Below are 72089 nucleotides of genomic sequence, written 5' to 3'. Positions count from 1 at the left end.
CTGAATTAACACAGCAGGGACGAACTGGCACTGAAAAGCAGCTGTGGATGTCCCAAAAGCAGGACTGAGGGTGAATGACTGCATGTCGCTGCCGTGTTGAGATACCACTCTGCCCTTGTGATGATCGCTTTATTTATTTATTTATTTACTTATTAATTTATTAACGCCAGCGACCGCATCAGGCAGCCGTAATGAAAAACAAAACACAAATCTTCATCTCTCTTAGTCCACCACCACTGCCTCGGTATCAGATAGTCAGTATATAGCCTACTACAGTATACTCTCTATCACAGAAAAAAAGAGAAAAAAAGAGACGGACAGAGAGAGAGAGAGAGAGAGAGAGAGGGAGAGAGAGAGCGTCCTTTACGCGGATTTCATCCGTTACGCATGTTTGTTTATCTTTGTCTCATCATCTTGCACAGGGTTTGAATAAATGTGAGTTTCTTTATTAGTTTATTAGTTGTTGTTTCTTATACTATTGGGCAGGGGTTCTCAGTGTATCAGATCAAACCTGATTAAGGATATTTGTATTATTATTAGTAAACTCATTGTTGGTCACTCTGAGCTCGGACCTCCGGGGAAACAGCTGTTTCCTCCGGGGAGAGGTTCGGCCTCTGGCGTCGCTGTTTCCTCCGTCCATGTCAAAGTATAAAATGACAAACTTGCAGCGCGCATCACCCTCCGCCAGTTAAAGGTGAGGAGAGGAGCTCCTTTGATTGGTGAAGATCTGACTCGGCTGTGTCAAACCCACTCCACGCCTTTCTCTCCTCCTCCTGTCTCCCTTCCGCCCTCTCTCCTCCCTCTTTGCCGTTTGTGCCGGTGGGAGGGACGAGGGGAGGGATTGCGCTGGCGTAAGTCTGACTGCGCGGCCCACCAAACTTGCGAAATGGACCTGGGCCACACCCCGTTGGCGTGGCGAAGCTGCGCTGACGTTAGACTTCACCTGGTCGACGAAACTAGGGCCCAATGTCTCCAGCCTCCCTCGGGATCTGGTCAAAGCTCTCCCAGCCTACTGGCCCACCCGGCCTACTGGCCCATGTGGCTCTGTTCCCCCGTGGCCAGAGACCCGGCCACCAGGCACTTGTAATGTGTTTCTTCAAGGAGATCTTAAACTCTGGCTCCTCAGAGTCAAATTTGGACCTGAATACTTGAGATTTGCCTCTTGGTGATTCAGTCTATGACTTGATTCAACTACAACAGGGTGCACACAGCACAAAAACACACACAGGGACAGAATATAACTCACTTTAATTCCTTCTCCAGCTGTCAATAGCATAATAAACCCTCAAACAGTGTGCGCTTGGTTTTTTCTTTTTCTTCTCTGTGGTGGAAAATCAGAGCAGTTCATTAGCCTTATCTCTGTTAACTTTGCCCACCATGAAACAGCACAGGGAAATCAAGGCTGGAATCCGTCAGAGTTGGGCTTGGCAGGATTTGGTTGTTCATTAATTACATTTCGTAATGAGTATTTCTGTTGAACATGATTATTACACTGGTGGGATAATGGCTGTTTATTTTATGGCAACACAAAAATATCCATCTCAGGCCATTCCTAATGTCATTGGATGGAACACTTGATCGAGGTTTCAGTGTTTGGAAAATAAGTTTTCTTTCTCCTTGAAACCTAGAGGCCGAGGGAATATCTATTAGGCTCTTAATTGATTGCATACTCACGGTCTGAGCCACATCTCAATCTTTCCAGCTTTCTTTGGCACTGCTCTCTTCAACCCTGGCTCACTGGTGTGTACAGTGGATCATAACATGCATGGCGATGGCTGGTTTCATGAAGGGTGAAGAGCAATAATTTAATCATTAGACCAAGAAGGTTTGAAGTAAGACCAATGAGTTCACAAGGGCACAAGCAAAATGAGAAGGAAGGCTGATGTTGGATTGGCATTCACAGAAAAGAAAGATGTGGATATTCAAAAGCACTGAAAAACAGTGTATATTCTTTTAAGTAGCTGAAAAAAAGGCTGTAGAATATTTTATATCTGCAAAAAATTGTTTGGATCTTGTTTGCATTTTTAGTCAACAAGACGTTGCCCAATGAGCATTTTTGTTATCAGCCAGTGAAAAGTGATTTGGGCAAGGGATGAAAGAGAAAAAGGAAGAAGAGATGAGGGAGAGAAATCTGGATGCAGATAAGAGATGATCAAGGAGAAAGACGTAAAGGGCAAGAAAGACAGAAAAAATAGAGAAATTGATAAGAGCTGACAGCAATAATTCCTTATATTAGTCACTCCAGACCTGTGAGAAGTGTGACACTCCTGTTAGAGCCTGTGAACTTTTTCCTTCCAAACTAAATGTAAGTTAATCATGCTTTTGCATCTAATGTATATTCCTGTTAGTAATGAATCCACATTGCAAACAGACACACAGCTATGAAAATTTTTATAAAATAAAATTGTGTGTTCATATTGGACTACATTACTCACCACATCAGAAGCTGTTTCAAAACAGATGTTCAGCATCACTCAAGTTTTACTACCCAAGACGAAATATGAAGGAAGGAAGTGTCTGGCCAAGCTGGGAAACAAACAAATTAAAGAATTTAAGAAATAACGCTGTCATGCAGACAGGAAATGTCAGCAATATAATAGAACTGCAAAAATGAAATCTTTCATTTCCAGTCTGGGAAGGCAGGCTGCTGATCTGTAGGTGGATTTCAGTGGCAAAATCAGCTTGAAATTTGTCATCGTGTCTCACAGCTTTGTTGTGTGTCACAGTCAATATTGTCGGTTCGGTGAAGTCTTTATTTTCAGAACACCAGTCCCAGGGCCCCCTATTTCATTCCTTTATTTGTTTAAGTGTAAAAACACAACCTAAACATAGCTAACACTGGGACACGTTATGTTGTTGTACGGTGAAGTGATGTTTGTGAGTGTGTGCGCTGTGAGTAACATTTGGTAATTATAATGAATCATAATTAAATATTAATGGCTTATGAATCTTGCTTAGTTTTTAGGCATTTGGCTGTCATGAATATTGCAGTGCTGTCACAGGTTTGTACATGCTGTTGTTGCTGATATCTCTGAATTTTTGCACTTTTTTTTCAATAATATATTTCTAAACCGGAGTTGTTGGTCGGAAAACATCTATTTCATCTTAATCTTAATGTTTTCCAGGGTCGTGGGGGTTTCAACCCACTCCAGTATATGATCAGAAAGAGACACTGTCTAGACTGGTGCTCACATGAACAATTTACTCTATATATCTCCACCCCATCTGACCTCTATGTGTTTTCAAAGGAAAAAAATATATCACATGAACTCAGGAGAACACTGCAGTTTCCACACTGTTCACCTGCCGCAGCTCAGTTTCATTAAAGTTTCATCTGATCTGGTCCATCAAGGTGATTTGGCTCGTACATTACATCTCTCTGCGGGGAATAAGATCTCTTGCACTGAAAGATTGGGTCCTCGCAGGGATAGTACAGCGTTGATGTGTACGCTGTGAAAGAAGTGTGCGTCTCACAGGTCCGTGACCCAGCTCCAGGCAACGGCAGCAAGTCCGGTCAGTGATGCAGGGGCAGCATGAGGTCTGATGCAAAGTGTTAGAGCTGCTTGTGCTCTATGGGCATGTCTCACTAGGAGTCTGAGCCATGAGCCAAGCCCCCCCCTCTCTAGGCCTTGGTGGGGAAATCCAAGGCCAGACAGAGTCAGGCACTCCTCTAAAACGGACAGACAGATGGATGGTGGAAAAGGGGGGAACATTTTACAGCCCAGTCTCAGGTTTCACATTGAATTCTGATTTGGTGATGTGTCATCTTTATTTAGATTCCTGGACAAACAAAGCTCTGTTTACCTTTATAAATAATTAGCTAGAGATCATTTACAGTCATGAAATGTGATCAAATCTATCAGAGATAATAAATCCAAAGCAGCTTTTTAAAAAGCAGCATATTATGTAGCCTGTATATTTTATCGTTAACCACATTTTTATTTTTCACACATAGTCCAATTATGGCAATTTATTCTTCAATATATATAAGGCTACATTATTGACCCTTACATTATATAAAATATGTAATAAGTGTGTGAGGACCTTGAATGTAGTTTTCACTTTGGCTGAAGTGCAGGTCTGAATACAATGAAACTCTGAATATCATAATTCACACATTTTCATAACTCTCAGCCACATATTACACCAGTGCCACTGACAGGAACTCTCTAGTGACCTCAAGCAGTTTTCACCCGAGGCTTATCATACAGTGTGCCTCGCAGTCAGCCTAAAGAACTTGTTCCTCGGGGCCCTAATTTCTTGGCGCAACTCACGGGGGCGCAGCGAAGCGAGCCCTGACGCAGCTGGCGCAGTGGCATTTTCCTCCAGTGCAACAAGGTGCGCAGCGGATTCGGTAAATTGGTGGACTGCTGTGCGCTGAGATGGGAGTGGTCGCGCAGCAGGGGGAGGTGTCGACAGATTCGCCGTGGCGCAGTGACAATTTGTTGCCGATAGACCGCGCGGAGAGTGCGCCGAAAGCTCGCCAGCTCCAACCTGGTCTAATGTCAGCGCAAGGCGAAGCGCAGCCAGCGCAGTGGCAATTTGACTGCCCAGCGCGCAGTGCAGACACGTCACCAAGACCTCACAGGCAGATTTCCACACTTCCAGGCACATTTAAATGCAATTAATAATAATAATAATAATAATAATCATCACAATAACCCCTATTTATTGTATCTGAATCAGCACATACACCTATATCTATATAGATTGTCCCGTCACACTGATGACCATCAAAGGCTTGCGTAATGGAAACTCAGCCTGACTGAATTAACACAGATGAAACCAGGGAGGGACTGAGACAGCCGTGGATGTCCCAAGAGCAGGTGTTGACACTACACACTGTGCCGTTGCAGATGATCAGCTATTTATTTATTTATTTATTTACTAATTGATTTATTAGGGGCCAGCGCCGCATCGTCACGCGACCATAACAAATACAACTGAAAACAAATAAACTATCATCTCTCACAGCAAACCACAATCAGCCTCGGCACCATAGTGAGCAGATATTAACATCTCCATCTCAGGTAAATTCTAAAGAAAAAAGAAAAAGAGAGACGCTCCGCGATGCCTCGTTACGCCCAGCTGTTTGTTATGTTGTGATCTGTGCACACTTGTTTAAATATAGGTTACTAAATATGAGTGTCTTTATTAATGGAAAAGGGCTGTGTGTGTTTTGTTTTTTGTTTTTTTTTACTGGGCAACAGCAATCTGTCAGAGCAAACATCATAACCTCCTCCCTCCCAGACTACTTTTGCACCATCAGCCCGTGAGGTCTGTTCGCGTGACCTGACACTGCCAGCTTGGACCGGACCAGAACATCAGTTTCCTCCCGTCTCACTTGCTCTGACAGATTGAGAGCTGTTGCCCAGTAAAAAAAAAACAAAAAACAAAACACACACACCCCTTTTCCATTAATAAAGACACTCATATTTAGTAACCTATATTTAAACACGTGTGCACAAACAGCTGTGCGTAATGGATGCATCGCTGAGCGTCTCTCTTTTTCTTTTTTCTTTAGAATTTACCTGAGAGGGGAGATGTTAATATCTGCTCACTATGAGCACTATGCCAGGCTGATTGTGGTTTGCTGTGAGAAATGATAGTTTATTTGTTTTCAGTTTTATTTGTTATGGTCGCGTGACGATGCGGCTCAATAAATCAATAAGTAAATACATAAATATAGCAGATAATCGTGTAGTGTCAACACAGCAGTAATCCATCCTCATCTTTCATCTGTGCAGCCTTTGATCTGTCATCAGTGTGACGGGACAATCGATATACTGTAGATGTGCTGAATGTGTATGCTGTAATCTGTATGTGCTGATTCAAATCTTCTCTTCCACGGTGAAATCAAACGTCCGCCTTGCGCGCGCGGCGGATTTAAAGGTGAGGAGAGGAGCTCATTTGATTGGTGAAGATCTGACTCGGCTGTGTCAAACCCACTCCACGCCTTCTCTCCTCCCTCTATGCCATTTGCGCCGGTGGGAGGGAAGTAGGCGGGATGCGCTCCGCTGCGTCTCGAAGCAAAATCGCAATCTGCTCCTGGCCACTCCCCGTTGGCGAAGCGAAGGCGAGGCGCAGGGCAGATGCGCCTCGCCTGCACCTAGTCTACCAAAGTAGAGCCCTCGGTTGCAAACATTTTGAGACCAGGGGCTCTAGTTTCGTCGACCAGGTGAAGTCTGTGATCAGCGCAGCTTCGCCACGCCAACGGGGCTGGACCAGGTCCATTTCGCAAGATTCGTGGGCCGCGCAGTCAGACTTAGACCAGCGTAAACCCTCCCCTCGTCCCTCCCACCGGCGCAAACGGCGAAGAGGGAGGAGAGAGGGCGGGAGGAAGACAGGAGGAGGAGAGAAAGGCGTGGAGTGGGTTTGACACAGCTGAGTCAGATCTTCACCAATCAAATGAGCTCCTCTCCTCACCTTTAACTGCGCGGAGGGCGATGCGCGCTGCAAGTTTGTCATTTTATACTTGGACTGGACGGAGGAGACAGCGACGCCAGAGGCCGAACCTCTCCCCGGAGGAAACAGCTGTTTCCCCGGAGGTCCGAGCTCAGAGTGACCAATAATGAGTTTACTAATATACTTAACCAGGATTGATCTGATACACTGAGAACCCCTACGCAATCTAAGAAACAACAACTATAAACTAATAAAGAAACTCACATTTATTCAAACCCTGTGTATAAGATGAGAGGTGTAGGCTACACTAATCACAACATAAACACACACCATGTGGATGAAATCAGCAAGGACGCGCTCTCTCTCTCTCCCTCTCCCTCTCTCTCTCTCTCTCTCTCTCTCTGTCCGTCTCTTTTTTTCTCTTTTTTTTCTGTGATAGAGATGCTGAGTAGGCCTACTGTAGTAGGCTATATACTGACTATCTGATAGCGAGGCTGTTGTGGTGGACTAAGAGAGATAATGATTTGTGTTTTGTTTTTCATTACGGCTGCGTGATGCGGTCGCACGTGCTTATGAATTAATAAGTAAATAAATAAATAAAGCGATCATCACAAGGGCAGAGTGGTATCTCAACAAGGCAGTGACATGCAGTCATCCACCCTCAGTCCTGCTTGGGACATCCACAGCTGCTTTTCAGTGCCAGTTCGTCCCTGCTGTGTTAATTCAGGTGGAGTTTCCATTACGCACCGACAGCCTTTGATCTCTGCTTTGATCTGACGTCAGATGTGACGGGACAATCTATATAGATATAAATTCACGTGTTGATTCCGTTAGTTGCATTAAATAGTGGTTATTGTGGATATTTATTGCATTGAAATGTGTCTGGAACTGTGGAGATCTGCCTGTGAGGTCTTGGTGACGTGTGTGCACTGCAGGTCAGTCAGCCAAACTTCCACTGCACCTGCTGCGCTCCGCGCTGCGCTGAGACTAGACCTGGTTGGAGGTGGCGAGCTTTCAGCGCAACTTCGGCGGGACATTTTCGGACGAAACTTCCACTGCACCAAGCAGAATCTGTGACGCCTCCCCCTGCTGCGCCGCCACGCCTATCTCAGCGCAGCGCGATCTACAAATCTCCCAATCTGACTTTGCGCTAGGCTGCGCTGGTCGAAACTTGCATTAGACCGGCTGCGCTACCTTGCGCCACCTGCGCTGCGCCAGCAAACTAGGGCCCCAGGGGCCCTAATTTCTTGGCGCAACTCAGGGTGGCGCAGCGAGGCGAGCCCTGACGCAGCTGGCGAAGTGGTATTATCGTCCAGTGCAACAAGGTGCGCAGCGGATTCGGTAAATTGGCAGACTGCTGTGCGCTGAGATGGGAGTGGTCGCGCAGCAGGGGGAGGTGTCGACAGATTCGCCGTGGCGCAGTGACAATTTGTTGCCGATAGACCGCGCGGAGAGTGCGCCGAAAGCTCGCCAGCTCCAACCTGGTCTAATCTCAGCGCAAGGCGAAGCACAGCCAGCGCAGTGGCAATTTGACTGCCCAGCGCGCAGTGCAGACACGTCACCAAGACCTCACAGGCAGATTTCCACAGTTCCAGGCACATTTAAATGCAATTAATAATAATAATAATAATCATCACAATAACCCCTATTTATTGTATCTGAATCAGCACATACACCTATATCTATATAGATTGTCCCGTCACACTGATGGCAGATCAAAGGCTGTCGGCATGCGTAATGGAAACTCAGCCTGACTGAATTAACACAGATGAAACCACGGAGGGACTGAGACAGCCGTGGATGTCCCAAGAGCAGGTGTTGACACTACACACTGTGCCGTTGCAGATTATCAGCTATTTATTTATTTATTTACTTATCGTCACGCGACCATAACAAATGAAACTGAAAACAAATAAACTATCATCTCTCACAGCAAACCACAATGCCTCCGTTACGCACAGCTGTTTGTTTTTGTTGTGATCTGTGCACACGTGTTTAAATATAGGTTAGATAGATAGATAGATAGACCTGGATAACATCATAACCTCCTCCCTCCCAGACTACTTTTGCATCATCAGCCCGTGCGGTCTGTTCGCGCGACCGGACACTGCCAGCTTGGACCGGACCAGAACATCAGTTTCCTCCCGTCTCACTTGCTCTGACAGATTGAGAGCTGTTGCCCAGTAAAAAAAACAAAAAAAAACAACACACACACCCCTTTTCCATCATATTTAGTAACCTATATTTAAACACGTGTGCACAGATCACAACATAAACAAACAGCTGTGCGTAACGGAGGCATCACAGAGCGTCTCTCTTTTTATTTTTTCTTTAGAATTTACCTGAGAGGGGAGATGTGAATATCTGCTCACTATGATGTGGTTTGCTGTGAGAGATGATAGTTTATTTGTTTTCAGTTTTATTTGTTATGGTCGCGTGACGATGCGGCTCAATAAATCAATAAGTAAATACATAAATATAGCAGATAATCGTGTAGTGTCAACACAGCAGTAATCCATCCTCATCTTTCATCTGTGCAGCCTTTGATCTGTCATCAGTGTGACGGGACAATCGATATAGATGTTCTGAATGTGTATGCTGCAATCTGTAGGTGCTGATTCAAATCTTCTCTTCCATGGTGAAATCAAACGTCCGCCTTGCGCGCGCGGCGGATTTAAAGGCGAGGAGAGGAGCTCATTTGATTGGTGAAGATCTGACTCGGCTGTGTCAAACCCACTCCACGCCTTCTCTCCTCCCTCTATGCCATTTGCGCCGGTGGGAGGGAAGTAGGCGGGATGCGCTCCGCTGCGTTTAGAAGGAAAATCGCAATCTGCTCCTGACCACTCCCCGTTGGCGAAGCGAAGGCGAGGCGCAGGCCTGATCCGCTCCGCCTGCACCTAGTTCACGAAAGTAGAGCCCCAGGTCAGAAGAACCTGAAAACAGGTTTTCCAACAAGGGTTGGTACAATGGAGCGATTAACTAAGATAGTAATCTGTCTTGTCTGTAACAACATCTATGTCACGTCTGTCCGTCCTGGGTGAGGGATCCCTCCTCTGTTGCTCACCCTGAGGTTTCTCCGATTTTTCCCTGTTAAAAGGGTTTTCTATGGAGTTTTTCCTCAGTCGATGTGAGGGTCTAAGGACAGAGGATGTTGTTATGATGCCATGTAAAGCCCTTTGAGACAAACTGTTTGTAAAAAACGGCCTATACAAATAAAATTGCCTTGCCTTGCCTTGCCTAGTGAGAAGTATGGAGATTAGAATATATGCAGCCAGTGACTAAGTCTAATAAAAATGATTCATGAGTATTTACTTAGCTATCACCTTTGTCAGGTCAAATCACATCTATAAATTAAATAATGAAATGCTGATATTTTGCCCTCAGATGAAAGCAAGGAAAGAATATATCGCTTTGCATTCAAACAAAACACTAAAGGGCTTTTGAGATTTCCCAGATTTGCAATGATTTCATATGCTTGAAAAGACCCAGAGAAAATAATATTTGCAACATAAAGCAATTGAAGAACTGCATTCAGGACTTGCATCAATCTATTTATCTACATATATATGCATATTTCACTTTAGATTACTGTTTTGGGATAAATAAATAAAAAAGTAATTTTCCTGACTGACTTGTTTTTGATTAATGTGCATCAGTTTGATGCAATAACTTGACAGAATTTAAAAGAGACAGCAAAGGCATGCCATTGATTTATTGGACATGTTTTGCTGGCTATTACTGGAAGAGTTAATTAGGATGTGTATTAAACAGACTGCAAGGAAACCAGTATGTTAAAATGTAAAGTATAATGTAGTGGCAAATAAGTGGAACGCCTGATTATTCACTGTTGTAATAACAGTATGCTGACTTTGACTCATTACACTGTTTGCCTCGATGAAGCCATTCACTGAAACTGCTGCTTGGATCAAGGTCTATAATGGTGTTCAGTTCACTTTTCCAGTAGTGTAAACATGTATTCCGGAGAATTAATAAAAAAAGACATGATGGACCATGCTATTACACACTGCAAATCATACTGTAGCAACTCGACTTACTGAATACAACACCTTGTTAAAACAATAACAAGACTATTTTTGAAGTTATGAAGGTCATGTTATCAGTTTATTTACAAGTTTATGTCTGTTCAGCATTCCTCACACAAAGATGAGTTTGGGAGGGAATATTCGGTATCTTTCAACTGCAAGAAATAATGAAATTCCCAAGCCTGAACTCCGATTCTGTATTCAGCATTATTCAAATGCATGCTCAGCATGACTGATGCACTGTATTTGCACCTTAAAATTCATCATAATTATCCTACCAAATTAAAGGGGAAAAGGGACACCACAGCCTCACTTCTCCTCCTCTCATCCCCACAGAGTGTATTCACCCCTGCTTTTACTCTTGGAAGAAAGCCTATGATTAATGTAAGGTGCACACACTACAAACAGCAGGTATCTGTTGGTGGTTTATTCTTCATGCTTGGTACAAAGGTTATCGTCATTTAAATGTATGCCTAATATGCATTTTCCAGTTTCAGACATAAATATTTACATTGGCTCCAAGGTAGCAAATGTTTTGCTGCACTCCTCCCTGCAGTTTGTTATGATGCCTCCTGATAGTGACTTCCCGTATTTCCTTTAATGCAAAAGCTACCACAACAGTTTTGGAATGTTTTATAATATCTCTGCAAAGGCTGCATAGGAAGACTATGGTTCAAAACCTTTTAGGACCAAACTCAGGACAAACCGGTTTGGGTTCTATCGCTCTGCTTGCCATGCCCAGCTCGTTCGTTTCATTCATTGCAGGGGGCAGCCGGGGGTAACACATGAACGTCGTTGTAGACCGGAAAAAGCTCAATATGAATAATTCTTTGACTGTGGAATCTATGTCAAGTAACATAAAACATTATTTAATACTTATATTTTAAATTACCACCGAGAAACTTTAGGGAATCGCTGTATTTCATTCACTGCACCGCCCTACATGTCATGTTTTGAGACACGCAGTGCAACGTAAATGCACGCACCCGTCATTACGTTTCGGACGTGACGTCAGCGCGCTGCAATTCAAACTTCAGGAAACGAAAGCGTCCGGAGTGTAAACGGTCCTGTTGTCACAAACAGACTAGAAAGCATCAGAGGATTTCTCCAGTTTGCTTATTCGGTGAGTTTTAAACATTGAATGATAAGTTGTGCTAGGTATTAGTATTTTTATGGTCTTATTTAAAATGGGAGAGAAGTATATTTAAATGAACGTTACGTTTGTTTTTGTTAGTCAGCGACAGGAGACAGGTGGACGGAAATTCCCAGTGTTAAGTTACGTTAGTAAACGGTCATGATTTAACGTTATTACTGAAATATCTGTATTTGATTTTAAAAAGTCTTTCAACTGTGATAAAGTGTGGTTTATGTTGTGAAATTAGTATGTAAATACCGTAGGTTCGGTTACTTTACACGGACTGAAAGTGTGACGTACATGCAAATATGTTCACTGCAACCTTATTACACAATTTGATATTAATATTCAATTCTTCTTCTTTTATAGTCTGGTTATTTTCCTTTAATGTGTCAATTCAAATTACAACTTAATATCCTCTGGTCAACTTTTAGCACAGAGTCTCTCCAGGTTAACACCAACAAAGGGCAGCCATGACATCTAAAGGTGCAAAAGAGACCATTGTCAGCAGGCTGGGTTTCAAGTCCAGCAACTCTGGCTCCAAAGCTGAGGCGGAGCTGGAGAGAGTGAGGAAGGAGAACGCTCACCTGAGGAGAAAGATTGATGAACTGGCCAAACGACACATCAAACCACCAGACGCAGACAAAACCAAGCTGTTGGAGGTATTACTTTGTGTGTTACATTCAGAATTTCCTGCAGCGTATTTATGTGTTTTGTCCTTTTTTTTTCTAACCCTAATGTTCATGTTCATCATGTCAGAGGATTCTTTCTCTTGAGACTCTTCGGGAGAGGAACAATCAGCAGTTGCTGGTTAAAGAGCAGGAACTAGACACCGTGAGACAGCAGCTGTCAGCTAGAGGAGGAGAGGTATGTACACATGGCACATCTTTGCAGAAACTCTGTATATGGTTGAGAAAATATCCCATTTACAACTGACCTGTGTGGGCAAGAACTCTTCTGTAAACATGGACACACGTGGATAAACATGCTGACACCCCGAGGCAGCAGTTACCTGCCCGGGGTGAGGAGATACACCTACTGCTTTGTCTTTGAGGGCTCTCCTCAACTTGTGAAGATTTGTTGCACTCTTGGCATTGTATTGGTGGCATATGTATTGCTGGCAGCAGACAACTGTCAGAAGGAAGAAATCACGCTAGAATTCCACTGAGCTGCCACAAAAACAGTTGGGGGGGAAATAGCTTGTATCCCATTTTGACAGCAGCTCAGCTAAGTGAAGTTTAGACAGCCAGCAAAAGCTGCATATCAACACATGTTGTGTATGCTGCTCACTTGATATTTATAAACCACATATCTCTCTCTGTAGTGTCTGTGCATGAATTAGCATTCATGACTTGTTAGTCTTGATGACACTGCTAGAGAAATTGACGCTATTTATTTGAGGTTGTTGCTTATCCTTGTGAAATCTCTTTTCTATTATGGCAGAAATCGTTTTCTAATTTAAGCAAGTAAGAATGGCACTATGCTAAAACTTTGAGATGGCATTCTGGTAAATGGAATATCAGCTATTTGTTTTCCTAGACATTTTGAATGTGTAATGTGATTTAATCGCACTTGCCTCTTCCTCATTAACAGGCATAAACAAAAGCGCTACCATAGCTGCTCAACCTGCAAAAGGCCAGCAGATTGTCAGCCATGTAATGTCATTTGTATGAGGCAGATTTGCTTGGCAAAGAGCAAATATCCTCAGTGTATTGTCTCTACTTCAAGAAAATCGTATTGACATGGTTGCTGAAGAGGCTAGTTGAGCTGTCGCCGATTTCATATCGCTTTGTATTTCAGGTGGTAGCATCACTGCAGGCGCAGCTAGAGCAACGGAGGAAGGATGCAGAGCAGAGAGACATGTTGTTCCAGAGCCTGTCGCAGGAGACGGAGAACCTGAAAAACAAGCTGACAACTGTTTCTGCCCGGTGCCAGTCCCTGGAAACACAAATGACAGTAAGTTGACCAACTCTATACCTGTCGGAAAAGTTTCCCCCTCCAAATAACCAATTCTCTGCACTGGGAATGTGTATTTTTCTAATGATGTATATAGTTGGCTTTAAAAAGTAGTCTACTGTAAGTCTGACTACCTCCATTTGCTGGTACAGTTTGAAAAGAAAAGTGTTAATAATTATTTTAGTCTGAGTTTTCACAAAAATGTGAAAGAATGGGGGGAAATCCAGACATTATCAGAAACCTCAAGGAGACTTTTTTCATCTGTTACTTTTTGACATAGTTGTTGTCAGAAATCACTGAAGAGAGTTGGCTGAGTGGTTATATCCCTCATTCTGACAGCACACTCCCCCCTAGCCTGGGATTAAATCCACTTCAGATTTCCGTCCTGAGTCTGCATCCCCTTCTAATATCCTCCATCTCTAGGATTTTTTATCTATTCTCTCTATTGTGCTGATGCAGTACACAGTATATTCTTGTTGAATTGTGACATTTCTCACAAAACCAAATCCCATTTTAATGATTAATTGAGCTAAATCCCAGCAATGCTAAAAGATGACTAATAGAAATGTGCTTTAAAGGAACAAGTAAGAGTATGATGTAATCAAAATTGCTGTGATATTTGCCTCTGGCCAGGTTTTTGAATTGCTGTGGCTCCTGTTACGATCAGTAACAACTCCACCTAAGATTTACGTCATGTTTATTTTTAAACCTTTTTGTACATTTCACCAATTTTTTTTGTTAGTGACGTAGGGCAGGAGAGTGGAACTGTTTGAAATGCAAATGCACTTGTTCCTTTGTCCACTAGGTGGCAGTGTGTGACCTTTGATTGTTTTCCTCACCTGCAGACATTATCCTTTTCCTGGAGCAGCCTTACTAATTTGTCATCATGAAACCAAGAAATATACAGTTGAGAATAAAAACACTATAAATGTAAATATTTTTGGTACCAATCTTCAACTGTCAGTACCTTGACTAATAATACTTCACTCACAGTAATTTAGAGATGGGTGGAAAAAAAACAACCTGGCCCAAGTGACACTTGATAGCATTATTAATATCATCAAAACTGTCCGTGCAGGAGCAGTGAATGTCTAGTTGCCGCTCAGCTGCCTCGCGATTGTAGGCTTTTATTCAGTATCAAAGGGCAGCACTGATTCTTGGTCAACCTTTTGATGCTTGGAGCACAGCAGGCGCTCACTACACTCTTAGAAAGAGGTCATCAAGATTCCCCTCGACTCCTGGAGAGCCTTAGATGGCAAAATCACATGTAAGAAGTTGAGAAATTTGGATTTCTGAGGATTCCGACATCATATGCCTCTTCTCCATGGACAAAAAGAGATCTTTCATGGCCATGTGTAAGATCGATTCAGCATGCCTTAAAAATGCCCCCTTTTAACAGTTCTCCTTCAAATCCTAGGACCAGTATTATTTTTGCTCAAATGTTCAAGCTAGTATCCATACATTAGCTATACTGTTTATCCTTATAGGGTTGCACAGGGACTGTGAGCTGACATTTGGTGATGGCAGGGTACATGACAGTACATCTTCTTTCATGACACAGAGGCACACAACCATGGATGCTGGTTGGGCTTTTCAGAGTTGCTAATTAGCCTGACATTTATGACCCACACAGACAAAGGGAGAATGTGCAAACCCCATACAGAAAAGCCCAAGGCCTGGGTTTGAACACAGAACCTTCTCACTGTCAGGAAACAGTGTTAATCATCTTCCCCTGTAGTTCCACTGCATTTCAGTGGAGGCTAGAAGCTAATGAACAGGAGAGTCTGAAGAAAGCGAAGTGGAGACTTTAACAAGAAAGGTACAGATGCGGCGTTTTAAAGATTCATGTTTTTTTCCTCATAAAGATCATCCTGCATGCTGGATATCTTTTTAGACACTACTTTTGGACTCAAGTTTTTAAGTTCTGGGCTCATCGTTTTGAAGCATTAAAATGGGGAGAAATACTTGGTTACAGTAGATTTAGTTCTTTGTAATCTAAGTGTCTTTCAGTTCCCACTCCAAGTGGATATGCTTACTTGTCTTAGTGTCTTCATGATAATGTTCCAGGAATTTTCCCCACTTTCCAAACCCTTGTCTTAGCTCCTTTCACATTACCAGAAATAATCCCAACCAACAGACCCCAGACTCAACCTCTCTCCCTCATTCTTCCTGGATTCACAAAAGCTATTTGTAGGCTCAGCTTATGGGACGTACGTTTTAAATCCATCTGGAAAAAGTTGACAAGCTCATGAAGGCTGGCTGGTGTGTGCATGAGCTCACGGGGGTGATCATGGAGATGTCTATGGTTGTTGCAATGCTGCTGAGAAGGGTTTTCTGGGGCTTAGTCTTTGAGTGGGATCAGACATGAAGACCTCGGGGTCAGAATGACAGCATTATGAGATGACTGTCTTCTAGGGATGGATGTCGAAGAACTGGTGACCTGGGTAATATGGCCAACTCACAGAAAAAACAGCCCATAGATTGACCACTTGCTTTCTCTCTTTTTGTGCATTATTAAAAATTAAGAGGATGAATAATTTAAGGCAAGCCCCATGGCAAACCAACTGTTCTAGCTTCTGTTGAGATTTTACATTGAGAACTGACAAACAGCATGCACATGAGTTTTAAAGGCCACTGCGTATAGACGGTGTGTGTACAAGTTGTGTGCATGTGTAGCAAAAAAAGATCTGCACCTTTTCTTATCTTGTAGAAGTATTTGCAATTGAAAGAATATATTATGACAGGTAGATATGAAGTGCTGCCAATACATATCAGACTTTGGGGTTTATCTCAAAAATGTGTTTTTCCTCGCAGCAGAATGGACAGGTACCTCCTGCAGACTTGGCACTGGTACAAGATCAACTGAGAGATGTGAGTCCAGTCAATGATTTACTCTGTGTGTGTTTCTATGTGTCTGTTTGTGATTTAAGTACATACATTCTGACTATTGGAAAAAGGTTTGTTGACCACCATAGTTTTAGAGCTGGAATATCTCACCCATCTTGACACATATTTGAAGCTTTTGATTGTTCTGCAGTCTATTCATTGCCGGGGGAAATGGGTAATTCTCTGAAGTTTATCATTCAATATTTCCAAAATATTTTGGACCTATTTTATGTCAATATCAACAAAGGACACAAGGCTGGGTATTGCTTTTTCGGACAGAACAAAACTCTGAAAATAAGTAGTAGTTCTGGTGAAATACCACTTGTCTCAAAAGAAGACTTCTCTCTCTGTTATCTACAATAACAAAAAAATATAGAATCCAGTTCTGTAGTGTACATTGTTTTTCTACCAAGTGTCCTTGAATTTAACGGCTCTAAATACCAAGCATCAAGTGCAGTATGTCAGAGCAGAGGTTGTGCTTCTCACCACCAGGCCCTTGAGAAGAATCAGCAGTGGCTGGTGTATGACCAGCAGAGAGAGGCCTTCGTCCAGTCTGTCCTCGCCCGCTCACTGGAGCTGGAGCAGCAGCTCGCCCAGGCAAAGCAGACACAAACCAAACAAGAGGCTGGCTCAGATGGTGAGAGAATGAATTATATGAATTAAAATAAACTTAATCTAACCTTTTATTATGTAACATTATCTTATTATGTCAGTCTCTTCTGGTGCAGCTTTATTTATACAGCAGTATTTTAGCCACAGCTTTAAACATGAAAATCAAAAGATGAAAGTAGATATCCACACTTTTATAAGGCTGTGGCATTTAAATGTAAACTCTTGTTTTTTTAAATCCTACATGAACAATGCTGCTTTGAGTCAAAAATTGTATTATTGAACAAAGTCTTTGCTTTTACCCACTTAATTTGTCCGTCACGATCTATTGCTGCCTCTGCTCACTCAGCAGGTCCGGAAAAGGAAGCTAAACTGAAGGGTCAATATGACCAGTTGCTGGTGGGGGTGCAGAAAAACCTGGAGAGCCAGAAAGATCAGGTAACCAGAAGCCAACAGGAGCTCAATGCACAGAAGGAATGGGTAGATCCTACAAGATTTCACCTGTCGATTGAATGATTCCTGTGTCTTATACTATATACAGACTCCCCAATTAAATCTGATACTCTACTTTTTGTGGATATGCTGCTCACTTTCTTGAGAAACTATGTTCCAGTTCATTTACATTCCCTTCACTCAGAAGATTGGTTTAGTGCTGAATCTGCATGCAGCTGGAACAACCCCATTAAATATCCACGTTCCTTGAATTCAGACGTCTTTATAATTGATCTTGGGAACTCTGCGGGAGAAATGGATAGACAAAAAAGTATACACCATTTCTGAAATTGAATTTTTCCTTCAACTGTGCAGACCCTCAGAGCTCAGGCTGAGCTGCAGACTCAGAGGGAGCAGATCTCAAGGCTCCAGGAGGAGACGTCAGGGCTGCAGAGGAGGCTCGAGGACAAGTGCAGCGAGCTGTCGTCCTTCCTGATGAAGTATGAAAAGAAAAGCAAAGAGTTGGAGGAGACAAAGATGCAGCTGCAGGCAGAGCGGCTTGGCAACAGGTAGGTAGAGCAGCAAAGTCTGCTCTGGTTGTATATACTAAAAAGAGGTGGCTATCCCATCATCTCAGTTTCACGGTTTAGCTTTAAATAATACAGCTGACCGACACAAAGAAATACACAAACCTACAGTATGAAATGAAACTCCAAACATTAGATTAGTTGGTGTATATACTTTAAAAATCCCATTTTACTCTCTTAAATATTTATTTGGATTACCCAAACACTGCATCCAGACATGCAGCGTCCGAGGAGAGAAAGGTGTCTTCTGAGCGAGCAGACAGGATGAGAGTGGAACTGGAGAATATGGACGTCAGATTGGAAGAGGAGAGGAAGCGATCTGCTGAACTTCTGCTGCAGGTAATGTTCATAATAACCACTGTCAAGTCACCTGTAGTCACGCTTCACTATGTTTATTTATTCATCAAAGTTATCCACTCACTATATCAAAGTGGTACATGAAAGGAAGGATTTAAAAGAATTGGGAATGTAAGACTCAAGCCATGCAGGATTTTACTTAAAATAGAAAATCTCAGTGGATATCTCAGAATATCTGAAAGATTAACAATTATTTGAATAGAGTATTAATTAAATATAGCATTATATTTTACTATAATTTTGTTTTCACAGGTAAATATGCTGCAGAAGTCTCTTCTGAGCCAAAACGAAGAGCAGAGGAGAATTGCTGCTCTGGAGCAACAGGTAACACTCCATGCTTCTGTCAGTTCAAAGCGCAGCATGCGATTAGCAGTAATAGATCATACATTTAGAACCTTCATTGGTCAGTTTTGATGTGAAGCACCATCACACAGGCCCTGATATGTTGTTTTTATCAAGCACATATAGTTGTAACTATCTGAAGTGGCTGCAATCTCTTGAAAGAAGGAAATCCACATGGATTCCCACTTGTGCAATTTAAGTACAATGAGTTCTTGGCTCTCTCCATCTCATATATTTCTGCCCCTCCTCAGATCCAACTCTCTGCCAAGGACTTTGAGAATGAAAAGATTGATCGCCAGAGCATGCAGCACCAGTTACATAAGGTGCTGAAGGAGCTTCGCAAGGCTCGTGATCAGATTGCTAAACTGGAGTCTGCTGTAAGTGTTGCTGAACGCGGCAACCATATGTTCAATTCCTAATTTTGTGAGAGGTATAAACTGTGATTATATGGTTTTGATAAATAAATACAATGTCATGATTTCCGTTTCAGAAACAGCCGAATGCCCGTTTCTCAGAGCCCAGCTCCTATAACAGGCTTGAGTTTGAGCGTCTTACCATTGATGACACTCTTGGCCCCACATCTCCATCTAAAGTCACCAACCTCCTGGATGAGAGTTTCTTGGAGTGCCCAAAGTGTCGGGCCACCTATCCCACTAGTCGTCACAGGGAGCTCCTGGCACACATTGATTTCTGCCTCGCCTAATTCACACACAGAGTCCTGATCAGTGGTTCCCAGCCTGAGTGTCAGCTATAAAAAACACTTTGCTACATAGGTGTAAAGGGAATTAAGATTTTTTTTTAAAGAGAGTTAACCTAAGTTTTTGACGACAGTGGTTAACAAGCAGACATTACTCCCTTTTTAATGGATCATGAAACCATAATGTTGGGAACCACTGGATAAGATCAGAACATCAGCTCAGGATCAGACAGTTTTAGACTATTCAGTATGTTCCAATTTGAAAAACAAAAACAAAGTTAAGTGACAAACATTTTAAAACTCTGATGTGAGGCTACATACTTGGTTTGCCATCTCTTTCCTTTGCTATGATGAACTGCAAAGTTGCTCAGATTATTTGTTCGAAATACAACTCCTGCTGTCATAATGATCACTGGACCTTTGTAGATAAACAAACATTACACACTTAGACCTTTTTGATAGATACAAATAAGATATATTTAAATAAAAGGGAATTGAGGGACATTCTTAACCTCCTACATCACCTTAGAAGTATTCAAGATTTCAACATGAGTGTGATAGTTTTCAACAAATGGCACAATTCACATGTTTACACCTTCATGGTTCATTTGTATTCCAGTTCTTTTTGCCCCGTATCATGTCATCAGGCCAAAGATTGATCTGATCTTTAATTTAAAAAGACCTATCGTATTCCTTCCACATGTAATATGTAATATGTTTGGGCTCTGCCTGCTTCATTTTTTATTTTATTTTTTGAGTGCAGTTGTGTTTTTCAGTTTATGTTTTTATGAAGCTCTTAGTTTCTTGTGTTTCTTGTGTATTTGATCAAATTATTTATTCTTGGGTTGTTTTATGCGTGAGCTACTGTCTATTTAGGTAATGAAAGCTTTTATTTTACCCTGGTAAATATAAGTGATGATAACTTTACTGTAAAATGGTGGCCTTTATGATGGTCTTTTGTGTATCATCGTGGGATATGCCTTATTGTATTTAGTATAAAAGTTTAGAAACCTGCCTAATATGCTCCATTGACAAACCAGCTATAAACACACTTTTCCTCCACTCCTAGTTTCAGTAATCAATGCAGTCTGTGCAACCTTTTTTCTCAGTGTGGTATTGATAGCATACAGTACAGTATATGCATTGTTCCCAACAAAGAGAAATTACCCATAATCTGCAGTGTTAATTTGCCATTTTACAGTAATAAGGTTATAAACACAATAATAGGGATGGTTGTTCTGTGTTTTGGATTTTTTTTAATGTTATAATTGTGGATACAACTTCATTCTATGTGTTGCCTATTATATTTTGTGCTCTATGACTAAGTGTAGCAGTGTCCCTGTCTGGGTGTTGCAAACACAAAGCTTGCTGACTGTAACCACAGTTAAGACCATTGCCTGACTTTTAACCACATAGCTTTGATTTGCCTAAACATAACAAACCTTTAACATCCTGCACAAGGGAGCTTAATTTGCTGATACGCTGCCAGGTTCTTCCTGTATTATTTCCTGTTTGAGTGGAGCTCACTTCCATCTCCACCCTGACTTCATAAGCCTGCAGCGCTGTAAGGCTGGAATGAGATTGCATGAGTTAATTCCTTGTACTAAACTATTTAAGGTAGGGGATTAGTGAAGGTCCTCTTTGTAGGGGAAAAGGGTTAAGGTGCCTTTATTCCTGCTGTCTTGGCAATGTGACCAGATGGACTTAAGACAGACCAACACTGCTGTACTGTTATCTTTTGGAGAGTTGTATTGTTTTAGCTTAGGCCACGTCTCTTGATCCTTGTGTTATTCTAATCATGTGCTCCAAAGCTGTTTTTATGATGCACTGTACTGTACAAAATGTGCAATAAAGATGTGAATCTCCTTCCAATTCAGCAGTCCTTTGTATATTTATCACATCAGGTTGTTATTTAAAGACCAGTGGTGTCTGGAACTTTTAATTCATTACATCAATCTTATCCACAAAATGCATGATCTTTGCTTGTTGCCCTTGTGTATTTTATACCAGTTTAAAGGAATGGTTTTCAAAGCACTTATTGTAAGTGATCCACAGTGAAGTGAAGCGATAGCTGAGATGAAGATTGATGATGTTGAGCTTACTGTGTCTTGACTTTGTTTTGTTCACTTAACTGTGAAAGATTAGGCATCAAGAGTTGACTCTATTTACCATCCAGCCAATGTAACACTTTCCCATGCTTCAAGCTCAAATTAATTAGGGTTTAATCAACAAAGTAACAAGGTATTCATGTAGAAAATGTTTTGATGGACTCTTAATCTCTTGGTGGCCATTAGATCAGCACTAAATGATCACATGATGATAACATGCTTGGCAGGTATAGAGTAATGTTTACCTCATTTACTCTCAGACCGGTGTGTTAGCATCTCGTTTGCTAATTATATTCAGGATGAGGCTGATGAGGAAGTTGTTTGGTTTATAATGCCAGTCAAACAAAGTATTGATGGAAAGTTAAGGAATCAAGTCACTGCACTCTCCCTGAGGCAGCCATGAATATATGTATCGCATTTCGTGGCAGTCTATTCAGTAGTTGTTCAGACATGTCACTCAATAAGACAAATGTGGGAACCAGGAATATCTGTAGAAAATGTGTTAATCCACCCAGCAGATGCAGAGATATTTCACTGGATAAATGAAAAGTCAGACCCGCGGGTAGCTCTACCAACGTTTGTGGTCATCCATCAAGCCGTTGTCATGACGTTTCAGCGCAAAAGCCAAAGATTTCAACCTGTGAAAAAGTCACCCTGGGCAATTGTAATATCTTAGTATTTATGAGAAAACAGCTTGTGGATTTCCCAAACAAATAGGAGGTCAAATCATTAGGAAATAACTGTCAAAATCATAGTAAAACAAGAAATAGAGAAATTTGATGTGTCTGAAATTTTGGTGCAGCATCTGGCTGAGAGGAAAGGCCTGCTGTGGGACATATGTTTACCACAGTCTTTGAACACACCTATAAAAAGACTCAAAAGTAGACTTAACCGATGGTTTTTTTTGTACATACTGTACATGTTCATTATATATGCTATGCTAAATTATATAGATATGTCTATGCAGTACTGACTTTACATCGTTGTCCCTTAGAACCTTGATTTATTTGTGGAAATATAACATTATTTTATTGGTTACAGTAACAGGATGTGTTGCTTGAAGCTCATTCCACATTCTTGTTAATTTTTGTAGTTTATTTGCACACATGGATGGAAAAAAAAAAAAGTAAAGCCTAAAATTCATCATATATTTGCATGGGCTTTGGTGTATTTTGACTGACTGAATCCAAAGCCAACTACATGAATTCATTATTTGCAATCCAGGAATACATATTAATATTTAAAGCCAATCAAAAATTAAATGAGCCAACATGGTATGAATGTTTTATTTCAAAAACTGGATCAAGAAGTATACATCATACAATCAAGAAACACCCAAACCACTATGTCTAAATAGCACACGATGTAATATGTATGTATTGAGATTTATGAACAGTATCTACTTTTGTGCTACAAGATACTATGCATCCTTCAGTGTAAAAGTAAAGCCAGTGACTTGTGAACCTGTTTTCTTTTTAGTAAACATGGTGAATATGGTCCAGAGCTGCAGTGATGCTGAGAGTTCAGCTTCTCTCAAAAATACATTTCACAACTGATTGTTCGTCACATTGGCCTGAAAAGTTTAAAAAAGCTGTTTCTCAGTGATCTGGTTTTCTCACTGGAACCAGAGAGCAAGTTCCGCTGGTTTCCCTGAGGAGGGGTATGACTCGCAGTACAGTTAAGTTAAAAAAAAAAAACAGACTTAGTGCGACTAAGATGTTAAAAGTCTATAATCTCTTTTCCTTTGGGTAAATTTCAGAAAGACCAACATGAACAGTCATCTTTCCTTTTCATTTAAAGTTTTTTAAATACAAATACAGCTTTTTGAAAAAGAAGAATGGGCTTCTTCCTCCCTTAAAATACACAGAGATAGTAGATGAGACTATGAAGAGAAACTCTGGTGTGAACCAGCAGAGGGGCACCAAGTCCCAGAGGTGGCTGCTTCAAGAAAAAGTATCACTGTGGATCAAGAGGTGTGCTGGCCTCGCAGAATCCTGCAGTGGATGAAAAAACAAAAACATTTAGCTTTCTCTGATTTCTAAACAGGAGCCATCTTATCAAGCAAGGTAGATAGCGATAACAAGGACTTACACAACTTAGTTTAGTCAATCATTCCACTGAGTGACACTGACTCACAGAATGCATGGATCAATAAGTCCTTACATAAACAAATCAACTCACCCGTGTGTGCAACGCGTCTGTATTTGCCCAGCATACACAGGTCCATCTTCCTCTGGGTGACGATTGGCTGGTCCTCTGGCCTCAGGCCGGTGGGGTGACGGGAGAATATGAAGGAGTAGCTGTCTAAGCATGTGCCGTCAGTATCGAGTAGTCTGCAGGAGTAGTGGATGGCGTAGTTGTCGTAGTCGGTGTCGATCACCCAGTGGTCATCATCTGAGAGTGAGGAAGGTTTAAGGGAGGGCAGAGTTTAACAACCCATGTGAGAACCTTTTTTTTTTTAAAGAAAAACATGCATAGGCAACAAAAATAGTAACTTCAGGCACATTTCTATTTAAAACTAAAAGATGTCATAGCCCCTGTGCCTGCTAAACATTGACTTTCAATCAGAGTCACAGATAACCAAGTGTTGATGTTGATGATTACATCAAATCTAAAGGTCAACAACCTCTTTTGTAATGTTACATCAAGCCCTCCAACTATCTGTGACTAAAGGTTATGCTAATAAAGTGCCTGGTCATACTTGGTTTCCTTGAATTAACTGTGAATCACAGAAATCATCAAATTCAACTCAAACAAGATTTTTCAAGACCTGCTAGTGCACAGATTCACGTGTTCCACAACTTACTCCCAGTCTGCAGGTAGGATGCCACTCCCCAGTACTTCATCCTGAGCTTGGCAGGGTTAGGTGTTTCCTCGAAGGTGGCCAACATGTCGGCACACATTTCCCAATTGCTGGAGGTCAAAGAGAGGGACGGACATTATGAAACAGTAGAGAAAATGAAGGAGACAAATAGTGGAGGGAGCTCACTGATTTAGTCTTTACAGTAAAAATCAGAACTCACTTGAGGATAATGACTCTGCCTCTGGCAGTAGCTGTCATTTTGCCATCTTCTGCGACAATAAACTGGGCCACGATGTTGTCAAGTAAGAACAAACCCTCTGGGTCCTTCTTTCCTACGGCATACCATGTCCCTGAATACTGTAAAAAAGAAGTCCATACATCACTCAGTGTTGAGACATAACATATTCAGATTGAAACATTGAAAGTAACCATATATGACCAGCTCACCCTGTTCCTGTCAAAGTTCTGCATGACCTGGAAGTTGGCCACCTGGCAGTCCTGTGCCCAGGACAAAGCCACCAGACTCAGGGCCACGACGTACAGCAACATGCTGCATCAGAGGACAAAAAAACACAGAAATAGAGGGACCAGCCACATTACAACTTCATTGTCACAAAGTCAAAAAAGGTTCTTTAAATTGAACATTTGTGTTACACAAAATTAGACAAAAATGTACTAAACTTAGTAAAAAAAAAAAAAAAAACTAGAAAAAAAAAAGATCTAAATAGTAGTATACTATACTGCTATTACTATATTACAACTGTAATACTCAGTAAAAGAAAAAAAAAAGCTTAAAGAAAAAACACAAGTCCATGTAAATACATACCTTGTTAGGGAGAGAGCAGCTCACAGAGGTCCTCTGCGTTTCTTTCTGCTTTGGGCCTTTTATACAGTTGGCTAGTATTGTGTAATAACTTCTGGAGACCTGGACCTCCCCTGCTCTTCCCGCAGCTAGCTTGCCTTCTATTGGCCAAACATTTACATAACTGTGGGTCCCAGTCCTATTGATTTGTGTGTTTTGCACATTTGGCCGACCACCCCCCTGTGCCCCCACCCCCATGCCCCCCTCCAAAAAATGTGTTTTCCTGTCAGAACTGCTGAGGCTTTCTTGGTCTTATGAAAGCAGCCACTAGCAAAGCCAAGAGGAACATCTGGAATAAGCTATACAATGCATGAGTATATAAGCACACATTTGTCAAACACACACATAGGCCTACTCTTTTTGGATGAAGAGTGTTGTTTCCTAAGAGCCGGTGCTCACATGCAGAGGAAAAACCTACACTTGAAAGTTAAAAAAAAATTGAGTGAATCGCTTTTGTTTGCATGGAGCGATCCTCCCCCTCTTTTTGTGTGGAAACACTGAGAAACTGAAACACAGTGAAAGACAAGTAATCACATGTTTTCTAAGCACAGACACTGAGTCTCAAAGAGCAGTCAATGATGAGGAGATAATGTGAGTGAAACCAGGTAGTACTCAGACAAACATTCCTTCTATATGGTGCTAATCCACATTTGTGAAATCTATCCTAGTGTCTCTATTTTCAAAGCTTTGCTGCCATTTAAAGGGTCGGTCAGGGATCAATTGTGTTTTCTTAAATGTTTATAGCACTAGAGAGAAGTTAATTAGTAGATTCAACTCTAGGATAAAAGAAATAGCAAAATAATTGAGTTTTGTTTAACCAAGAAGCTGTTTATTTCCTAATTAAAGAGCACAGTTTTCCAAAGTGCAGGGTCAGTCTGTTCCTGACTTGTTTTAATTTTGTTGTTCAAGGTTTATTCAGTTTAGACACAGATTTGTATTTCGTTTGCCTTAAATCTACTGCGGCATCATTTTTACAAAGTGCTGTTGTTTTGCACAGAGATCATGTAACCAGTCCTTCGAGGGCTTGGTTGAATAAAAGAGCACAGCAGAGCCAAACATCTGCAGCTTGCATAACCAAAGCCCTGGCCAGTCAGAAAAACAGTGCAATCACTCATTTTGAGAAGGAATAATAGTGGCTGGAATTTGGCCAGAGGCTATATACAACATTTCATAATCATGGAGATCAGCCAAGAAACCATATATGCTAGACAATATGCTGCCAAGATTGTGTTTGCATTTAACATCTTGGGCAGCGTATAGTGGTAAGTGGTAAGGCAGGCAGTCAGTCAGTCTCTTGTTTTGATAGGCCGTGAAACTTAAGTAACATGAGGATCCAAATGATCCCTTATAAAACTGGGGATTGAGCAAAAGACCTCTAGGCTGAATACACTGCTTCCATCTGAGCTTTGGAGCTTTGAACAGGGTGGTAGCGCAACAGGGAGGTCGTATATTTAGCAGAGTTTTTGTCCACCCACATAAATATAATGTAGTCCAACTCGACACCACCACTACCTATGGCCTAAAGCACCGGTTGACACTTCACAAAGACAGTGTTTTGTACACAGAAATGATATTGGATAGAAATCGATTGTAGAGTTGTACCTTATAAACTGGCAAGTACTTGATTTTAAGATTAGGGTCTGCATGAAGTAAACAACATCACCTCTTTACAATGAATTTAGTGGAACTTTTCATTTTATTATATTTTTCATAATAGCATACTTTTTAAGATTTGTCAAACCATTTTTGAGTTAAATCTTGGGAAATGTGTCTCAGTTTGAAGTTTAGATGATGTTTGGTTCCTGTTCAGTAAACATTATCATCAATGTAATGTGCACCCCATAGAAAACAGCATTCAGTTAAGAAAACAAAATTCTTGTATCAACATGTCATGTCTATCAGTACATTTTGCTGCCTTGCCTTTCTATCATTTGTCTGCCAACCCGATCTTCCTCTTTCTTCTCATTACATGTAAATGACCTAACCTGTTTCTATCACTGGGAAGTTATCAGCTCTCATTTATTTCCACAGCGTCTCACATCCGCACCTCCCCCCACACACCTTGTGTAGTTTTCTTGTTGATAAGCTTGCCTTAATCCCTACAGCAAAAAATAGTGGGGAACCCTTGTGTTGCCAGCCTGTAGCTAACCAGACAGTGTGCTCAGTTAATAATAGCCAGCCATCTTTGTTTAGGGCCTTGTTCCCAGACATTCAAGTCTCACTAATTGGCTAATTCCCTGTTCAAGGACTGATACCATGATGATGGTGATTTCATTAGCACACACAGGTAGATTGCTCAAACAGTGTTTTAGATACCACTGTGGCTCTGAGCCTGATCATTTCAGCGGTAGACACTATTTAGGTACTACCTCCAGTGTACACTGAACAAGGATAGAACAGCAGTAATACCTAATGGGTTTAGCTCACTTCTAGTTAAGTATGACAGCTACTCCTGTGGGTACCACTTTATAACACAACTCTCCTCATTTTGTTTATGTAGGCTGTGGTTTATAACTACTTTATTCATTTGTGTTTTAATACTTTACAAGATGTTATAACATATTAGATAAAAATGGTAACAATAACCTATTGCTTACAGTGAGCCCATATGCACCTGTACTGTTGTGTTAAGCCTCATATCTCATTGGTTACTGGGATTTGTTTTGTTCTTGTTCACTCACCACTCAAGGACATAAACATACACATTTGAACATACACATACATAACATATGGACTTGTTTTTGCTGCTCTGCACTTTGCACTTTTCACATTGCACTTTATTATCTCCCCACAACATCATAGGCCTCTGTCAGTATATCTGTGCTTTTATGTCATATATGTGTGGTAAATGTATGTTGAATTTTTTAGATTTTTTTTAAATTGCACATTTGGAGTTTGGGGAAACATAATTTCGATCCCCTGTGTAACTGTCAGTTGCATTGTGTGATTGACAATAAAGTTTACTGAACTGAACAGAATTTGTGCATGTCTTCATCAGAATTGTCAAGTTATAGCAGTTATCAGCATATCGGATAGTGATAGTAACTCATTTGGAAGATTAGTGAGTAACAAGCATTAACTTGCAAAAAAGTGAATCTGCATCAAGACATGAAAATTGTGTTATAACTTGTTTATAGGCTCTTTATTATTTAGAGAGTAATTACGACTGTATTCATTTATTTATGATAAATGGAGTCATATTGTAAAGGTGTAAGTGGTATCCTCCTGTGATTGTTGAATAAGTGTTAGAAACAGGGATGACACATTAAATATTGGATTGGAACAGAAGGTAACGGTGTGAATACATGATCTGATATCACCAAGTAATTAACAGCCCAGGAGGCTGTTATAACCAACTGGTTAGGTTTAGGGTTAGGGTTAGTCCTGGGCTGTTGTTTACTTGGTGATATCAGATCATGCCGGTGTGAATACATTAACTGGCTTGAAAACCACCTGTGTTTGGAGCATCCCCATTCACCCCATTAGCAAGGCACACACAACACCATGGAGCGGTAGGATTTTAGTAATACATTAAAGTTAGGCCTATATATTCTCATTGTGTGCCATGTAAAAATAAAAAATAAAACACCTGAACCCATTATGTTTCCCATTTTTCTCCCCCTCCTCTCTTCCTGTTGAGTCCCAGGCATCGAACCTGGCGTTTGACTTGTCAACAGCTTCACTCTCACCTGCGTCTTCCGTCAGATGGGCAGGAGCGCCCGATATAAAATGATCAGCGTTGGGATTTGCGGGTTAAGGATGCTTAGAGCAGGGGTTTTAATGTCATGACGTCACATTAATTAGCGGCCACTTTGATCCCTTCAGCCTAAGCCGCACTCTGTCCTGCTCTGTCTGTCGGCGGACACGGGATGCATTAGTGAGTCCCTCAGGAACCGTGCTGGAGGATGCTCGTCCGTGCAGACGGATGCTGAGGCCGCAGCACAGCACAGTCTTGCCTCCTCTTTCTTTCCTACGTTTCTTCCCACAGGTGATGCTTCTGTAAGAGGGACATACACTGAAAAGAGAACCCACTAAATAATTCCAACATGGCAGACAAGGATAGCGTGGAGAAATACCTGGAGAACAACCCACAGTTCGCCAAAGAGTACTTTGATAAGAAGTTGCGCGCGGAAGCTCTGACCGCCGCTTTTTCAGCACCTGTCGAAGTCAAAGACACCGCGTCTTTCAAGGATGTTAACTCTGTGCAAGAGGCCGCCATCATCTTCGAGCTCATACAGGAGATGCAGAAAACGGTGGAGATGGAGAAGTCCCTCCACAAGTGTCTGCAGAGGATTGCCCTGATCATACAGGCCGACAGGCTCAGTTACTATGCATGCCGGTCCAGAAACGGAATACCTGAGCTCTCCACGTGCCTCTTTGACGTGACCCCGACGTCCAAATACGAGGCGAACCTGGTCAATCCGCAGGCTGAGATTGTGTTCCCCATCGATATGGGTATTGTTGGTTTCACCGCACACTCCAAAAAGTCCCAAAACGTACCTGACGTCACCAAGGTGAGGAGCCGAGACTGTGCCGCGCTGTCACTCTGGTGCAATGGAAAATGTGGAAATGATGCTGTTCTTTTTCTGTAAAGTTATTTATCTAAAAATGATCCATGTAGATGAAATCACTCTAATTTATTGTTTTATTAATATAAATTTGTGAGCTGATCGTCTTTGGCTATACTCTCACAAATCAGTGTCTATGTCATTATCCATTTTTTTCCCTGTGCATAAATGAAGATGCACAGATTTAAAGAGAAATTAATTCATGACCATCAAACTGTCAGAAGTGGCATCAAGTTATTTGATCCTATCCAGAGGGATTCAAAAAGTTGCACATAATGATACAGGATAGTCTGACACTAACTGATAATGTGTCAGAGAATGGGTTTTATTTTGAAATCCATTCGATTGCATCAGTTGGATTGTCATAATTGTCAAATGATCCATCTAGTCAATTGACAAATGTGTCTGTAACTTGAATGTCTTTTGATGCTAATAATAGAGAATAATAGAATATTTATTACTGAACAAACAGAATATCATAGATTTTTTTTAAAGTAAAGATCAAACAGTGAGGTGCCCTGTATCTGTCAGTGTTAGATGTATTGTGACGTGCAGCTCAAAGCACACAGGAAACGAGCCGCTTTAACTGTGTTGGTGTATGTAAAACCATGTTGTATGTAAGCACACCTGATGTGAAGTTTTCTTTGTTTCTTGATCCAGAATCAAAAGTTCTGTGACTTTGTGGACAAACAGACTGGATACAAGACCAAATGCGTGCTCACTTTCCCCGTGGTGGCTGACAAAGAATGCCTTGGAGTCGTAATGGCACTAAACAAAATAGGAGCCGATGCATTCACTCCAGAGGATGAGGCTGTAAGAACACACACTTAAACATTTATATTCCCTTTTATCAGCAGTGGCTCACTGAGTCAGCTTGAACTGGGTTTAGACAGTTTGTGTTAATAAATTAAACTTGAATTTGGCCGTTATAGTATCAGACAGAGGTACTTGAACAGTATTTATTGTAGCTCTTTGTAGAATATGAGGTATTAGCTAGATCATACACCCTATTTTACCCTAAATTTTCTGTTCATATTTATTAATATGTCTGCTACTTTAAAAAGCCTGCACTCTGCCATCTGAAATTTGCAACTAAACGAGGATTATTGCTGTAATTACATCTCACCAGTGGGGTGCAAAAACAACCATTATGTTCAGTGGGAGTCAATCAGAACTGACTGACGTGATGCAGGTTGCTTTTGAGCGATGAACTTAAAAAAAAAAAGGCAAAGTGATTTAACCAGGAACATGTTGTTTCTGTGTTACTCAAAAGCCATGAATTCACACTGAAGCACAGCTCCATAAAGAATGAACTGGGTCACACGAAAATGATGTTTTCACAGACTGTTGAGCTCGGTTTTCAGTTGCGAGAACACAAACTCAAACAGAGACTAAAGAGATTTAAGTGAAGCACTGGCAGAAATGATGCACAGGATAAAGGCTTTTAAAGACATCTTACAGTGTCGGATATCTCTGTGTTCTTTGTGTAAGGTAATTTTCTCTGCACATTATCTCTGATGTGTTAACTTAAGAAAAACACTCACATTTACTTGATCCATCATCAAAGGCCTCAGTAATTTTATCAGGCTGCAAACACTAGTGTGTGTGAATAATGTATTACATGTTTATGTAAACTCATGTCCAAGTTATGTGCAATATGTATGAATATTAACCAAACATGGACTTAAAAGACCTTGTGAAGTTTGAGATTTCTAAATTGTATCATATATTAGCAGCATTTTATGCAGAGACTATGTTATTCCTATAAAGTTCATACGACAAATCACATTTTCCTATACTGCTTATAAGAGGTTTAATATGCCACTGTTTTAAATCTGCTGCTGTGTATTGATGAAACCTCTAATCCAATTTTGTTCTTAGCTCTTCCACAAGTACATGAACTTCACTCAAGTCATCGCTCTGCAGCATTACACAGCCTACATGTTTAATGTGGAGTCCAGGAGGAGTCAGGTACGCCGCACTGTTGCTGTTTGATAAATAAATGGGAAGTGGAGTGTGAGACTGGACGCATCATAATGTGATGTTATCCAGTGGGGGATTCCCAAATATTCCTCTGTTCTTTGCCTGTTGAAATTTCTTCTATTCACACCTGTTGCTTTGCTCACAGGTGCTGCTGTGGTCAGCCAGCAAGGTGTTTGAGGAGTTGACAGACATTGAAAGACAGTTCCACAAAGCGCTCTACACTGTAAGGATCTACCTAAATTGCGAACGATACTCAGTGGGCCTGTTGGACATGACCAAAGAGAAGGTTGGTCTAGCAGAATACAGTGACTTTTCCAGACCAGGTTAAGTAGATGGCTTTATTGGCCATAAATAGCTATTAACTAATAACATTAAAAAAAATATATTGTCTACATTTTTTCCCCTATAGGAATTCTATGATGAATGGCCGGTGAAACTGGGAGATGTGGAACCCTATAAAGGACCAAAGACGCCAGATGGCAGGGTAACAAACTCATTATCCTCCTCATTTAACTTTTCTGCTGTCAAACGTCATTTGAAGATGATCAGTCATTTCTAACGGGCATCTGCTTCTCATGCAGGAAGTCATCTTCTATAAGATCATTGACTACCTCCTGGAAGCCAAAGAGGAAATCAAAGTCATACCGTAAGCAGCATTAACCACGTGCTATGCACCCAAACTAAGTCAGTGGATTTCAGACTCCACTTATTATAGTTCCTCAAATGTAGGCATCAAAGAAACAGTGACTTTTCCCACTTATTAATTCTGCATCAGTACTCTATTTGTACCTCAGACTCTTCTGAGGGTATCTGGTGAATGTTATTTGTATTGCAGTAACCAAGTAAATTTGAACTGAAGGTGGAGCATCAGCACTGTTTAACATGCTTCTCAGGGATTCATTTGCTCTCTCCAGCTCACACAACTCTGTGTGTTTGTCTCTTGCAGCGGTCCACCTGCAGATCACTGGGCTTTGGTCAGCGGGCTACCAACCTACGTCGCAGAGAATGGCTTTGTAAGTGCTGCGGAACGATTCATTACCCAAATCACTAGAATCATACATGTAAATGGATGAAAACAAAGGTGTACAGACAACATACACCGTGACATAAAGATGAAGAGAAACACGGAGTGGAGACACATTCAGTGCAGTGTGATGAAGCTGAACATATACTAAGAGTGTCGCTCTATATTGAAGAATTTTGCCCCCCAAAAAATAAGCTTGAGTTATGTAGGTCAGTGGTTGGCGGAGCGTTTTGGGACTTGAGTTCAGTTAAGGGTCAGTTTAAGGCAGTGAATATAAAACAGGATACCTACAAAATTTCAAAAGCCTGTGTAAAAGAATATTATGAACATTTCTATTCTGTAAATTTCGATGTAAGTCAGGCTGTAACAAGCAACGATAGATAAATATTTGCATGACAATAATGAAACCTATGATTGAAATTGACAAGATAACAAATGCTGATGACATAACTGTTTTTCATGTGCATGCAGATTTGCAACATGATGAACGTGGCTGCTGACGACTTCTTCACTTTCCAGGTACGGACACTTTAACTATCCATTACGTACAATTCTAGCTTGCCACTTTGGTGATATATAGGTGATTCCACATATACACACCATGTTGCGTCACTGATTATGTAATACACATTCAGATTGCACAATATGCTGGTTTTTAAAATGCTAAAATGTTTTGATGCTTGTGTTCAGAAAAAATAGAAAAACTTTATTTTTCAACAACTTTCAGAAAGAGGCTGTGGACGATTCGGGCTTTGTCATCAAGAATGTTTTGTCACTGCCCATTGTCAACAAGAAGGAAGAAATTGTGGGCATCGCCACTTTCTTCAACAGGAAAGATGGCAAACCATTTGATGAACACGACGAACAGATCACTGAGGTTAGCACCGCACGGTCTTTCCCTCTCTCACATTTCATGTCCCGTCGCCTTCATACAGAAATGAAGTCTCATTTTTCAATATAATGTTGTTGTCTGTGTATGTGTAGATTGCACTCTTGTCAATATTCTCCACCACAGGTTTCCACCTACAGAAGGAGAGATTTGTTTTATTTTGTTGTGTTTTTTTTAGGTGGGGGGTGGGTTTATGCAGCATAAATTTGCATGTTAATGAAGCAACGCTCCTAAAACAGCAGCAACTTCATAATACTTTGACAAATGGAGCTTGCTGTGGTACCATTTATGTGTCAAGTGAATACCAGTGCATTTATCAACTTAATTAATGTGATAAAAATAATTATTACAAAGAGACAGTCATGTTCTCTTCTGTTTTGTTTGTCTATGTTCTCTTTGCTCATCTTTCCCACTCTAATTGTTGGTTCCAGGCCCTGACTCAGTTCTTGGGCTGGTCAGTGCTGGTCTGCGACACCTATGACAGACTGAACCGTGTGGAGTGGAGGAAAGAAATCGCCACAGAGATGCTCCTGTACCAGACAAGATGCACCAACGATGAGATGCAGTCCATTCTGGTCAGTGTCAACCCCCCGCGTTTTCTCTCCAGAGACCTACCTTTGATCGCTTAACATTTGCTCAAGAGGCCTCTCGAGCAGGAATTAAAAGCAGTCAAAGGTTAATCCAGCATGAATAGCTTTTTGAGTTGCAGTCCTTCAGTGGCAGCTATTAGAGGGCTAATAGAAACTCTGAAGGATGGTTTATCCACTTGGCAGCTAACGTTGAGACGATGACATGATGGTTTACAAGGTTACAGCTCGGAGAACTTTGTCCGAGGTGTCTGAAATCATGATATTTGGATGTATTTTCTGCTTTCTGTAGCCAGTGTTGGAAGTCAAGCTGTGAATTGTTGTAGACAATGACAGTGTGTTCATGGGTGGAATGAAAAAAAAAAATCATTTCAAACGATTGTTCTCTCTTTTATAACCAGAACACCAAGGAAAAGTTTGATGCCGATCCTGAAGACTGCGACGCCAAAGAGATGTACAAACTATTGGTACGTTCCGTTTACATACTGTAGGATTATTGCAGCCACGGCCCTGATATTTATGGGATATTTAAGTTCCACGGACACACAATGTAGTCTTCTGAGTGTCAGTGGAATATTGAAGTCATGCTTGTCTCCGTCATGGTGTTTGTTACGCAGAGAGCAACCTGCCCAGTAGCTGACAACGTGAATGGAGAGAGCCTGTACCTGTTCTCCTTCAGCGACTTCCCTGTGACAGAGCACGGCCTCATCAAGGCCGGCATCCGCATGTTCTTTGAGCTGGGAGTTGTTGAAAAGTTTAAAGTTCCCCCAGAGGTGAGTGAGATCATGATGCTTGTAGTGATTTTTTAATGACTTTTTTTTTTTTGCTATCCTTGCAATTAAATGAACCTCTGCAATGAGTGCAAACATAGAATACGATCCAGGAGAGAGTCATTCGAAACCCATTTACTTCTTTTATGAAACGTGTCTATTTTGAAATATGTAAAGAAGAAAGACAGTGAGCCCGAGAGAAAGCCTCTCAGTGTTCACCGTCATCTGTGAATCTTCAGGATGGCTCTGTTTTGCAGGGGAAAGAGAAGTAGATGTGATCCTTAATTAGCCTCTTGAAGCACATCATGCTGTAGCTACAAATCTGAGTGATACCCAGCGGTGCGGCTGTGAAAGCAGAGCAAGTTTCCTTAAGCATAAGGAAGACATGAGTACATCTCGCTGGGATACAGCTCATCTGAAAGCCCATTGGGGAAAATTACATATTCATCCTTATCACTTTGTCTTTTCCTTGACCTTCCTTGCTCTCTGACTAATCCCCATCCTCTGGTTTCTGAAGACACTGACTAGGTGGATGTACACAGTGAGGAAGGGCTACCGTGCCATCACCTACCACAACTGGAGGCACGGCTTCAACGTCGGCCACACCATGTTCTGCCTGCTCCAGGTAACAACACATGTGCAACATCTGCCTAACGAGCTCACAAATGATTCTTCTGTTTCATATAGACACCCACTGATTGGGATAACTTTGACTCTGCAGCTTATAGCACAATATATAACATCTGGCAACAGTTAAACAGACATCTATACTAAAATAAACCACTTACATAGGCCCATAACATGTTTATTCCTTCATAAAGCTAACTGAGTATTGCACTAATACAGGTGAAATCCTGTTAATTGTGGTAATATAACCACGTTATTGTGCTAAAACTGTCCCATATTCAGCTGTTTCATTGTTTTAAAGGTCAGAATAAAATTGTTATCATGGACAGGAGAGATCATTTTATAGGTGGCTACAAATACCACACTCACACAAATGCCTGTGTTCTTCCTACAGACAGGGAGGCTGAGGAAGTACTACTCTGATCTAGATGCCTTTGCCATGGTGGCTGCTGCTTTCTGCCATGATATTGACCACAGAGGAACCAACAACCTCTACCAGACAAAGCAAGTCCAATTCATTAGTTCTGTGCGTGTTGTTGAAAGTGAAATTGAAGGTATGTGTGCGTAATGCGTGTCTTTTTCCTTCCGTGTGCATGTGTGTAGGAGCGGATCTCCTCTGGCCAAACTTCACGGCTCATCCATTATGGAGAGGCACCACTTGGAGTTCAGCAAGATCCTGATGGGAGAGGAGGTACAACACAGGACTGGTCAACTGGTCACATTACAGACTGGCTCATATGAAACCAGGCACATTTTGACTTCTCCTCATTGTCTCTGTGCAGAACCTCAACATCTTCTGCAACCTCCAGAAGCGTCAGTTTGAGACGGTGCAGCACTTGTTCGACGTCTGCATCATCGCCACTGACCTGGCCCTTTACTTCAAGTAGGTTTTCTCTGCAGCTAGTAGCCTGTCAGTGTTTATCTCTCTCCCTTTGTCCTCTGTTTGACTGACTCAGTAGGTTTTTGTTATTATTGGAAACAGCTTGTGTATTTGTTTAGTTTATTTGGTCTCATTGACTGACTTTATCTCATCTCTATGTCCTCACGCAGAAAGAGAACCATGTTCCAAAACATTGTGAATGCTACAGAGCCGATGGCAGAAGAAAAGGATGCCATCGCTTATATCTCCAACAACTCCACCAGGAAGGAAATCATCATGTATGTACAACTGATTCAGGCTGAAGAGAACCCACCACTGTTGTGCGCTTTACTTTGAAAAATATTTTTTGTGAGACAGCAGACCCTTGCAAGGTATCAGCATCACCGGCAGGGCGTCATCTGCTCCTCCGTGACTGTCTGTCTGTTTGTCTCGCACCTCCAGGGCCATGATGATGACAGGCTGTGACTTATCGGCTATCACCAAACCCTGGGAGGTCCAGAGCAAGGTGGGTGACCGGACCGGGCTTCATATGCTGCTGATTTGAGACGTACAAAGAGAAAGCCCCCAAGACACAAAAACAGCCCAAGAAAACACAGAAGCAAACAATACAAATAATGGGCTTTTAATGTAGTTTGTTGTTCTAACACCAGCCGGTTTAGTTTTTCACCTCCCAACTCTACTCAGTCTTTTATGAGGTTGTTTCTTCCAGACAATATATAGACTTAAAATCATTTTATTTTAGAACCATGACAATAAAAACAAGCAGGGTTTTATAGGCCACTTTTATTAAAGCTTTAACACCAAATGCTAAAAGCTTTAAAGAATCTTTGCAGAGAGGAATATCCTGAAGAGGAATTTATGTTTTTCTTTTATTGCTTGTTACTTTTTGCTTCTCATTCAGAGTCCTTTCTCCCTTTTATTCATCTTTTATTTCCTTTTGTCGTTCATTGTTCTCCTCTTTGTGTGTATCCCCAGGTTGCTCTGATGGTCGCTGCTGAATTCTGGGAACAGGGAGATTTGGAGAGAAGTGTTTTGGACCAACAGCCAATTGTAAGAGTTTTACCCCCTTCTCTGTCACAATATTTTATTTACAGGCTGTGATCTTAGAGCACCATTTTACCTCCTTGAAAATCTCCTCTTTCTCTCTCTCTCTTTAGCCCATGATGGACAGAAACTGTGCTGAACAGCTACCAAAGATGCAGTGTGGTTTCATCGACTTTGTGTGCTCGTTCGTGTACAAGGTAACAACATAATGAGGTTTTTAGTTCCTACAAATAAAGACAAGTATTGTACACACTGCAGAGGAAAAGACACATACGTGGAAACTGGCATCTGTATTGCAACAGTTTATCTGTAACTGCTGGAATTGAAGCACACCCACAGTCTAACAGGGGTGTAGGCATTTAATCCAGCTTCGATTGGATTTAGATTTTCTGCAAAGGGAAGAAAAGCACCATAAAAAAAACTGATTCTGCCCAAAAGTTGTTTTGATTTGGTTCAATTTTGTCAATTTTGATACTTTGAAGAAGAAAATCTTTACAAATGTAAACCTTAAAAGCAACAATACCCAGCTATTAACCTTACACCAAGGATTTAGATTGGTTTCTAGTGTGACTTCTGTTTTTCAGACAGTAATATTTACTTACAAGTTCAGCACTGACTGTGAAGTGAATACTGATCTGTTAAGCTTTAAGATTTGATGAGACTGTGTCACAAAGTCTGGTACAGTCTCTCTATGAGCTTTACAGAAGTGTTGCTGTCGCTTTAACCATCTTAGACTGGATAATAGGATGTATAGAAATGAACCTGTTGAACTCAGCCGGCCCCAGCAGGAATGTTAGTTCTCTGTCAGGATGGTATGTGGGCTAGATAGAAGACACACCAAGGCCTCATGCATAGCAATGACCATATGTCAGCCATCCCTGTTGACTTCTCCCTCTGTGAATAAAATAGATTTAACATGCAATGTGTTTCCCTCTGTTTGTCAGGAGTTCTCCAGGTTCCACAAGGAGATCACACCCATGTTTGATGGCCTGAACTACAACAGGTCACAATGGGCTCAGCAGGCCGAGGTGTATAATGCAAAGATGAAGGCCATTGAGGATGCGAAGAAGAAACTGGAAGAAGAGGAAGCCAGGAAAGGTAAAGAAAACGTACACACTGAGCTAACTGGCAGATGACTGAGTGTTGAGTGTTGAGAGTGATCCTGTTTTTATACACATTTGGTATTTCTGTCTGTTTTTTCTAGCTGGTGGTGGTGACGGAGGGAAGTCAAAGACCTGCACCATCTGCTAAATCCTTTCAGTGTTTGGATCTGGACTGATGTGGTCTGGTTAAGACTAGTCTAAGCTACGCTAGCCTATAATTCTGGACAAGTCATCTAGGTGGAACTCTGCTAGGCTACCTTGGTCTGGTCTGGTCTGGTCTGGTCTTATCTCCATCAGCGTAGTTCTTACTGGTTAGGCACTGTCCGCTCCGGTGCAGTCCAGTCCAGCCTTGTTTGGTCTGGTCTGGTTCAGTCTAGCCTACTTCAGTCTAGTATAGTCAGGTCTGGCCTACAGTGCAATGTGGATTAGGCAAAGTTTAACCATTCTCCACAGAGAGACAGAAACATCACCAGCTAGTAACGTTGGGACTCTGACTGCAAGAGAAGCCGTTTGACTGTGAGGGTGTGACGTATTTGACACTTTCTCCTTCCTCTGCTTTGTACAATACACAACCAATACGCACATGGACAACATGTAGATGATCCCTTATATATAGCAATAATTGCAACACTCCTGACACGCATTGGTTTGAAACCATGGCTGGAGAGTTTCATGAAACTGGAATCATACCTTCCAAGTCAAGCTAAAGCATAACTCTAGTTAACTCAGTAGAAATTGCATGAATAGACTACTACATGTACTGTCCCTGCCAAAGCAATAGCTCTCTCACAGCGTTCCTATTGGCAGTCGGTTTTTACACAGTAAATTAGCACTATAGGTTGCACAAAGCACTTACTGTAGCTGCTGCTGCTCCAGCAGTAGCGGGCCATGCAAGGAGGGTGGGGGGAGTGAGGACAGGGACAATAAGCACAAGACTTTATATGTACAGGGAACAGAGGAAGGGGGTTAAGCTTAATTAACAGTTTAAGTAGCATGGGCAACACTGAATGAGATGGAACTGATTTCATGTACACAAAAAGAGGGGAACTGCAATCTAAAGGATCTGTAACACTTCATCAACAAGGGCTGATGTTTTCTTACCTCATAGGCGCACATGTGTCAAGTGGGGGTATATTTATTGTAATATGCAATCTATCTATATACTATATATTTTATTTTTATTTGATTCTTTGTCAGAATTTTGTACTTGAATTGTCTTCATGGATGGAGAGTGAAGTGGCCAGCTTTGAGAGATGGCGTTTTGAATTTGTGAACAAATGCGCACTAAAAATGGCATTCCGGCATCGAGAATACGTTTTGAATTTGTGCAACTTTATCGTCAGCTTTGATTAACAACTCGCAAGCTATTTTACTTGTGTCCAACTACCTGTAAAAATAACCAAAAATGGTAATATACATAATATTTACACCAATGTTTAGAACAAATCAATATCAAGTCACAAACGATTTCTTTTAAATGTGCATGATTTCACATGTTAATATAGTTTATATAACATAGCAATTGTAAAATGTACATTCTGTAAACTTAATAACTGAAATGTAAAATTGATTTGAGGGATGTAAAAGCAACCTTGGCTTCTTCAGAGGAGGCAAGAATTGCAGTTAAACAGGGTACAGTAGATCTACCTCTCCTGTAAGAAGATTTGATAGGATTTGATTTGATTGCCAGTCAGCGTTTGAGATCCACACAGCTTTAGACTTTAAATACCCTTCTTACAGACGAGGTACAGCAGGCTACCAAAGCCTTATCGTATGACTGTGCAGACGACCTGCAGCCAAAGCACCATTGACCGTAGGATTGTCCAGGCCAAAGTCCCGTGCTGCTTCCTCTTCCTTTCAACCACCGGTGCGACAGCAAGACGACTCTCCCCATAAAACCTTGTCAAACTTGAATTGAACTTGATATAACTCAGGCTTGCAGAATGAACCACCACCCGCCCTTGTGCCCTTTCTGAAACACTATTAGCGATGTCCGTCCTGGGACAAAGGCAAGCTGTGGCTCTCAAATTCCTGTTACACAATGTCATCACCTCTAATCAATGAGGCATCAATCAAAGGCTCCTAATCCTATCAGAATGGCTTTGGGACTACCTGGAAACTCTTTTTCTGCTGCTGGAGGTGAAGTGAGGAGCTAAAACTGGTTCCTGCAAGGATCCTTTGAGACCCCAAAGGATGCACTGTATACTTTCTACTTATCCCATCGACTGTCTTTAAGACATTAGAAATCTATCATTTGATGTATGAAATGACCTCTACTGTATGTATGTATGTGTGATGTAATATGTGTAAGCAAATAAAGGATAATCTGGAGGTGTAATTGCTTTTACTCAATACGGAAGGGTGTAAAACATAATGCTATGCACAAAAGACGACACTATCTCTCATTCTCACCTGACTCATACTTGAAGGTTAGACAGAGACAGAGATTGAACCTAAGAAACCTCGGGCTTAGCTGCAACAGCGCTTGTTCTTAGTCACATATCGTGCAGGGATCTTAGAGGCTCCAAAGCTGGATGAGCCGCTAGGGAAAGAGGATCAGTGGATTGGTTCTGATCCCTGCCCGATACAGTGTTTTCTGGCTATGTTCAACATCCTGTGTCCTGCAGGCTGCAGATTCTGCATTCACAAAACTTGTAATAGTTTTAACAAGAATACAGCAATTTTGAATACAATAAACCATAGAGGATCTCTGAAATTGGCAGTGCAGTGCAATCCTGTGTGTGTGTGTGTGTGTGTGTGTGGTTTGAGCACAGCAGGCTACTAGGGCCTCCCTGGAGAATATGGAACATTTGGCATGAGTGAACAAGAAGAAGCCCTACAATCTATCATTTTGTGGGACACTTGAGTTCATCAATGTGACCTTTTCGTTCTCCAATCTGTTCAGGAGTCAGTGGGTGCAGAGCCGCCCACTTCTCTTCAAAGGTCCCTGCTTGAAAAGTTTTCATATTAAAATTTGAAAGTCCCCATCCAGTCGCAAATAAATGTGTTTGTTTATTGTTACTCCACTTGAATGTTTGACCTTCTTCTTGCAGAATTTAGTAGAGTGTCTGCAGAGTTTCAAAGTCAGTTTTCACATTGATCTGCTGAAGGTACAGTTTGAAAGCCAGTCGTGGTCCAACTTACATTTTAGTGTGAAACTTGAAACCTCCTGTGTCCATACGTACTTTGGAAACGGTCCAGTGGAAGTGACATTTGCGTATCTACACAGATTCTGGATTTGACAATGAAGGAGAACAAGGAGTCTTAATTTTCTACTTTCATTTTGTCAAAAAGCCAAACACAAAGCAAATCATTTTTCAAGGAGAGTATGTTTACTTCTTAAATTTTAAAAAGTTTTTGTTATTTATGATTTTTTTTAAATTCCTCTCAGGATATTGGTAAGGGGTGTGAGAATATAGCCCGAGGCCAAATCATATTCCACCTCCACTCGAAAACAACAAACTGTTACTGCTCAATGGACCATGTTTTTATTCCACTTTACCACCCGCTAGTTTGCATCGCCATCAATCAAAGAGTGAATGACTTCTCCTGAGAATGCAGAGGAGAAAGTTCAAGTGAGACAGACAGAGCAGTAAGCGCTACAGTAATTGTCTTTATTTAAGCCAAGGTCTTTAATCTCCTGGTTTCCCACTCTGTAAGTTGATGTCAAGTCAAGTCTGCCCTTGGCCAGAGGGACATGTCCAGCTAATCCGTGTTGTCTCTCAGGCAGAGCAGACTACTGAACTACTGACGACTAGTTCACCTCCTTTTCACACATGCAACAAAAAACGCACTGGAAAATGTATCGACAACAGCACAGGTTCACTCGTCACTATATACCACAGTGGTTAGAGTTGAATGCTAACCACTAGCTACAACTTTATAGTAACTACACAGTATTAAGCATTAGTTAAGAATTATTAAATTCATCATTTATAAATCATTATTCCTATATTGATACCAATAAGAATAAATATAGTTGTAAATGTTTACCATTAATAAGCTCTTCTATTATAAAACATCTAATAACACACTCACTAGTTAATTTCTATATCATTGTATGTAAGTGCATGCATACATTTAGACTTTATTGATGAAAGGAAATTTGAGTATCCAGTAGGGCATGGAAGAGCAATATAACACAGAAAAGAAAGAAAAATATACACTATATGTATCCATATGAAACTATGTACATACATATATGAATAAAATTCTAAAATAGGATAAATAGAGAAAGAAAACATCAGTTTGTCAATCACTTACTCACTACACTGTCTTACACACTATATCCATTATATATTAAGTATCAAAATAGAACCATCTAACACATTATACATGAGCTTATTCATTAGAGAAACATTTATAACTGTGTTTATAAATCACATACTAATTAGTATAAATGCAAGAAGAATGCTTATAAATAATGAGTTAAGTATTAGTAACAATGCTTAACTAATGTGTAGTTATTATAAAGTGTTTCCTATAAGCATGTTAACATGCTCACAATGGCAATAGTATCATATATTGGTAGCTAATATTTGAATATTTTAATCAAAAGTGATAACTCAAAGCAAAGGTAATGAAAGGTTGGAGCATCACTGATTTAATTCAAACATTACCATCACTACAGCCATGCTACCTCCATCCCTGCAACTATTTACATGTATTTTCCTTAGAGGCTGTGTTGGGATTAAAGTGGAGATAGCGACAGTGAGTAAATCAAGGACTTTGACAGATACAGGGTAAACATTGTGTTTATTTCTGTGTCAGCAACGAAACATACAGTCACACAAAACTACAGGCAACAGAACAGAAGAGAACAGGCTTAATGTCAGCGGCGCACGTGAGGAAGCGCAGTCGCAGCAGGGTTCCCACTGATACCGGCACACTCAAAGAAACATGTCTTCAAAGTACTCATCAAATTCCTCCTCCCTAAACAGATAAACAGAATCACAGAAACGTTAGTTGCTGCCATGCAGGAGGGGGACACAGGCTGTCACGTGCTCTCTGTGGACGGCCCGACTCTCTGTGTTAGCACTCTGCTTTTATTGATAAGAGAACACAAACAAACAAGTACCTAATTTACCTGCTATCACTGGCAAGAGTGTTAACACAGGAGCAGCTCTGAATGAAGAGCATTCCTTTAAACCAGCCACCATGATTGTGTTTTGTGAGTGAAAAAAATAAACAACAAAGCAACGAATTCAATGCAAAACACAATGACCTGATTCATTCTAAATTGTAATTTGCGTCCAGTGCAATAGGTCAAAAGCACAAGCAGCGTGGTATTGACTGTGTTTTGTCTGAGGTCAAGAGATTTGCTCATATAGCAGAAGTGCTTGAATAAACACTGGCTTGTACTGTTGACCTTTCAATAATATCTGAGAGCAGGAATCCTAATGTCAGGAGTGGGTGGGCGCGACATTATCAGGTTAAAGGTTTAGCGACTCCCCTGGCTGTTAGCGACAGCTTTGTGAGGGGTATCTAAGTGGTCTACATTCTGTGCTATGTAGGGATCAGTACACTATGTAGGCTAATTGCTAAAGACCTATCGTGATGGTTTTACGGCAGCTTACTGGGCGTGATTTAATATGAACGTTAGCTGTTAATCTCACCTTGACTTTTCCTCCACTGCTGGGGCGGGTCCTCGCCAGTGGTCAGCATCCGATTGGCCCTCGGGCTCGTCTTCGGCTTCAGAGTCTAGTGGGAGAGGTTCACAGAGCTGTCAGTCACAAACTAGCAACAGCTGCTCAAGGGTGGAAGCCTCACCACGCAGGAAGTTGTTTCACTTGCTCTGGTTTTTGCTAATTTGTAAATCAGGAAGCAGCCAATCGACAGCTGAATGAGTCTGACCAGTCTGTGAAGGTTTTAGACTACAAGCTGTAGATCTAGGAATAAATGCAGAATGATACTATGTAAAAAAAAAAAAAAAAAAAAAAAAAAGGTTTTGGTAGATAGTATTGAAGTAGGCAAGCAAAAACCGGGCAACTGACCTGGGGTCGGACTTGCCCGTCTTACCTCGTGGCTCTTCTTCAAAAGCATTTTTATTTAAGTTTATAATGTCCTCACAAGGTGCCAGTTCCTACATAGCTTTTCATATCAAAATACTTCAAACTGTCAAAAAAGAAAATCTGGGCACTGGTAGTATTTCAGCAGAGGGATTTCTAGGTCCTTTGATAAAGCTTTGATGTGTAGTTTCCTGAGTGCACAGCTCTGGATGAGAACTTGAAGCTAACAGGATACATACACAATGCGGCACAATGAGGGGCAGAGGTGGAGGTGGCCAACAGGGGCACATTAGCATAATTGTAACAGTTTAATCTAGCCAGGGCTGGGCCGGATAACATTGTGTAAAACAAAAATGATGGGTTAGCTTTGTCAGAGCCCTTTAGATGTGGCTCTAATATAAAGTAGCCCCCAATTTCTCCCTGAATGCATTGCTCATAAATGACTTTGACTGCTTCAATTATGTGTGTTTGTTTTTGTATGAATTCCAATGCATGTTTGAACTCAATGACACGACCTCTGGACACCGCTCACACACACACCGTCCATCCATCCATCCATCCATTGGAATGAACAGGGAGACACAGGGGGCAAAGGCATACATCATTTCATGCTGCTCACAGCGAAGGGCGAAATGACAAAAAGTTGTAAAGAATGGGGGAGGAAAAGAGCTGAGAAAAAGCAGGCAGAGTTAAATACAGAGCCAGTGGATGTGTTGCTTTGAAAGAATTGTCGGGTTTGTATTCACTCCAGACGTTTGGAGGAGTGTTATGGCCTCCAGGCCCAGGAGAGTAGATCATAAACTGTCATAAGTCTGTTTTGAAATGGGGAGGGCAGGGCGGGGGGGGGGGGGGTTACATCTGTGTCTGTGAGTGAGTGACTGTGTGTGTGTGTGTGTGAGGGGGAGTTATGAGCGTTACCTTTGTCCGAGTTCAGCCCCTCCTCCGAGCTGCTGGAGGAGGTGGAGCGATCTGCAGAGAAACAGAGGGAGTTGTAAAAATAAGAGACAATTAAACAGAACAGGACAAAATAATAATGTTAAACACGGGAGGAAAAACAGGAATGATATATTTTCCGAGCGCTGGCCGTAAACAAGGCTGTTCTAACAGGCTTGAGATTACTGCTGTAATTAATGGGACAGTTTAAGAGGAGTCTTACCTCTGTGTCTCCTGTGTTTGTCTTTGTGTTTGTGCTTCTTGGAATGTGAAGATGATCTCTTCCTCTTTTTCTGGCGTGGCGGCTCCTGCTTTGTCTCTGATAACTTCTTTGTCTTGGCCTTTGCTTTTACCTCTTTCCTCCTGCAAACCACAAGAATCACAAATTGGACCAAACTGTATTCAGAATGTGTGAAAGCCAGTCATGGCCAGAGGCATTTTCAGAGGCGCCTAAATGAATCTTGGCTAAAGTGTTAAAGGGTATAGACTTTCTATGCTTTTTTTTTTCTTTCACATAATGCCTGCAGTTAAAGGCATAACTTCACACATCTAACACTGGAATTTCTTTCTTATTACAGTCATCTCACTTCATACTTCCATACTACATCATTACATACAACTGTGACCAAATTCCTTTTATTCTGACGCTAGAATTTCTGCCTGGCAAGTTGCAGTATGCAGGAACTTTAAAGGGATAGTTCACCCAAAATTCAAATTTCACTCATTATCTACTCACCCTCATGTCGACTAAGAGCTGTGAGAATTTTCAGAGTCCTCCGTTCCTTCTCTGAGTTATGGGGGGGTCCACGCAGCAGTATTTGTCCATATAATGGTTGTGAATGGATACCAACTTTCTTCGTCCAAAAAGACAGACCAAAAAACATCCAAATACCTCCATACCGCTCGTCTGTAATGTCCCTCTTGTATTGAAGCCCCGACATTAGAAATTGTTCTGAAAAAAATTAAATAAGTATATATTTTAAGCTTGTTTGTAGCGGAAGCTCCTAGTGTCTCAGTTCACTGCTCTTCCTGTGTCCGTGCAAATCTTGCGTGATTTGCACTGACCGGCGGAACAATTTCTCATGTCGGGGCTTCAATAGAAGAGGGACATTACAGACGAGAACTATGGAGGTATTTGGATGTTTTTTGGTGTGTCTTTTTGGACGAAGAAAGTTGGTATCCATTCACAACCATTATATGGACAAATACTGCTGCATGGACCCCCCGTAACTCAGAGAAGGCACGGAGGACTCTGAAAATAGTCGACATGAGGGTGAGTAGATAATGAGTGAAATTTGAATTTTGGGTGAACTATCCCTTTAAAGGAACTGCTATGGAGTCTATTTTGACATCTTTAACATATGAACTCTTGCACTATGACCAAAAATGTGTTTTGTTATGTTCCAGTGACCTTTGACCTTTGACCGCCAATCACTAATCAGTTCACCCTTGAGTCCAAATTTTGAGAGACACCCTCAAGGCCTTCAGAAGAATAAGATCAACAGATGGGCAACCAGAAAACATAACGCCTCCCGCCACAGCTTCAGCGATGAGGAAGCATAAAATACTGTGAGTGTTAGGAAGGTCAGACAGGAGACGGGAATTGTGATTTGAATTTCAAACTCCAGCATGCTGCAAAAATAATGTCCATGGTGACTTGCCCTACTTTTAGCTGACTGGAGCACACTTTCTACAATCTTTGAACTCACTCATTGTAAGCAACACCTTCAGTACAGAAATGCATCAAGGGTAAAAGGTGAGCTGGCTTACTTGTGATGGTAGTTGAGTTTGAAAGAACATTCAGGGCAGAGTCCTGGAATAAAAACAAGTGAAGGTGGAATCATTATTAGCAGCTTATTTGTGCTCGTGTTGATGGTGATGGTTTCATTGTTGTTATCACCATTATTATTATTATTACTATTATTATAGCCATTATCAGGGAATTAATTCTTGCCGTTTTTATGACAGCTTTAATTATAATGTTGCTGAACAGGGACAAAAGCTGCAGCTGGAGCATGTTGCTGTAATTCAACAACTTCTGGGATGAAATCTACTGAAATGAACACATCTCGTTTGTTTATTGTTAATGACCTTTGCAAAGTGTACCCCTTGGAAATTTTCTTGTAAACATACCTCATCATGATTACATTCTCATCAAAACAGATTGTGTCCTTGGGGCCCTAACAAATGTGTTGAATGCATTTATCTCCTCATAAAACCTTTGCAAAGCCCAAGAAAGCAGAATTAGCTTCAAGTTGAGCCTCTTTTCTAGATTATTTATGTTTCTTTAAAGTACGTCTATTTGGACAGAAACTGTCAAAACAAAAACTTTTTTCTCTATTTCTATTTATCTTTTTATATATTTCCCATCTTTTTAAATGTATTTCCTTTATCTTTTCTATGTGCAATTCATGATGCCATAGAATCTAAATGCAGCAACACCTGAATGTAAACCAACCAACCGACCAGCTGATACATACTGTAGCAGTTTTGATCAGCGTACATCTCAAAACCTGCTGTAGGTGAAAATGTGTTGAACCAAAGAGAAGGAGACCAGGGAAAGAACCCTGTGGAACTCCTTTCTGTTGTTCAAAATAGTACACTGCACATAAACAATAAACATGTAAATGCTTCTGTGTCTTCAGAAAGTTATTCATTAAGTCTTCATCTTCATCAAATCATTGCAACATCATCGTATCCATATCCACCATACCTTGCCAAATCCCTGCTGCAGGGTTGCCAGATCATATTTCATTACTGTCAAAACATTGGATTAAGGATTACTGCAAGTTGGGAAAAACTTTTTCTTTATTAATGAGGAGAAACAACATGTCAGGATGTGACCTGTTGCACTCGCTTGTTAAAAGAGACGGCCATTTCCTGCTTGACTGAGCTGACTATGACTGGTGGGTCCTCCAATTACAGTAATTATTCTAACAGGATTTTCTGCAGTATGATACCTGAAGGAGGATTATTATGAGCCGGGTCTTAGACAGGAAACCCCACCAGGCCAAAGCCATACACACCACACACACACACACACACACACATATACACATTTACACACACACACGCTGACATGCACACATGCACAAATGCAGCTTTTTGCAAAGAACAACCAGAGGAAAATGGAAAGATAATTTGTCTTTTTGCTTACTGAGTTTGACCAATGCATTCCTCTTCTCGCCGTGTTCCACGTAGGCAAAATTCACCTCCCAGCTTTTCAGGCCTTCCTGCTTCTCACAACGTTTGTTTCCACACTGGAACTGACCTGGAAGATCAGACCTGGAGATCATGTACTGTGCACATACAAATATATTTTCTAAGTTGATAATCCTTTAAAGGGATAGTTCACCCAAAATTCAAATTTCACTCATTATCTACTCACCCTCATGTCAACTAAGAGCTGTGAGAATTTTCAGAGTCCTCCGTTCCTTCTCTGAGTTACGGGGGGGTCCGCGCAGCAGCATTTGTCCATATAATGGTTGTCAATGGATACCAACTTTCTTCGTCCAAAAAGACACGCCAAAAAACATCCAAATACCTCCATACTGCTCGTCTGTAATGTCCCTCTTGTATTGAAGCCCCGACATGAGAAATTGTTCCGAAAAAAATTAAATAAGTCTATATTTTAAGCTTGTTTGTAGCGGAAGCTCCCAGTGTCTCAGTTCACTGCTCTTCCTGTATCCGTGCAAATCTCTCGTGATTTGCACTGACCGGCGGAACAATTTCTCATGTCAGGGCTTCAATACAAGAGGGACATTACAGACGAGCAGTATGGAGGTAATTGGATGTTTTTTGGTGTGTCTTTTTGGACGAAGAAAGTTGGTATCCATTGACAACCATTATATGGACAAATACTGCTATGCGGACCCCCCGTAACTCAGAGAAGGCACAGAGGACTCTGAAAATTCTCACAGCTCTTAGTCGACATGAGGGTGAGTAGATAATGAGTGAAATTTGAATTTTGGGTGAACTATCCCTTTAAGAGAGAACCAGGAATGACTTGCACCACAGAGCCCTGACAGTGAATGTACAAATGTTCTTGTGTGCAAAGGATTCAAAAAACACAGCAGAGTTGGTAGAAAAGGGCGTAAGTGAAAAAGGAAAATGTTTTATTTCACAATTGAGAAATTCGGACTATAAATCTCCAAACATTTCGGACTCTTCTTCACCACCCTCCCCCTTTGCTCTCTGCTCTACACCTCTCTTGCACCAGCCCCCCCCCCCCCTCTTTTCCCACTGCTTGGTGCCATCTTCCTTTCTTCACCCGGCGTCCTCTCCTCAGGCCTCCCTCCAGCTGCTGCACAGCCTGCCTATTATCCCTCCAGGAGCTTAAGGTGGCACTGATCTGGTCTCTGGGGTTCCTCCAGATTGTGAGAGGGGTGGCGAGTGCGTCAGAAGCAGTCCACTCTTGGCAAAGAGACAAGAGCAAAGCGACGCCCGCCCTCACCTGCCTGAGATCAAGACTCAGTAAAAATTCTGATGACATGACGTTGGTCATCATGGCTTCGGGCCACCAGTGCCATAAGACGGACTTTCTCTTCACGTGCTGTATTTGATTAAAGTCCCATGACGTCAGATAAGAAAGACACTTCTGGCTCCGGTCCGGGGGGGTGAGGAGAGGAGGTTGACTAGGTTTGTTTAGGAGGTCTTTATATTATACACACATACTGTAAGTGAAAGAAAGGAAGTTGCTTAAATTAAGTCGGGACAGTCATAATGCCAGAAAGTAAAACACTGGGGTGTATTTTTATTCATTTTTCAGGATCACACAGTTAGTAACTGGTGTGACTCTGTAAGCCATAAACATTTTATTTAGTTTTTTTTTGTATTATTTCTTCTTCTTTTTTAAATCTTATTTAATTTAAATGTTTTATTTTGTATTGCTTTATTTTACACACCATGATCCGAAACTGAACTGACAGTCATTACATACCTACAGCTACAATACTAGTTATTTTATATATAATCATTTTACTGAATCATGAAAAGGCTGCAACAATTTGACGGCTTAAAATAAAAACTCCTAATTAAGTTTTTTTTTTTACCAACCTACATTCAAAAATACTGAAAAGTTAAAGCAGTAAAGAGAATCTGTAAATGCAAACACACTTATTTTAATCCTTGATGACTGGTCTTCTCCAACACTTTATGGGTGTGACTTGGACCAAGTCCATGATCTCAACTCTGTGCCAACATGATGACGCCACGGGCGACCAGCGCTTAGAGACATCACCATCATTAGTGACGTCAATGGCAATCGCGCTGGGAATTCACGCGTGACATCTCAACTCACCATCACCTAAACAAATCAATCACATGCTGCATGCTGCATCCTGTACACACGGCGTCATCATCAAGAAAGCAGCTCAACCTGTGTTTTGCTTCCACAAAACGGAGCGTCCTTGAACGAGGCGCCGCATCCCACCGCTGCTCCGGAGAAACAGTCAGTGTCAAATATAAAAGAATGTGATATATTTGAAGGTTACAACACAAAGAGTGTGAACGCGTCTGACCCTCCAGCTACTCATAACCACAACACTGACGGAGCCGAGTCAATGGAAATCTGTTTCTAGGCAACCTCTTTGATGAAACAAATGTCAAAAAACTAAACACAATCAAGGTCAGAAAACAATTCTTCGCTTATTTCTGATTTTCTGCCCCCCGGCTTCACAATTTCCCACATGAAGGGTAACTTTAGTGACTGGTGCTGCTCTCAGACGGTGGGGTTTTTTAAGTAGTGCCACACACGTAACATCCCTGCTTCACGAGCCAAAAGCTTCTCTATGAGTCTCTGTTGTGAGTCCCATTGTGTTGTGTTGACAAGCAGTGGGTATCCTCACACACCAGGTGAGTCTCACGTGCTCCATGAACAGGGCTGACTCCAGGTCAGCTGAGTAAACCCGTTAAGAGAGGGAACTCCTGCCTTTCTTACGTCAATGGCTGCTAAAGCCAGCAGCCAGCAGCCTGAGATCAAACCGGATACACCACATGACAGCTGGCGGCGTGATTAACATTCACTGGATGAAGTCGGGGCAGTGACCTGAGCCTGTGCTCTTTCACTTTTTATTTAGTGTCCTCAAAGAACACATTATCACATAGACAAAATGTGCTATAATTTGACAGGCTGATTAAAGTTCATGGGGCATTCAGACGGAGCTGCAGCTGTTAGGCCTAACGTGTCCGGTTTGTTGAAATATTTCGGATGGATCAGACCAGTTGAAAAAGCGAATTTATTCAAAGGAATGTTTGACAGTTTAGGGAAATGTGCTTATTTGCTGTCTAGCAGAGGGTTAGATGAGAAGATCAATGGCACTTTCATGTCTGTGCATTAGGAACTGTATGATGCAACAGTGAGGAAGGCTGTTAGCTTGTCTATGTTTGATGGAAACAGAATCTGCCTAAAGTCTCATCTAGCGTTTGGTAAGAAAGAGCAATAAGTACATTTCCCAAAATGCTGAACTACTCCTTTAATAGGACGACTTTCGAGGACAAATGCCACTGGGAAACTTTACACACACACACACACACCGCAAAGCTGCTCTATGAATTCCTCAACTTCCATGAGTGTGTTTGTGTGGGATGTTCAGGCTCTGCTCAAAGTTACATGGAGATTAATTGATGTTAAGAGTGATCAGTGCTCGTCTTCTCCACTTCTCCCAGGAGGCCCAAACAAATAGACTGGCTCCCATCCAAAATGATTTTATTTTTATCCTTAAAGTGCCGACTGATTGAAAAGTCTGCTTGAAGGCTGCATTCATGCACATTAGTTATTGAGCTGGAGAATTCAGTCCTGCCGATTCTTGATACTCACCACCCCCCTTTCTCCCCGCCCATTTTAGGGGTTGACCACCTTTAATAAATTCTCCGCCTGTGGGAAACGATCAACGCTCACTGCCCCGGGCTGATTTTTCAGATATTGGGAGCCAGCAACCATGAGGCGGCCTCTCTGTCTGCACAGTCCCACCACTGACTCTGGGTTAGATTTAGACTTTTTATGCCTGTCTCTCACATTGACAAGCAGTCCAGATTGCTGACCTGAAGTTCAATGCTCATTTAGCTTTGTAACTTTTATTTACCCCACAGCACCCTGTTAACTGAGCAGCCTAAGGAGCATTACAGACCACGAAGATGATATATATTTTAACAGTATACGTCCAAAGACCTGGAGACCAGACCATCTGTCTCCCAAAATATTCATATTTCATTTTTCAACTTTCAGAGATAAACACAGTAAAACGATAAGAATGAGGACATTGCACCATTGTAATACTGGGCAACTCTGAAAGCTTTGCAGACTGTGAACTAATGAGCTATCACTTCTATCACTTAGAATACACTCACACTTCTGAAGCTGAAGCATTGTGTCTGGAGAAACAGAAGCCAGCAGGATATTCTTATAAAGTACAAACCCTGTCTGTCTCGGGACCGAGGCGACACGAAAGGAACCATTTAAAGCAACTGAAATGTTCTCACCTTTAAATAGGCCTGCCACTTTCATTTTATTTAAAACAGAAAATTGAGGGGTACTGTGAATATCCCAAGTCAGCCAGTCAGTAAGTGCTGTATAGGAAGCTGAGGAACAAGTCTGAGGATGGAGAAGAGGTAGAATCAGAGCAGCAAGAGAATAAGAATTCTGTCACAGACTGAAGTCCCCCCCAAAAATGAAGGACGACACTGAAAATATAAAACTCTAAGGTCAGTGGACAAGAACCCAGTGGCAGCTTGGAGTGGCCTCTCCCCCCAGCTAACAGTGTTAGTTACACAGAGGTGGGTAGGTGGGTCAAACCTGATTCCTCCACTGTAAGCGAGCGTGGTGGCAAGCGCATTAAAACCATATTTTAAAGACAGGAAAGTTACATAAGCCGAGACCTTTGATACTACATTTATTTTGACAGGAGGCCCACCAAAAATAAGATTGGCCTCAACTACCTTTGCTCTTTGACCTCCTCCCGACAGCAAGACTAAAGCTCAATTTATAGCAGACGGGAAACCAACAGAAAAAGAAAAAAAGAAAAGAAAACATACTGTAAGTTGGAATGAAGTGCTGCCTTTCACCACATACATACATCTGCTCCAGCACAAACCACTCTAAAACATATTCTAACGTCTAATATTCTTACTCAATGATGGATTTCTCCTATTACAAAATCCTGCTTCACGCACTGACATTTTATGAGAAGCAAAGATGATATGTAGCAGAATCACAAGCTTTACGTACTGATGTGTAATGTAAGCAGTGACTTGAACTTTGGTTGCATTACTTGAAGGTCCCATGTGGAGTTTTTGATGATTAGAAACACTATGCGGCCATGTTTTTAGGATTGAGTCCCTGGTTATTGTACAGACAAGAGCACTCACACCTGTTTCACGCTGTTCCATCGATGGACTGGTGGTAAGAACAGGCAAAAAGGCCTGATGGGGAACTAAAGGTAAGGAAAAACACTAAAGCTGGATCGCACCAACAAGATTTCACTTTTACACCATTACATGATGTTTTCAACTGAACTTCTCTTGAACCAAACAAGTTATGAATGAAGAAAGACTGCCTTTAAACTCTCTGACTCTACAGGTGAGGAGGTTTAACTACAATCAGCCGGGTTGTTGAGATCAACCAAAATCATGTTTTATGAAGACGACGAAGATTTGTCAGGATATTGGTGGACATTATTTTGGAGCTGAACAGGAGGACTGGGCCATCTGTTAAACATGGCAGTGACAGAAACACACACCAATATGCCAACATCAGGAGTACTATTCACCATCTAGCACCAGTGTGATGCTTTTCAGAAAAGCAGCTGTTTTACACTTTCTAGGTCTTGGCATTATGCAGATTGTTTATATATTACATTCATTCATTTGAACTGAATTTTTATATGAACATTTCTCTGTATTGATTAAACTCATGTTTAAACTCATCTTAAATAAATAAACTCGGCATCACTAAACCACTAAATATAAATCTGTGATATTTTGTTCGATATACACAAGAAACACTGTGCTTGATCATAAATTTGGTTTGTTTATAAAAATAAAAAAACTCCAGCAGGCATCTTTAAGGTTTGTTTATCAGACCTCCTTCCCTCATACAAGAGAATTCCTGTGAATCTTTCAGAGTCTAGACAAAAGGCAGTGAGGGTGAGCATGAAGAATATCCTACACTCTAAGGCAAGGATAACATGAGCCTGCTCCTGTGTACTCAATTCTCTAATATAATCTTTCCCCTCACTTTCGTCTTCAAATTTTCAAAGGAAAATTGTTCAACCTGTTGGCACAGCACACTCCTTCATCCCATATCGCACCGTGGCCATGAAAAAGAAAGGTCAGTGCTCTTCGTAATCCACCTGATTGGGTGAAGAGTTGTCAGCATTACCTAATACCAACATGACCTGGAGTGCACACGGAGCATGGGGATGCTAAGAGGATGATTTCCAAAAAGGTGCAGTACAAGTGTAAGTGCAGTACTCCTTTAAAAAGGACTTGCAGGGGCGATTTAATTGGGAGTGGTTTGGCCAGATCTAATTTTATCTGTGAGCTGAAGTCAAGTTGGGCCATCAGACAAGCGCCACACACCTGGGCCTGGTCTGACAACATGGAGAAGTGGACCAACCAGAACATCTTGGTGTTTAGATGTATACAGTTTGTGCAGATTTTCGTACTCATCATTATGTATCAAATCAAATCAGACTAAAGCCATATGAAGTTCATGATACAGACTTCTTCCACCTTTGGCTTAGGACACAGGTTGAACCACATCATGCACAACTCCTTTCCATATATGCTCCTGGCAAGTGAACAGATATGTTCAACATATATGTTTATATAAGGCCTATCTGAGGAGAATGTGAACAAATCTTCAGTTCAAATTCAGATGATTTACTGGGTAGTAAGAACGAACACTTCTCAGCAGAGCCTTGTGCAACACACAATTCACCACAAAGAAGCTCCGACCTTCAGGCACATGATGTTCCACCTGACATGTTCAAACATCTAAAGCTCTGTTTTCAGCACATGTCCGCTCAGGTAGGCAGATATTAGCCTTTTTTTAAGTATATTTTTGCCTTTAATGGAAAGCACAGTTGAGAGAGACAGGGAACGGAGAGGCAGAGAGGGGGGTGACCTGAAGGAAAGGGCTGCTCCATGCGGGACTCGAACCAGGGCCGCCTGCAGTGAGGACTGTAGCCTCAACACATGGGGCAGCTGCTCTACCAACTGAGCTAAACACCGCCCCAGACACTAACCTCTCTCGATAGTGCATCCACAAAATAACAGTAAGATACTTTGACAATGACTTTGAGTGAGGCCAGAAGTGCTTTTTATAAAAAATCCTAGGCGCTGGACACAACATGACTGTGATAGCCTGGAACTAACAAGAACACTTGTATTGCAGCAGGTAAAAGATAGAGCATTGCATATTTGATGTGCATAGGGGGTAGAAAGGAGCAGTCCAGACTCCATCTTATCTCTCAATGCATGTACTAAAAATCTACCCATTATACAACATGCGTAGCTGGGTAAGCAAACTACAAGATATTTTTCTGGTTGATTTTTCTTTTTTTTGTCTCCCCTGAAGCTCTCTGGCGCCCTCTAGAGAGGCGCGCCTCACACTTTAAAAACCACTGCGCTAAACAGTGGCTTAAGAGGCATTTCTCCACAAATCATCAATGTACACAAATCACAGACGTGACAGCTAAAGTGAAGTGCCTGATCTAATCCCACTTCCTGTAGAGTACTGCTACAGGGGTTGAACTGTCAGAGACCAGGATTACAGTCTTAATCTGGAACAATATATTGGCTTAGTCAACTTTCTTGGACGCACTGTGTCAGCTTGCGAGGCTGCATTGATGTAAACATGAAAAAATGATTCAAATGTAAAGTGTGCGTGTGGTGGGTTGATAGTAGAGCCTATCCTTTGAACATGTCACTGTAAGGTGAAGTAGTAGCAGACTGGGAACAACATGTTATACCGATCATGACCATTACAGAACATAAGGTATCAGGTCCATTTGTGTGGATCAACATTTTAAGTGACTACTAAATGGTGTGGATATAACAGTCTCCTGCAAACAAACAAAACAAGAAAATTCAGCTGAAACACTGAATATTTAAGTGTTATTTGTGACATTCCAGTCAGTGAGTCAAAGCAGAGTGAAACTCACAGATCTGTATAATAGTCTAACAGGGGGACTGACTTGTGTCAGGAAGCATTCAAGTAGAAGAGTTATTTGTCTTTATCTCTGTTGCCATCTAGTGGAAGAAGGTATGAACTGTTTTGTGAGCATGTTGCTGGGCAAAATCATATCTGTGTCCCAAATCCACGACTAAAAACCGAATTTAATATACTTCTGATATTAAACCTTCATCATCCAAATGTCACCTTGACTGCAAATCTCACAAGTAAAATATCTTCCTCAATGCTGATGACTTATTTTTGTTTTCCAAGATCTTTCACTATGATCTATAATTCATCATTTTTATCCTGCTGTGAACATCTGCTTTAGTGCATCACGTTGTAAGAGAATAGTACACCAAATTTATTGTGCATTCTGTTTCATTTTCTCACTTAAAGGTAAAGGTGATGAATCAAGAAGAATGTTTTCAATGTTTCTCGAATTAAGCTCCTAAACTTTAATAATTAACTGCATATTGTTTTAAGGAAACAGAACATGAAAACGTAATTTTAAAAAATTAAAAAAAATTAAAATAAATGTATTTACTCAAAATGATAAAATAACCCTTGGTCATGCCTTACCTTTGCCAGAGACAACTTCATTTTCAGTCCGCCAACGAAATCCAAACTGTTGGGCAAAATTTAACAAGATCCATGCAAATCAGTAAAAATGTGCATTGAAAAAGCCAGACAAGCAAGACAAAATACAGTTTCACTAAATAAAGGTCAGAAACCCAAGTTTTAGAAACCCTACCATAGCTCACCTAACACCCTATCTTTGAATTGTCATTGGCTCTCGATTGCATTTGTTTCAGAGGAAGAATTCAGTGTTTCCTGGTGTGAAAGCTGCTTCATCGAAAATTACATTTGACAAATGTAAAACACAAATCTTTTAAGAATATGGTATATATTATGGTACACATTTACACCTCACTGTATAATGCAATATGGGGTGCATGTATACAGTGTCTTCAGTTGATGGTATATAGCATCCGTGAACAGGAAGCATCACAGATGGTGCTCTCATCATTTAAACTGGTCATTAATATGTTAGCCGGTGTCTGTGTGTAGCACATTTTCTGTTTGTGGTTTAATCTGTATGTGCTGTCACACCCCATTTGCCCGATGCTGCTGATCAAAATGCGACTACACTTGTGGGACTGATGCAACTCACCGCTGCATTTGCAATCATTAAGCAAATCAGAATAATTAATGATTAACACTGGATTCATTTTAATTTTGAGTCAACTGGACTTATGGTGTCAGAGCTGCTTACTCTTTTCCGCCATGCCTCTAATAATTAAGGGCATGCCTGGGTGTGACTCATGTACCTATGACAGCTGGCAAATGTAGTATCACAGCCTGAGATATCACATCAGTTTGAAAGCATAACACCATCAGTCCAACAGTGCAGCTATAGAGCCACAAACACACTTTGCCCTTGGGTTTAACATAGTGTCAGTTTAAAACTTGGATTCAGATCAGAATGGCCCCATGGTCACTAGAGACAGAGCACAGTGCCAAAACGCATCACACCCAGTGACGTGTATCTAAAATAGACCAGAATATTAGTGTTTACATTATGAAGTTCACGGCGCCACCACTGGGACAATTAGTATCATTTTGGAGAACAGCACAAAAAGAATTCATCATCCTGCCAAAGTCCCTGGTAGTGGCGTCTGGGATGGCTCAACTATCTGCAGTCACTGAATTATTTTCCCTCTGTACTTTTTTTAGGTGTGGTAACTTTTCCCATTACTCCACCTGGTCTAGGTAATGAATACTGGACAAAACAATCTATTAATCAATAAAACAATGAATACATTTATCCTACAGTACCTTATTTTCCTTGTATCTGCTGAGGTCAGCTATGCAGTACTCTTTAAACAACTTGTCGTAATACTTCTTGGCAAGGTCTTTTTCCCTGAAACAGAAAAGGTCCAGAGGTAAGACAAAAACACACACTCACCAGAAACTATCTGAACAATAAAAAACAGAACAATACTCAAAAGCAAACTAAATATTCAAGCAGCCTGTATGAATAGTTGACTAATGTTGAGCACCATGTCATGTCGTCCTCGTCTTCATCCTTCCAGAGGAAGCGATGATTCTCACGCAACACATCCCGATCTGTTTTGTCTTGAGTTCTTAAAGAAACAAAAACAAATAAGAAGATTTTAATCACAAATCCACAGCTAAGGAGATTCATTTCAATTAAATTACTACTAGTATTAATTGTGTTTACATCTATTATAGCTAAGTATCAAAAGATCTATTATGGTTACACACATTCTCATTAGCTGCAGTGTCAGCAGATGACTAATCATCACGCTTGACTGTGGGACACTGTACGTACATAGTGCGTTTGAAGTCGCCCATCTGTCCTCCATAATAAAGTATGTAGTCACCGACAAACTTCTTATGTCGCTCAAACTGGAAACATCTGCTTAAGGTCAGCCTTTCTTTGAATGATAACTCACACACCCAACACACCTGGAATTAACTGAACTAATATTTAGACTAAAATGGAATTATTACATGTTTCTTTTAAACTCATTATCATTTTACAGTTAAATAAAAAAATAAAATAAAAAAAACTGGAAATGATCAATAATAATTATCTAAAAAAAAGGATACAGCATTCAGTGATATCAGGTGGGCTCTTCGGTTTCTGGCCTCTTCTCTGAAAAAGAGAAAACAGAATCAGTTACATACAAGATGACCAAAGACTGAGTAATGTTCACAGCATACTTTGTCCATTTTTTAATCCTTGTTTTGAATATCTTGGTCTCACTAGACACTTTGAAACACATGCCAACAATGGATGGAGTGACTTGATCTTATTATAAGACTATTTTATTGGAAGAATAAATTATTGCTTCCAATAAAACATATTCTCTGGATGGTAACGCAAGGACAATGGGGATTTTAATTGGCAGTAATGATGAGTTTTAAACATTAAAAAGTGGAAATTGGATTTTTCCTCATTTTTATACACTACAAATTGCACAAAAAAATCAAGTTGATTGAATGGTTTCATTTAAATATAGGGAATGATTATAGATTATCAGAACTGACATTAATCACAATGTGAACATGTGATCAAAAATGAGTAACGCTCATTTTGGGAAGAGGAATTAAAGTCCATGATGGATGTTAGGAGTGAGCTCAACCATAATTATCCATAAGGCATAATACCTTGCATTACTTGAATGTGATTAATTGTACATTACCTGTCCACTTCATTAGAGTGTGAACTCCGGTGAGCCACCTTTGAATGCCGACCTTTCTGGAACGGCTTCTGTAAGATTTCCTCCTCACTTTTCCTGACAAAGGTACAAGTAAACACAGAAAACATGTTGACCCACATCAATGTAAATAGAACCTGCAGCAGCACAGACACACAAGCCCATGACTTTGGATGAGAATCATTTGAACACTGTGATGCTGTCATCTGTAATTCTACCTTTTAAGGTCTGTGTGTGAGGCCTCTCCCTTTTCACCATCATCATCATCATCACCACTGAAGTCGGAGTCATAGCCTCCACCGCCGTGCACCTGAGGAAACACATACAGTCACATTTGATCAAATGGAGTGATGTTATAACACACAAACAGACTTGAATGAATAATGAGACATCTGAAAAATAACTAGTCGCTGGGAAAACATGCGCAGACGCACGTGACACTTCTCAAATGAGTAGGTATGCATCAGCCACAACTTTACATCCACTTGACACCGTTTATCATTCAGCCCTGAGGTTCATTACTGGTGACAGCTACAACACTCATCACTGTGACCTGTATTCCAAAGTTGGATGGCCCTCACTATCTAACAGGCGTGATCGACACTGGATTTTATTTATTTTTAAAGCTCTTACTGGTCTCTTACCATCTTATATTAACTCACTAGTATCTTTCAATGCAGGTCTCTATCGCACACGCTCAAAAGACCGGCTCACACTGCAGGTTCCCTCAGTTAACACCCAACTTGGAAAGACCAGCTTCTCTTACTGTGCACCTACAACCTGGAACACTCTGCAAAATCATTTGAAACTTACCTCACTTTTATCAATGGGACAATTTAAAGCCATAACTACATCTTATTCTACCTCTAACTGCTCGTGCTTTTAACTATGTTTCAATTTATATTCTGGTATTCTGTTATGTTTTTGTATGTTTCAAATGTCTTGTCTTCTGTCCTTGTGTGTTTTGTGTTTTTATCTCGGCTATATTGTAAATGAGGTTACTCCTCAATATATCTCCGGGTTTAAATAAAGGTTATGAAATGAAATGAAAGGTATACAGTTAGGTAGTCACTTGTTAGGGCTGTGTAATGACCAGTAGAACCTGCTGCACAAATGAGGAGACTCCGTGGAGAGATGAAAGAGACCAGCTACGGTAAAAACAACAACACCAACAAACTCTGTACTGTCCATTTTCAGAAGCTGAACATTTCAAAGTTGCCGTTTTTGCTTGTTCTTGGTGCGTTGCATGTTCCTGTCTCCGTACTATGTATAACGTTACACACATTCTGTTAACCATTGTTTTGTTTTTTTAACTTACAGCCAAAGTGTGACACACCAATTCAGCTTTTATATTTCAGTGTAACTGTAAATGCTCGCAGAGGTAACTCTGTGCTAACTTATCATGAGGCTAATGCTTCAAGCTAACCGACTGGCAAACAAACGCGAAACGCTAAATATTCTTCCAAACTTGGTTGCGGGGCAATGAGTGGATTTTTTTTTTTTTTTTTTTCACTCCGATAATAAAGAAAAACACCTTCACAAGATTATCCATGAGTTTCTTCTCTCCAGTCTCCAGGAGCAGGTTTCCCAATGTTTACAAAATGAAAAGCACGTCGTCGCCAGATGATGACGTCACGTAGCGGCGGAGCGCAGCGTGATGACGCAGAGTCTCGCTCGCGCTTCGTAAATTATTCTGATAAAGCCTGCAGAGAAGAAAAGATGAAGATTCGTCTCCTTTAACATGAATATTAATGCATGAGTCACTTTGTGATTTAAAATGAAGATGTGGCTATTCAACACTGGAGGGAGGGGGGAGTTTTTTTGTTTTGTTTTTTAAATCATTGGGAAACACGATATAGCCTATCAGATAGCCTACTGACTTTTATTTCAATGGCCCACTTACTTTTTCTGGTAATTTCGTTCATTTCCGCTCAGAGTCAGGGACAGTATGAGGATAGGCTACATGTAGGCGTTTGATCTGTCAGTGGGAAATAAAGGGAGCATTGTGCTATTTGAATGTTTCCTCAATTGAGTCCTTGGGCTGTTGGAGGTGACGAGGGTGAAAGTTCACCACAGTCTGGGAACAGAAGTCCAGTGTTTCGTGACTTTTCCACAACCCACTGAACTCAACAGAGCAGTCAATGTGGGACTGAAGAAAAGAAAAGCAGTTAGGGACAAATACTATAAAGAGCAGGTCTTGAATGGCTCTCATCCTATTTCCCAGGCCACAAAATTACAGAATTAATATTTTAGGCTGTTTATTTTTAACCATATGGGATAAACCCGTCCTCTTTTCTTCGGTTAATGTCATTATTATGCCAAAGGAGGGGAAGAAAGGAGGCTGCATCTGAATGAATGAGGCAGGTGCATTTGCACAGAGCTCATGAATAGCGGCTTTCCATTAGCCATGCACGGCTCCGAAGCGCGCATAAATAATAGCTGGCACTGCTGATAAAAAAGCGCACCTTAGGGCCTCTCCCCCTCCTCCTCCTTTCTCTCCCTCTCTGCTCCTCTCTTTCTCCCCTTCTCTTTCTCTCTCTCACGGGAATTTACGCTTTTTTTGTTTTGTTTATCCTTTCATGGCCGCAGCATTGAGACAACTTCTTTGTAAGCAGCAGACTAATTAGAAAATAGCCCGATTTGTTTTATAACTCGTGTGTTTTTATGTAGCCTATTTGGGAGCTTGAGATAATTCCTTTTCATGACAAAAAAAATCTGTGACTGTTTTCTCTCTGTCCTGCATTTGTAATCCTGCGCCTTGCAGAACGAATCCGCTGGACTGGTGCCTTCCTATTGAGACGCAAGAAGCATAGACACAAGACTGCATCCGAGCGCCACCACACCAGCTTCTGTCATCAAAACAATCAAGACTTCAGAAAGAAAGAAAAAAATCATTGCAAAGATTGCTTGTCCTTTTTTTTCTCGAAGTTGTATTCTCCAGGAGAGATAATAGTTGTGGTTCGGGCCAGAAGGAATGGGATACCCGGGCAGAGCACTCAGAGGATGGAGAGGATGGAAAGGATGGACGGTCCTGGTGTGGGTGGCCGCTGTCAGCTTGCTTTTAGCGGACGGACGGAGAGTGAGGCAGCCCAGATGTCCCGCTGGATGTATCTGCACCAAAGACAATGCTCTGTGTGAGAATGTCCGATCCGTGCCTCACACTTTCCCCTCCGACGTCGTCTCACTGTAAGTGGTCCTCCAGCTGAATAATGAAAGACTCTTGGTTTTGTCGTTGGCTTATCACAAACATTCAGGAAAGCTTGTGGCACAGTGAGTGTACCCAGGTCTCATCTTTATTACGCTCCACCTTGCACCTTGATATATCTCCTTTCCCCTGTTCAGGTCTTTTGTCAAGTCTGGATTTCATGAAATCACTGAGGCAAGCTTTGTCCACACGCCTGCCCTGCAACTGCTGTGAGTCTATCTATCTATCTATCTATCTATCTATCTATCTATCTATCTATCTATCTATCTATCTATCTATCTATCTATCTATCTATCTATCTATCTATCTATCTATCTGTTTGACTGTCTGTTTATCTGTCTGTCTGTCTGTCTGTCTATCTGTCTGTCTGTCTGTCTGTCTGTCTGTCTGTCTGTCTGTCTGTCATGGTCTCCCCAGGGGACCTGCACATATGCAGATTTAAAGAGATTCTCTATAATGGTGTCAGGATTATGCAATAGACCACATGGCTACAGCAACTAACAGCAGGGACTGTGCATGTGTGTGTGCAGACAGAGAGACAGAGATAAGAAATGAGCATGTTCTTATCAAAATAAAATAAAAAAGAGGGGAAATTGGCTTCCAAAAACAAAGCCCTAACTAACTGTATATAGTTTGTCCTGATATAAAATGCACGATTGGATGCATTTTTTTGTTTCTGTTTTTTTTTCCTTAGTGTTGGAGTATATTGGGCAATTTGTTATTGCAAACTCACAAATCAACACTAAGGTCACCCTTAACTGTATTCTCCGATCACACTTGTTTCAGTTCACTGCACATGACAGCACGCTGTCACTGAGCATCATCTTGTCTTGGCAAAACATTTTTCTTGGCATCGCTCCCTCCATATGACATTAAATCAGTCTGGATGTGTGAGAACTCTCAAGGGTAGGAGGAGGTGCCAATGCATCGATGCCAAGAGACAGAACAGGTTGGTGACCAGGAAGATGGTAAATTTACGTAACTGGCGAAAGTGTGTAAGAGGTACTGTGCTCTCTATCATTATTTACTGTCAAGGTGACCTGGAGTGTTTTAACCTCCATTCAGGCACTGCTAAATCAATGGGGCTCCTCTGTGGACTGTCACTTGGAATTATGAGGTCTTACTAACTTCTATCTAAAGGGCATTTTGTGGTTGAAATATTATATGTTTTGAAATACCAGTGAGATTATTTTTTATTTTCAGAGTAGATTCACTAAATAGAGGTGAAACTTTTCCACAGACCTTAGAGTACACGTAGAGGAAGTGAAAAGCATAATTTGTTGTTGTTGTTGAACATTATTCTTACATTACTGGTTCAAAGGGTGAGTCAGAAACATGTGGGAGGCGGCAGCCATTTCTCTGTAATTCCTTTCATGAAAAAAACATGTAGGAGTGAGTCGCCATTTCCTTGTTTTTTGGGGGGTTTTTTTCCAGTTCCTTCACCTTTTTACCACACACCATGGGCAGAAGTATTGAATAACTTTGTTGTTCTTTGCTCTAAATCTACCTCAACATAATTTTCACTACAAAATCAGCAAAATTTGGCAAACCCCAAATTCTATTCTATCCCCATCCTATCAGCTCATTGTTGATGTTTTGAAGCTTAGCCTAGTTCACCCTCTGTGTATAGTAAGTATATTTTTTAAACACCAACAGAGAGTGTACAGGAACTTTAAGTTACGTCCTTGTCCTTTGTTTTTTTTTTCTTTGCTCTTCTTAGATTGTTCACGGCAAACTCCTTTGACCTCATTGATGAAGATGCATTCCTCGGTCTACCACACCTTGAATATTTGTAAGTAACTTGCAATAGAGATGTATTTAGTAGCTTTGTATAGTTATTACATATTCTGTATGATAAAGTACATTTGTTTGATTGAGTGTCATAAAATACACAGGCATAAAAAGCACAATTCACTGATTATATGACTCACCTAATCCTCAACACCACTCTGAAATACTGTGCAATATGCAATACTGGCATTTTAAAGCTCCATGTTTCACCCACATTAGTCCATGGGCTAGTTGGTACCACTCAAGGTGGCAAAGGTTACTTATAATTTTTGAAAACATCCATGTCTGTAGATGATATTTTAGTATGAGTCACAGCTATATACAGTAAGGGGTTATCAGCTGTTGAAGTTAACCTTCCACCTTGAGTGGTACCGGCAAGTGAAAATTTGGCCTCTGCTCTGGCCCATGGAGTAATAATGTTGTCTTGTTAGGGTAGGATAACGTACGTCTTTATGATTTTGATTACTCCATGAAGCTAACAGGCGTTGTGTAATTCCCAGCCTAACTGAGTCTGACATCAATCAGAGCAGACATCTAATTAGCCACAATAATTGGAAACAACTGTTTAGCTGCACGGGGCCTTTAAAGTATAATTCATTTTGACATTCATTCCAGTATGAGTGTGTTGGTTACAGTTAGTATACAGTGTAATATGCAATTAGGACAGAGCTCAGGTTTTCTATACAAAATTGTTACACAAGAGCAAGGAGGGGAGACTTGCAGACAGTGGTAGGATTTCAGGTATGAGATGCCTTACATGGGGATAATCTGTCTTAATTTATCAAAATGTTTCTCATTCACAGATTTATTGAAAATAACAAAATTGAATCAATATCTCCATTTGCATTCCGGGGGCTGAAAGCACTGATACATCTGTAAGTATTTTGTTTCTGTGGTTACTATGTTTTGACATTTACCACTAAGTACAGTTTCAGTAATACTGATTCTACTTTTTCATCTTTTGTTATGATTTTAACCCCATATCGTTCGCTCTTTGCATCAACTGCTTTTACAGTACATTTTACAATTACACCAACTCTCTGGAGGCACTGTGGTAACAGATAATAGGATACTGGTATTTTATGGAATTCCAACATAAAATCTGCCCTATTAGCCATTTTCTCTCAGTGTATGACTGTGTTACTGTCTGTGCAAAGTAGGCACAAGCACTGCTGCCAGTGGAGATGTCCAAGGTTACCGGCTGAAGGTATCAGCTGGATCAGGTTGCTGAAAGGCAGATCGTGATCACCACTGACTTAGTGGACCAGCATCGTTATTGTTCACATATTTATGGCAGGAAAAAAGAATGATTCTGTGAAAATAACTTATAGATTCAATTTTGTGTAGATATGGAATGGAATGGAATCAATATTGGAAGTAATGGTTATGGTTTATAAATTCCTCACAAACAAGTTTTAAAAACACCCCTGTAGGCTATTGCTGTATCCATTGTGGTGATGACAAATATATGTACATATTGTTTTATAAAGATATTTGTAAAATAGTGTCCCATGGTAATATAATTAACAAAATTGTAATATGGGAAGAAGCCATACAACATTATTTTATTTTTTTGTAAACACCAGCTCACTTCCCTGAACTGCAAAGTGGAACTAAAGATAGTGGAGAATGTCTTCGACCTGTAGGTCAAGGCTAAATATAGTAACTGTACAGTAACTTTAGACCAAGTGGCTCATAATCTGACCCTGAGTCTGTGACAGGTTTGTACCTTACACATTTTGGGGTCATGTGTAGGGTGGTGCAGCCTAATGCTTGCATATTTGTGTCCCTCACCATGACCCTATGTGTGGATGGATAGATTAGTGACTTTCAACTCTGCATCTTATTTTCATGTTTAGGAATTAATATAAAGAACAGCAGAGGAAAGCACTTAAATGTGAGGAGGTTAATAGTTTGTCCGGATTATTCAGACATGGTTTCGGCGAGAGAACTAAAGCTGCAAATGTCAGTTTTATTTAAAGTATCAGTGGTTCAGATTCCCCTCAGATATATTACACTATCTGTGGAAGACAGAAAACTGTTGCTGTTCCTGTTAAACACTGTAAATCAATATCATTTGAATAGACAAAATGCTGTTACTGCCCCCTCTGTTGCTGTGGATACCTTCATTGGGTTTAGAAGAAATTAAACAAATATTTATTGCACTAAAATGACATATGAATAAATGATCAGAGGATGTTTTGAATGCATCACATCATACAGCATATACATTATTAAAGGGTACAGACTGCTCAAATACTGTCCACTCTGCTCTACCCCTCTACCCCCCCTTCGCCCCCCACCCACCCATGTGTTTAGAGAGCACATTCTTGCACAAACTCCAACTAAAAGTGGCCTTTCCCCCTGGTAAACCGACTCTCAAATAAATAATGCAGCATCCATGAATTACGCTGACATTCTGCTGCATTCATGGCTCTTTCTGGTTTTTGCAGTTCAGTCTCTGCTCTATGCTCACAAATGAAAAGTGTCTGGAGGGCCTGTGTTTGTTAGTCGGTCTTAACTGGCTGCCGAAGATGCTGTATCTTCCACTTGACAGCCTCTGTGAAGGGTAGCACTGTTTAAGTTGGTCAAAAGCATAGAGCAGTAATACTGTTTTTCAGTGTGAGGAGTGACCACTATTAAGAGAGTGAAATATAACCCTGTACAGCTTCACATAATGGCCACATTGTACAAAGAACAGCATGTCACCCTTCTCTAACAAACGAAATTCCCTCCCTGCACTCCATGTAATTACTCTCCCCTAATTAATTAATCACTAAGTCTTTTATCCCCTTTCATTGCACTGTGTAGCTTTTCAAACACCTGGTAGCTACATGATTGTGCTAAGTCACAGCAACATGGTCGGGGGGATTCGGATTTCGACCTTACATTGGCTCACTTGTAATTTTGTTAGTAATTTGTTTATTCTATTCTGTAATGCAGCATAATGTCTCTGTGTGTCTGTCTGTGGAGAGACAGTCTGCCTCTAATTCAATTACTTTGTGTTGTGATTTTGTTTTTGTCGATTAGGAGTCTGGCTTACAACAATCTTGAGACGCTGCCCAAGGATGTCTTCAAGGGTATGGACGCTCTGACAAAAGTGTGAGTGCACTTAGTATATCAGAGATAGTAGATTCTCAATAATTCATCTTGAAATGCACACATATACTTAACATGTTGTTTACATGAAAATAGGTAATCGTCCTGTGGAAAGCATCCAGCTTGTTTTGATTCAGTTTCTATCACTTATTTTTCCTCTACTGCATGCAGCCTCAGCTCTGTCACATCACTAGAAGAAGTAGCGCTGGTCAAAGCACATACTATAATCTCTTATCATTGTCAACAATGGCTTAAACTCTCAGCCAAGTAAACTGCTGATAATGTTAACATTAGCTATGTAGCAATAGCAACAACAACAAAAAAACACGATGAAATCTTGGTGGTTGAAAAGGGAAATGGAAGGAACCCCCACTCTAAACAGGGGAGACAGAGAGAGAGTTGTAGAAAAGGACAATCATTTGCCAGCGAATAATTCTGTAAATGTTGGCTCACTTGAAAATCCAATCAACAAAGTGGCGGAAAGAAAGAAAAGAACAGATTGGAGAGGAGAGATTAGGATGCTTGAATGTCAGAGTAAATAGAAAAACAAGTCAATAGCAGAGACACAAATTGGTTGCTGGCTTTAGTTGCACAGCCACAATCAGCTGGAATAATGCAGGATGCAATGTGTGTGCAAGGTCAACAGCAATCCAGACTGAGAGTGGGCAACAGAGCCCACTTGTTGTTGTGCTGTCATCGGCTTGAAACTCAAGTGCAGCCAAGAAAAGGAGAGGCACAGGAAGCAGGAAACAAAAACCTATTTAGAATATGCTTCAAAATGGCATATTAATGATATAATATCACATTTATACGTTGATTAACGTTCCCTGGATTCATGCCTGTGTGTAGGGATCTGCGAGGCAACAACCTCGTGTGTGACTGCAAGCTCAAGTGGCTGGTGGAGTGGATGCACCAGACTAATGCCACCCTGGATCAGATCTACTGCAGCGGACCACCCATTCACCAGGGGAAGAAGATCAATGACCTGCTGCCACACTCTTTTGACTGCATCACAGCAGGTATCATCTTCCTGCATCTGCCCCCTCCTTTCATAGAAAATACATCAACAATAGCTCTCAGTCGCCAGTTGACTCCCTCACCCTTTTCTTCCGTCTCCTTCCTGTCCTGTCCTGATAATAAAGCTGGAATGCACAGCAGCGCTCTTTCTTTCTGTGCATGGAGGAGGTTATCAAGATGAAACATGACAGAAAGGACAGAATTCATTGCCATATTGTTCTTTTCAGAGTTTGCCTCCTATCAGTCGCTGAAGTTCGAGTCCATTTCAGTGGAGACCTTCACCTTTGGTAAAGATCAGTATGTTGTCTTCCCCCAACCCTTTGCCGGGACATGCAGTTTCCTGGAATGGGACCATGTTGAGATGACCTTCAGAACCTATGACACCATTGAAAGTGAGTTCAAAAACAAAGATAGATCAGTGATGTGTCATTTTTGACTGGGGCAGAAATGACCAGGTAATAGGAACCACATTAATTGTATTGTGTCAGTGTGGTTAAGCACTATTTAGGGATATAATATACATTTGTTATAAGCTTCCCTAGTATGATAATGATTACCTTAATGTTTCTCTTTGTTTTCCTGTTCAGGCACCTCCACTGTGGTCTGCAAACCCATGGTGATCGACAACCACCTCTTTGTCATCGTGGCCCAGTTGTTCGGGGGTTCACACATTTACAAACGTGACATCTCCGCCAACAAATTCATCAAGATCCAGGACATTGATATCCTGAAGATTCGCAAACCCAACGACATAGAGACGTTCATGATCGATGGGGAGTCTTTCTTTGTCATCGCCGACAGCTCTAAGGTTGACTGTTTTTTTTTCCCTTGTTTAGTATTCATAAGTAATTATTGATCAGAGCATAAACAGATCTGTTGATGACAGATCACTTAAATGCACGGCACAGTATGATCTAACCTTTCAATAAAGGTGACCTTCGCTGACATTCGACATTTGTTCTTCTTTTAGGCTGGCTCCACAACAGTGTACAAATGGAACGGCAATGGCTTTTACTCCCATCAGTCACTCCACCCGTGGTTCCGGGACACAGATGTTGAATATTTGGAGATCTCCAACAAACCCCACCTGATCCTGTCCAGCAGTTCCCAGAGGCCTGTAGTCTATCAGTGGAACAGGGGTCAGAAACAGTTCGACCGTCGCACAGACATACCAGATATGGAGGACGTCTTTGCTGTCAAACACTTTCAAGTCAATGGTGAGAGCTCCAGCAGATGTACACACACCATAAGTACACAAACAGAATGCAACCACATGAACTGATGAACAAAAGAGGCTGCAAGGACTCTATTATCATATTTTAAGACCATATCAATACACGTATATATATATATATATATATATATATATATATATATATATATATATATATATATATATATATATATATATATATATATATATATATATATATATATAGATATAGAGTTCATTTGCAAAAGCAGGTAAGTGCCATTTTGACAAAAATGAGCTGAGGCTTTGTAATTATTTTTTGCAAAGTGTTGTTTTCAATAAAACTTAATTTTTTTGAGATATGTCTGAAATATCTCAATATCTCATATATCTCAAAGTCACTCAACTTTTACGTTTTTTTTAAAGCGTTATCTGCTTTTGCAAATGAACTCTTCATTTATATATTAATATAATGGCTACCACCAATACCAGTTTATCATGCCTGACGACATAAGCTGTAGCTATGTGAACTCTAGACCACTTTTTTGAATCCAAACAGTCTGGGGTGTGTCAAGTGATTAAGAGTGGACTTTTCTTTTATTCTTTTATTTTCATTAATTACACTAGTTCCTCATCACTCCACATGTGACCTAAGGGTGGTAATGTTACTGTCTGCTGCCATACAGTCTGTCCATAAATCAATATTGTGTTCTTTCTATAGGGATAGCTCATTTGTTAGTGACACTTTGTTTAGTAGCTGTTGACAGCGAGCTATGCATTAGTTTGGACAGTAAACTGTTTTTTTGGGAAGCAGCTGAATGTGTAAACTAAATGGCCCCTTGAATTTTTGTCCTTTTCCTAGTTGATCTGTTTATATGCTTAACAAGATTCATCGGGGACTCCAAGGTGATGCGTTGGGACGGTGCCATGTTCAAGGAGGTCCAGACATTTCCCTCCCGTGGATCCATGGTGTTCCAGCCTGTCTCTGTCGGCAAGTGGCAGTATGCCATCTTAGGCAGCGATTATTCTCTGACACAGGTCTACCAGTGGGACACCAAGAGGGGGCAGTTTGTGCCATCTCAGGAGCTGAATATCCAGGCGCCTCGAGCATTTTCTCTAATCTCCATTGACGACCGGGTGTTCCTGCTCGCATCCAGCTTCAAGGGAAAAACTCAGATATATGAGCACCTCATGATTGATTTGAGCAATTAAACCCATTCGTCAAATCAAGACAAATTATGTTAACCATTCAAATGCTGAGCTCTGTGGATATGTTTAACTTGTTGCTCAAATTTGAATCAACCAGCAAATTCCCACCTACATTTGAACAAAGGGAAAGTTTAAGCAAAGGCTCAAACTATCTAGAGAAATGTTTCAAATACAATTCAGGACCTTTATAGGTTCGGCTAAGTAAAGTGATTGAAAATCTTACATTGGTTAGAATAAGTGAGTTTATTTCTGACATATTCTATAGGCCTACAGTCTCTTATACCTAATGTTTCGTAACCTGCTGAAACTACTTAATTTTGGTAAAGTCCTTATATTTTCATTCTGATTCCTTCCTATTAGGAATGCCTTATTCTCCATTTGACAAACTCAGAGTGCGAACTGACTATCTTTTAGGAAAGAATAAACACATTTTTTGTCTTTTCTGTAGGCTTACAGCACTGTGACAAACAGTATATATATATTTTTTGTCTTCAGCTCTACGTATAGGTTAGTTGTT

General features: G+C 40.9%; 5 protein-coding genes across 5 annotated transcripts; 3 read left to right on the top strand and 2 right to left on the bottom strand.

The window, feature by feature from the left end:
• Positions 1 to 12056: 12056 nt before the first annotated feature.
• Positions 12057 to 19490, top strand: cep55l (centrosomal protein 55 like; the record flags this gene model as incomplete). The annotated part of the gene is made up of 11 exons (XM_083994755.1): positions 12057 to 12245; positions 12343 to 12450; positions 13384 to 13539; positions 16354 to 16410; positions 16918 to 17062; positions 17384 to 17514; positions 17842 to 18035; positions 18269 to 18392; positions 18663 to 18734; positions 19004 to 19129; positions 19243 to 19490. 11 exons carry the CDS (start codon positions 12057 to 12059, stop codon positions 19453 to 19455), a joined length of 1515 nt encoding a protein of 504 aa, XP_083850881.1. The 3' UTR covers positions 19456 to 19490.
• Positions 19491 to 22827: 3337 nt separating this feature from the next.
• Positions 22828 to 25327, bottom strand: rbp4 (retinol binding protein 4, plasma). Its single transcript, XM_083994688.1, has 6 exons — positions 25187 to 25327; positions 24808 to 24910; positions 24581 to 24717; positions 24364 to 24470; positions 23739 to 23951; positions 22828 to 23551 (listed from the first exon to the last, which is right to left on the bottom strand). Exons 2-6 carry the CDS (start codon positions 24907 to 24909, stop codon positions 23514 to 23516), a joined length of 597 nt encoding a protein of 198 aa, XP_083850814.1. The 5' UTR covers position 24910; positions 25187 to 25327; the 3' UTR covers positions 22828 to 23513.
• Positions 25328 to 29268: 3941 nt separating this feature from the next.
• On the top strand, positions 29269 to 38845 carry pde6c (phosphodiesterase 6C, cGMP-specific, cone, alpha prime; the record flags this gene model as incomplete). The annotated part of the gene is made up of 22 exons (XM_083993936.1): positions 29269 to 29736; positions 30451 to 30603; positions 31672 to 31761; positions 31919 to 32059; positions 32183 to 32257; positions 32355 to 32419; positions 32720 to 32786; positions 33269 to 33316; positions 33525 to 33674; positions 34118 to 34261; positions 34675 to 34740; positions 34891 to 35046; positions 35561 to 35668; positions 36065 to 36174; positions 36274 to 36361; positions 36453 to 36553; positions 36721 to 36828; positions 36992 to 37055; positions 37526 to 37600; positions 37708 to 37791; positions 38539 to 38692; positions 38799 to 38845. 22 exons carry the CDS (start codon positions 29269 to 29271, stop codon positions 38843 to 38845), a joined length of 2562 nt encoding a protein of 853 aa, XP_083850062.1.
• A 4590-nt stretch (positions 38846 to 43435) lies between these two features.
• On the bottom strand, positions 43436 to 61691 carry fra10ac1 (FRA10A associated CGG repeat 1). Its single transcript, XM_083993626.1, has 14 exons — positions 61594 to 61691; positions 60278 to 60369; positions 60045 to 60137; positions 59449 to 59494; positions 59168 to 59244; positions 58875 to 58958; positions 58651 to 58735; positions 57394 to 57439; positions 48796 to 48909; positions 47409 to 47451; positions 45862 to 46001; positions 45624 to 45674; positions 44313 to 44397; positions 43436 to 43629 (listed from the first exon to the last, which is right to left on the bottom strand). The coding sequence occupies exons 1-14, from the start codon at positions 61609 to 61611 to the stop codon at positions 43587 to 43589; spliced, it is 1017 nt and encodes a 338-aa protein (XP_083849752.1). The 5' UTR covers positions 61612 to 61691; the 3' UTR covers positions 43436 to 43586.
• A 1342-nt stretch (positions 61692 to 63033) lies between these two features.
• Positions 63034 to 71575, top strand: lgi1b (leucine-rich, glioma inactivated 1b; the record flags this gene model as incomplete). Its single annotated transcript, XM_083993730.1, has 10 exons — positions 63034 to 63245; positions 63402 to 63473; positions 64985 to 65056; positions 65859 to 65930; positions 68086 to 68157; positions 69004 to 69173; positions 69399 to 69563; positions 69759 to 69979; positions 70142 to 70388; positions 71226 to 71575. 10 exons carry the CDS (start codon positions 63034 to 63036, stop codon positions 71573 to 71575), a joined length of 1653 nt encoding a protein of 550 aa, XP_083849856.1.
• Between the last annotated feature and the right edge of the window lie 514 nt (positions 71576 to 72089).

The sequence above is a fragment of the Trachurus trachurus genome (assembly GCF_905171665.1).
Source record: "Trachurus trachurus genome assembly, chromosome: 19".
In the NCBI taxonomy this organism is placed as follows: Eukaryota; Metazoa; Chordata; class Actinopteri; order Carangiformes; family Carangidae; genus Trachurus; species Trachurus trachurus.
This window is presented reverse-complemented; position numbering and strand designations above follow the sequence as displayed.

Coding starts and splice junctions, on each gene's coding strand:
- rbp4 (XM_083994688.1), bottom strand. CDS start 24,909: ATGTTGCTGTACGTCGTGGCCCTGAGTCTGGTGGCTTTGTCCTGGGCA. Junction 24,718..24,807: donor AGAACTTTGACAGGAACAGG/GTGAGCTGGTCA, acceptor TCTTTTTTACAG/TATTCAGGGACATGGTATGC. Junction 24,471..24,580: donor GGCAGAGTCATTATCCTCAA/GTGAGTTCTGAT, acceptor TTTGACCTCCAG/CAATTGGGAAATGTGTGCCG.
- fra10ac1 (XM_083993626.1), bottom strand. Junction 47,452..48,795: donor GAATGCATTGGTCAAACTCA/GTAAGCAAAAAG, acceptor TTTTTATTCCAG/GACTCTGCCCTGAATGTTCT. Junction 44,398..45,623: donor GGGGCTGAACTCGGACAAAG/GTAACGCTCATA, acceptor CTCTCCCACTAG/ACTCTGAAGCCGAAGACGAG.